We start from the raw sequence: 72,089 nt of genomic DNA on the forward strand, positions 1-72,089 counted from the left end.
CATTTGGAAGCAGATAGAAATCATGATGGCTCACATCACTGCAGCTGAGGTGGCAATGCAAATAGGTATGGATATTGTAACAGATACGCTAGAGAAGTGAAGTTTCACTGATACACTGATATTTTTCTTTGTAAATATTCATCATATTAAACTATACTCTAAATTTGTATCTTTGACCCATAGCAAATGGGCCTCATCAGAGATGGTTCATTGTGGAGTAGACAGCAGTTAATGCAGAAACTTAAAATCAATCAAAGTACAATAAGGTATCACTGGAGTGCTTAATCACAAATGGGACATCTATATTATACTCCCTCTCCAAGGATTAGGGACCATTGTGGAAGACAGGGCAAAGAGTTTTAAGATCCAGAAATCAGGAAGGACCAGAGTCAGCAAAACAATGTGTTCTAGGCATGGCAGGACTGCTGCACACATGACATCGTAACAGCTATACAAGACCTGAATAAAATATAGCAATCAAAACTTAGCAGCCTTGTGTTAAGGCGCTAGTGGAGGTGCTCATGAGCCTCTACCCCTTGATAAGGAGCTATTGATAAGGATCAGAAAGTCAGTTTTTAAGGGTATGGCTACCGATATGTTGACCAATGCTTTGGCGGATATCCCAACAACTTTGCGTATACAGGTAGCAAAAGCTAAACAAAATGGATTTAAAAAAATAGGAGGGTGAGGTCCAAGATGTTGGAAAGGAGTGGGGATATTCCAAGAATCAGGGAAGAGTCAAATTGAGGAGTCTCAATTATCATATTCAATTGAACGATGAATATGATAAAAATACAATGTGTATGTGAAATTCTTAAAGAATTAAGAAAGATATTGTATTCAGATAAAAGTATAACATTAAAACCTTCTCAAGAACATGTGCCTGAAAAAGATAGAAGAAATACAACAAAATGCATGACTACATACAACATTGCTGTTTGGTTTGTACCAGAAAACATTCTTTTTATGCAGTAAATGTATCAAGAATAAATATTATATGTATAGCACTGTGCCAGGTATCAAGGTCCCAAAGTGCAAATACAGAGTACCCACCCTCAAAGGAGTCTCAATCCAATGAGGTCTAAGATACTCAAACAAGCCATGATTAAAAATAGAAATGAAAGTCATGCCTTTGATGGTAGGTAATAGGATAATGTTACGCAGGACACCGAGGAAGTGACAAGCATCATGACATGAAAATAGGTGTCCCCAGGAAAGTAGTGAGTAAGGCACGTTAGGAAGATGCAGAATGGAATGTACAAACATGGAGACAATTGCAAAAGGGCAAGTCACTGGCCTTGGTGGGAGCTAATGATATGGATGAACTGTAAGAAAATGAACTTGACCAGTCAGGCAGGGATGGTAATCGGTAGTGTGGTCTGAGAAAAGCACCCTATTCTCACTAAGGGATGACAAAATATAGTCAAGGCATAGCACAGGCCCATCAAGTTGGGAAATTAGTGATCTTAGTGTATGTTCTCATCCATCACTTAGTCAAGAAACTATCAACTCTGATGATAGTTTCTCTAGGACTCATCCGTTGAAATCTAATCTCTAATAGATGAATGTCAGGACATAAACTATTTGCCTGGCAATTAAGGTCATTCTGGGAGAGGACTGACCTGCCTATGTCCTTATATAATAAATGGACATAGATGGTGACATCTATAGGGAATAGTCCCTCGCAAGACAATGGTCCTATAGGCTCTTCGATCTGAAACGTTTCAGGCTCAGAACTGTGAGCAATAAATTCCTGTTGCTTGTGTACTATATAATCTAAAGTATTCTGTTACAGAAACTCAGATGGAGAGAGATAGCAGTATGAACTGGCAGGAGATGAAATCGCTAAACTAGAGGTCTCTCACTTCCTAAATATATAATAAACGATGACCGCTACCATGTATGTGCCAGGACTTTGCTGCTCCAAAAGACACAATTTTAAACTCCAGTATAGAGCTGATGAGTAATAAATGTTATTCCAAGTGTCTTGAATATGTTTGTGCTAGATACTTATGAGTGCATACATAAAATACCTATTGTTTCTTTGTTGTTGATTTTTTCCTTTTGTTTCTTTCAATTATGATGTTTTAGGTCCAAACTTGGTTAAGATTATGGAAATTTAGACACTTAGAAGTTCACTGTTGTTTTGAACACTTATTTACCCATAGGAATTTGAGACCATACTAGCCACAGGCTAATCCCACAGAAAAATGGTAATTTTAGAAATATGCATATGGGAAAGACACTAGATACAGATCAGAACAGCCCAAGATATCTATATGCTTTATATTCATCTGAAACAAGAAATAGGACCGTAAAAATTACCTCCTTTATCCTTTAAAAAATATATTTACGCAAGGAAAGAAAAAAATCAATAGACTACTCTCAATTAGAGTCAGTAAAAATAAAGTTCTGGGTTAACACAGCGAGTTAAAAAAATAATAGATGCTGCTTGCTGAGGCGTCGTGACCCCATCTTATTGTTGAGCTCATTCTAAATCCCTATTTTCTGTTTATAACTTTCTCCAAAATGTTCCTTTTGACCTTCGAGTCTGATAGTTCTCTTGCCTGGTCTCAATCCAAAGGCGAATTTATTCGCAATTTGAACTAAATCTCTTCAGTCATTTCAGTTACTTGAGTTTGAAGAAAATACCTGCTTTGTGCTTGCAGAGATTGTTCAGATTTTTTTCCATGTTCAAATAGCTTAAAAATGACTTTGTTTTGAAGTGGTAGGATTGGCATGGTTATACTGCAGATTCAATTCGAAGAGAATTGGTTAAGAAATTTGGATTGAAGACCAGAAGTGATGAGTCTCCATCACATATAGGTACATACAAGCAAATTCTCATGACTTCTCTCTGCTCTCTTGCATGTGTTTGTAACAGTGGTCCCAAGGGAACTGGCAATAACTCAAAGGTCAAATTTTACCTCTAGCCCAACAGTCATATTTAGCTTTTAAATATATGAAAAATAATCCAACCATGCCAATTTCCAAACACACAAAAGATATTTATTAATATATGTTTACCATACATGATGATTGTTGAAGAAAACATAAAATGTTCACAATAACACACTGAGTATCCATATAAATTCTGCTACAGTTGTTTTGTGTTGTAGTGGTCTCCATCTGTAGCCAAGAGAAGTTTTCTTGATGAGGCATCAAAACTACACTTATCTATAGGTTCAAGGATAAATGTCTTAATATTGTTGTCCATAATCTCCCCGTAGGTTCATAGATTTGAATGTTTTGTCATTAGAGAGAGCACTGTTCAGAGTGTGGCCATGTTGGAGTGAGTGTGGCCTTGTGGGGTAAGTATGCCACTTAAGATTTAGAGTTTCAAATGCTCAGGCCAAGACCCCCCTCTGTCTCTCTGTCTCTGTTTCTCTCTGTCTCTCTGTCTCTCTCTCACTCCTCCCCCCAGTCCCTCTAGCTGCCTGCTGATCTGGATATAGAACACTCAACTATTTCTCCAGCAGCATGTCTGCCTAAAGCAGCCATGTTTCCCACCATGACAATGGACCTGTAAGCAAGCCTCAGTTAAATGCTTTTCTTTATAAAGGTTGCAGGGGTCACAGTGTTAGAGATTGTGATGACTTAGTAAATGAGTGGATATAAATTCTCCAACAACTATATTTTCACTAACAATGAATAGTTGGCTAGGTGTCCAGTACCAAGTATTGCATCCTTCTTGTTGAGTGGGCCTTAAATCCAACTAGAAAGCTGTTGGTCACTGCCAAGGTATGGATGCCACTACTCTCCATTAGGGTTATCATGACATGCTGGACATTAATGTAATTCAAAGGCTTCACAGCTGGATAGAGCTATTGTTTTCTTCTCTCTTTTGGAAGCTTGAATGGCACCCTCAGGGAGGGCGTGTTCATGTCAGTTGCAGCATAGGGATCTCTAGATTATGTTTCTGAACTACATAGTGTCTTCAGCAATAGGGATTTAGCATCCACATCTGGACACTGGAGGGAGAGGGTGGTAACTAAAGGCAATAGCAGTGGGCTACGTGTTTCAGGAGTCTCTTATATAGCCCAGACCAACAACTCAAAAGAGGGCTTCTCATATCTTGTGTTAAGGGTTCTTTAAAAGGCGGTCTTTGACCCTTGGAGGTAGCACCATTATCAAAGATGAGAAAACATTAAAAATGTACATGTATATTTTCTCAGAGTTACATGCATTTTGAGCTTAAAGGCCTTTGAGTTTTGGTTTGGGGTTTCTTAGTAAATAGTAGTATGATTACTTGTGGCTTTTTCAAACATTTTTAACGTTATTATATTGCCCACCTACTTCCTTCTGCCTTCCCTAGAGACGCACACATACACACACACACACACACACACACACACACACACACACTCACACACACCACTTACTTTTCTGAGGCTATGAATTCTCTATTGCTGGGGTCCTGAATACTAGTGCACCAAATTATAAATAGCTTTTGACAATACTTAAAAGTAATAGGAAAGCCATCACCTATATTCCCAAAATACGATAGAAATAGGAAACTTACACAAAATTTGGTTGCCTGCTATACTTGAAGCAGTAACTTTCCCTATAATAGATCTTTTCATATAACTGGCAGAGTAGTTCATGTGTAACCCACCAAGATCAACTAAAAATTTATTTTATTAAAAGTTAGCCAGACACTCTGAAGCTAACAGAAAAGAAACTGGGGAAGACCCTTGAGGACAACGGTATAGGGAGAAAGTTTCTGAACAGAACACCAATAGCATATGCTCTAAGATAAAGAATTGACAAATGGTATAGCAGGATCTTCTGGAAGTGAGGTGCCCAGTTTTCGGAGGAACCGCCAGACTGATTTCCAGAGTGGTTGTACCAATTTGCAACCCCACCAGCAGTGGAGGAGTGTTCCTCTTTCTCCACACCCTCTCCAACACCTCCTATCACCTGAATTTTTAATCTTAGCCATTCTGACTGGTGTAAGGTGAAATCTCAGGGTTGTTTTGATTTGCATTTCCCTAATGACTAATGAAGTTGAGCATTTTTTTAAGATGCTTCTCTGCCATCCGAAGTTCTTCAGGTGAGAATTCTTTGTTTAACTCTGTACCCCATTTTTAATAGGGTTGTTTGGTTTTCTGGAGTCTAACTTCTTGAGTTCTTTATATATATTGGATATTAGCCCTCTATCTGATGTAGGATTGGTGGAGATCTTTTCCCAATTTGTTGGTTGCCGATCTGTCCTCTTGATGGTGTCCTTTGCCTTACAGAAACTTTGTAATTTTAAGAGGTCCCATTTGTCAATTCTTGCTCTTAGAGCATACGCTATTGGTGTTCTGTTCAGAAACTTTCTCCCTGTACCGATGTCCTCAAGGGTCTTCCCCAGTTTCTTTTCTATTAGCTTCAGAGTGTCTGGCTTTATGTGGAGGTCCTTGATCCATTTGGATTTGAGCTTAGTACAAGGAGACAAGGATGGATCAATTTGCATTCTTCTGCATGCTGACCTCCAGTTGAACCAGCACCATTTGTTGAAAAGGCTATCTTTTTTCCACTGGATGTTTTCAGCCTCTTTGTCGAGGATCAAGTGGATTCCCCACCATGTAATAAGGAAACATGCTTTACTATGTTCATAGAAGCCCTATTTATAATTGCCAGATGCTGGAAAGAACCCAGGTATCCCTCAACAGAAGAGTGGATGCAAAAAATGTGGTATATCTACACAATGGAGTACTATTCAGCCATTAGAAACAATGAATTCATGAAATTCTTAGGCAAATGGATGGAGCTAGAGAACATCATACTAAGTGAGGTAACCCAGACTCAAAAGGTGAATCATGGTAAGCACTCACTAATAAGTGGATATTAACCTAGAAACCTGGAATACCCAAAACATAATCCACACATCAAATGAGGTACAAGAAGAAAGGAGGAGTGGCCCCTTGTTCTAGAAAGACTCAGTGAAGCAGTATTCGGCAAAACCAGAACAGGGAAGTGGGAAGGGGTGGGTGGGAAGACAGGGGAAGAGAAAGGGGCTTATGGGACTTTCGGGGAGTGGGGGGCTAGAAAAGGGGAAATCATTTGAAATGTAAATTAAAAATTATATCGAATAAAAAAAAAGAATTGACAAATGGGACCTCATAAAATTACAAAGTTTCTGTACGGCAAAGGACACCATCTAAAGGACAAATCGGCAACCAACAAATTGGGAAAAGATCGTCACCAATCCTACATCAGATAGAGGGTTAATATCCAATATATATAAAGAACTCAAGAAGTTAGACTCCAGAAAACCAAACAACCCTATTGAAAAATGGGGTACAGAGTTAAACAAAGAATTCTCACCTGAAGAACTTCGGATGGCAGAGAAACACCTTAAAAAATGCTCAACTTCATTAGTCATTAGGGAAATGCAAATCAAAACAACCCTGAGATTTCACCTTACACCAGTCAGAATGACTAAGATTAAAAATTCAGGAGACAGCAGGTGTTGGTGAGGATGTGGAGAAAGAGGAACACTCCTCCACTGCTGGTGGGGTTGCAAATTGGTACAACCACTCTGGAAATCAGTCTGGCGTTTCCTCCGAACACTGGGCACCTCACTTCCAGAAGATCCTGCTATACCACTCCTGGGCATATACCCAAAAGATTCCCCATCATGTAATAATGATACATGTTCCACTATGTTCATAGCAGCCCTATTTATAATTGCCAGAAGTTGGAAAGAACCCAGATATCCCTCAACAGAAGAGTGGATGCAAAAAATGTGGTATATCTACACAATGGAGTACTATTCAGCCATTAGAAACAACGAATTCATGAAATTCTTAGGCAAATGGATGGAGCTGGAGAATATCATACTAAGTGAGGCAACCCAGACTCAAAAGATGAATCATGGTATGCACTCACTAATAAGTGGATATTAGCCTAGAAAACTGGAATACCCAAAACATAATCCACACACCAAATGAGGTACAAGAAGAACGGAGGAGTGGCCCCTTGCTCTGAAAAGACTCAGTGAAGCAGTATAGAGCAAAATCAGAACAGGGAAGTGGGAAGAGCTGGGTGGGAAAACAGGGGGAGGGAAGGGGACTGATGGGACTTTCGGGGAGTGGGGGTCCAGAAAAGGGGAAATCATTTGAAATGTAAATAAATATATCAATAAATTTAAAAAAAAGTTGGAAGGCAAGAAAGATAGGAATGGAGGGAGATAGAGACTTGTAATTAAAGAAATTAATTCACAGAATGATATCTGTTGCAAATTGTAAATGAAACTACCAGATCTCTGACTTATAGGTGGCCTGCTATGTGTAAGCCAATTCTATCACCTTGGCGTTCATAACAGTTTCTAGGACACGGGCCTACCAGCACAGGTGGCTATGGGGTTTCAAATGAGCCAAGAATGAAAATAGGCAGCCAGAAAGTTACAATAGGTTTCTCTCTCTGCAGAGAGTGCATGTGTGTGTTTTCAAAAAGAGATGATTCTTAGTTAGCGATTAACACCCCCTTGCAAGAGACATCTACATTCTTCCATGGCTCATGGAAGGCTCATGATCTCATTGGGTCATACTTAACTTCTTTATACCATTCTTGGAATATGGTGTCCTGCCATAGTAAAATATTGTTTGCTGAAGACATATTAATAAATGACGTCTTAAACAACCCCTGAATCTCCTGAAGCCTGTGTTCCATTGTTCAAGGTTGATGCTACAATCATTGCTGTTACTTCTTTTCTTTCTATTGTGCGGCATGCTGGGATCAGGCTCCCAGGCACGCCTTATTCATTAATATACACTCTGGACCTTTTAATAGAAGAGTCAAGGACTTACATATAGAAAGCTGGTACAAATCTTCCTATCAAATATCTGTTTGACCTGTGAGAAGTATGCCTGTATTTCCTCTTATGTAAAGTGGGTATAGCAATAATATCTCCTCACCTTCTTGTATCCTTATTCATTTTTACTTTTCTTCTGTGGATTCCATCTTCATGACACTAAAAATATCCTTGCCTAAAAATTAATGAAGCAAGAATTTTGTCACAGATCTCTCGCTATCATGTTGAACACTGCTTTAGTTGACGCTCTTGCAGCTCCTACTAAATGTAAACAAGTCATGCTACATTCAATCAAGGGAGCTGTTCAGTATTGTCACTTCAGATTTCATTGATTTCAAATTATAACAAACATCTAATGGAGCATGTATAGTATTTTAACCAGTGTGGAGCGACAATGTAGGAGAATAATCAATATTCAGATGCTACACATTGTGGGAAGAATAGTACCAGAAATTAGGTATTATTGAGAAGTCCTGAAAACCCAAGAGGAAGAAATATTCAAAGTAGAGCAGCAGAGTGGAGCAAAAGAGAGGCCTTTTCATTAATTAAATTCATTCTTTATAATATCATTCATGCATACAATGCATTCTGGTTACTCTAATCCTGTACCAGTTTTTATCTCCCTCCCACCATTTTCATCCCCACCTCATCACTACAAATCCATTTCTCACATTCATAGCTTCTTATTGTCTTGTTTTTTTTTTTTTTGCTTCTTAAATTAAGTTTTACTTGTGTAAATAACTGCAAAAGTAGAGAATTTAGCAGCATGCTAAAAGAAACACTTTTAAACAATTGCAAAACATGAGCTATATATTGCCTAACAGTATACAAAATAAAATTTGATTTTTCAACATTTTAAAAACAGTGGCTACAGCACATAATTCAATTATTGGTAAAGCAGGGGTACACTCAAGAGAATGAACATGTGATCCAATCACATATGTTTCTCTCCTATAGATGAGCTGTTTATAAATACAGTAAGTTCATTCTTTATTGGATGCATGCTTAAATTTATAAGAACTTCTAAAACATGCATAGAGGTAAATTTCAACAACGTGTCTTTTGGACAATGATTATCAATTTTGCCTAAAGCATTTGACATGCAATAGGTCAAATGTCAGTATCCTGCAATAACCAATTTAATTGTTGTTTGAAATAAGGAATAAATGTTTCATAAGGTTCTTAAGAGATTCTTTTGAATTTAACCAGGTGGCCATGGTTTTGAACTTTCTATTTGAGCCTGCTGGGCTCAGTAGTGAATACACAACAGATTCATTGACTCCTCCAGTATCTATCAGTAGCCAATGGTTCACCATGGAGGGGTACGACCCCATAAGCTCCTCACCCATTTATGATTGATCATTAACAGGATCAATCTTTTGTTGGCCCAATAGAGATAACCATAGCTACCACGAGTCCATTGTTGCAATGGCTGTACCATACCCAGAAGACTGTATTCTCCTTATATCCTGAACTGTAAATCCTTTCTGCCCTCTCTTCCATGACATCCCCACAACCTTAGAAAAGGTGGATACATATCTTGTTTAAGACTCAGCATTCAGAGGCAGTCTGGGAGCTCACAGCACAGCTTGTTCCTGTGGTGCGGAGCTTGGGCTTCAGTCCTGAGGCCTCTGGCTGTGGCCCTCAGGCCTCTCTGCTTCCGGATCCAGATCAGCCTGACCAGCAGCACCACATCTCCAGGTCTTGGGGGAGGCAAGTGGGGCTTCCGGGCAGCCAGCTGGAGAAGTCGGTGTGCTCCCGCGAATCCAGCAGGCCCCAGCGGGAGCCTTCAGGTGCCTGCTTTGGGATAAGAACAGCCTAGGACACAGAGTTCTGTCTCCAGGAACTGCAGGAGACCTGGTGTGCACCCAGAGGCAGCCTGGGAGCTCACAGCACAGCTCCTTCCTGTGTCAGAGAGCTTAGGCTTCAGTCCTGAGGCCTCTGGCGGTAGCCCTCAGACCTCTCCACTTCTGGATCCAGATCAGCCTGAGCTGCAACACCACATCTCCAGGTCTTGAAAGAGGCAAGTGGGGCTTCCGGGCGGCCAGCGGGGAGAGGTCAGTGTGCTCCAGTGAATCCAGCAGGCCCCAGCAGGAGCCCTCAGGTGTCTGCTTCAGGGTCTGAACAGCCTGGACAACAACACCCTGTCTCCAGGCAGTGCAGGAGGTAAGCTGTGCACCAGAGGCCACCTGGGAAGGGGCAGCTTGCACTGGTGAGTCCAGCATTGACAACACCAACTAACACCAGTGAGAACTAGATGGCAAAAGGCAGACGCAGGAACCTCACTAACAGAAATCAAGGCAACATGGCAACATCTGAACCCAATTCTCCTTTACCAGCATGTCCTGGATACCCCATCACACCAGTAAAACAAGATTTGGATCTAAAATCACTGGTCATGATGCTGAAACAGGAACACATGAAGGACATACTTAAAGAAATTCAGGAGAAAATGGATCAAAAGATAGAAGCCCTTGCAAGGGAAACACAAAAATCATTGAAAGAAATCCAGGAGAATACAAAAGCCAATAATGAGGAAACACAAAAAACACTTAAAGAAATACAGGAGAACTTTGGTCAACAGGCTGAGGTCATGAAAGAGGAAACACAAAAATCTCTTAAAGAATTACAGGAAAGCACAAACGAGCAAGTGAAGGAGCTAAGCAAAACCATCCAGGATCTAAAATCAGAAGTAGAAACAACTAAGAAAACTCAAAGGGAGACAACTTTGGAGATAGAAAGCCTTGGGAAGAAATCAGTGGACATAGATGCAAATATCAACAACAGAACACAAAAGATAGAAGAAAGAATCTCAGACGCTGAAGATACCATAGAAACCATGGACTCAACAGTTAAAGAAAATGCAAAACGCAAAAAGCTTGTAACCCAAAATATCCAGGAAATCCAGGACACAATGAGAAGAACAAACCTAAGGATTATAGACATAGATGAGAGTGAAGATTTACAACTTAAAGGGCCAGCAAATATCTTCAATAAAATTATGGAAGAAAACTTCCCTAACCTAAAGAGAGAGATGCCCATGAATATACAAGAAGCCTACAGAACTCCAAACAGACTGGACCAGAACAGAAATACTTCCCGTCACATAATAATCAAAACACCAAATGTACTAAACAAAGAAAGAATATTAAAGGCAGTAAGAGAAAAAGGCCAAGTAACATATAAAGGAAGACCTATCAGAATCACAGCAGACTTTTCACCCGAGACTATGAAGGTTAGAAGATTCTGGGCTGATCTCATGCAGACTCTAAGAGAACACAAATGCCAGCCAAAACTACTATATCCAGCAAAGCTCTCAATCACCATAGATGGAGAAACTAAGATATTCCATGACAAAACCAAGTTTACCCAATATCTATCCACAAACCCAGCCCTACAAAGGATAATAGGAGGAAAACACCAATACAAGAAGGGAAACTTCACCCTGGAAAAAACAAGAGAGTAACCTTTCATCAAACCAAAAGAAGTTAACCAATCAAATTTAAAAAATAACATCAAAAATGACAGGAAGTAACAATCACTATTCCTTAATATCTCTTAACATCAATGGACTCAATGCCCCAATAAAAAGACATAGACTAACTCACTGGATATGTAAACAGGACCCTACATTTTGCTGCTCACAGGAAACGCACCTAAGGGTCAAAGACAAACACTACCTTAGAGTAAAAGGCTGGAAGGCAATTTTACAAGCAAATGGTCTCAGGAAACAAGCTGGGGTAGCCATTTTAATATCAGATAAAATTGACTTTCAACCCAAAGTCATCAAAAGAGACTCTGAGGGACACTTCTTGCTGGTCAAAGGAAAAATACAACAAGAAGAACTCTCAATCCTGAACATCTATGCTCCAAATGCAAGGGCACCCTCTTTCATAAAAAAAACTTTATTAAAGCTCAAAGCACACATTGCACCTAACACAATAATTGTGGGTGACTTCAACACTGCACTTTCCTCAATGGACCGATCAGGAAAACAGAAACTAAACAGGGACATAATGAAACTAATTGAAGCTTTGGACCAATTAGATTTAACAGATATATATAGAACATTCTATCCTAAAGCAAAAGAATATACCTTTTTCTCAGCACCTCATGGTACCTTCTCCAAAATCGACCATATAATTGGTCACAAGACAGACCTCAACAAATATAAGAAGATCAAACTAATCCCATGCCTCCTATCAGATCACTATGGAGTAAAAGTGGTCTTCAATAGCAACAAAAACAACAGAAAACCCACATACACATGGAAATTGAACAATATTCTACTCAATGATACCTTGGTCAAGGAAGAAATAAAGAAAGAAATTAAAGACTTTTTAGAACACAATGAAAATGAAGACACAACATACCCAAATCTATGGGACACAATGAAAGCAGTGCTAAGAGGAAAATTCATAGCCCTGAGTGCCTCTAAAAAGAAAATGGAGAGAGCATACATTACCAGCTTAATGACACACCTGAAAGCCCTGGAACAAAAAGAAGCTATTTCACCCAGGAGGAGTAGAAGGCAGGAAATCATCAAACTCAGGGCTGAAATCAATCAAGTAGAAACAAAGAGAACCATACAAAGAATCAACAAAACCAGGAGCTGGTTCTTTGAGAAAATCAACAAGAGAGATAAACCCTTAACCAGACTGACCAAAGGGCACAGAGAAAGTATCCAAATTAACAAACTTAGAACTGAAAAGGGAGATGTAACAACAGAAACTGAGGAAATCCAAAAAATCATCAGATCCTACTACAAGAGCCTGTACTCAACACAACTGGAGAATCTGGAGGAAATGGACAATTTCCTTGACAGATACCAAATACCAAAATTAAATCAGGACCAAATAGATCATATAAACAGTCCCATAATGCCTAAAGAAATTGAAGGAGTCATAGAAAGTCTTCCAACCAAAAAAAGCACAGGACCAGATGGTTTCAGTGCAGAATTCTATCAGACCTTCAAAGAAGAGTTAACACCAATACTCTTCAAATTATTCGACAAAATAGAAACAGAAGGAACACTAACCAATTCCTTCTATGAAGCCACAATTACGCTGATACCAAAACCACACAAAGATCCAACAAAGAAAGAGAACTTCAGACCAATTTCCCTTATGAACATCGATGCAAAAATACTCAATAAAATTCTTGCCAACTGAATCCAAGAACACATCAAAATGATCATCCACCATGATCAAGTAGGCTTTATCCCGGGAATGCAGGGTTGGTTCAATATACGGAAATCCATCAATGCAATCCACTACATAAACAAACTCAAAGAAAAAAACCACATGGTCATTTCATTGGATGCTGAAAAAGCATTTGACAAAATTCAGCATCCTTTCATGCTTAAAGTCATGGAAAGAACAGGAATTCAAGGCCCATACCTAAACATAGTAAAAGCAATATACAGCAAACCGGTAGCCAGCATCAAACTAAATGGAGAGAAACTTGAAGCAATCCCACTGAAATCAGGGACTATCCAGGGCTGCTCCCTTTTTCCTTATCTTTTCAATATTGTACTTGAGGTACTAGCTCGGGCAATTGACAACATAAGGAGGTCAAAGGGATACAAATTGGAAAGCAAGAAGTCAAACTATCATTATTTGCAGATGACATGATAGTCTACCTAAGTGACCCAAAAAACTCCACTAGAGAACTCCTACAGCTGATAAACAACTTCAGCAAAGTGGCAGGTTATAAAATCAACTCAAGCAAATCAGTGGCCTTCCTATACTCAAAGGATAAGCAGGCTGAGAAAGAAATTAGGGAAATGACCCCCTTCACAATAGCCACAAACAGTATAAAGTATCTTGGGGTGACTCTTACCAAACATGTGAAAGATCTGTATGACAAGAACTTCAAGACTCTGAAGAAGGAAATGGAAGAAGACCTCAAAAAATGGGAAAACCTCCCATGCTCATGGATCGGTAGAATCAATATAGTTAAAATGGTCATTTTGCCAAAAGTAATCTACAGATTCAATGCAATACCCATCAAAATCCCAACTCAGTTCTTCACAGAGTTAGAAAGAGCAATTATCAAATTCATCTGGAATAACAAAAAACCCAGGATAGCTAAAACTATTCTCAGCAACGAAAGAAACTCTGGGGGAATCAGTATCCCTGACCTCAAGCAATACTACAGAGCAATAGTGTTAAAAACTGCATGGTATTGGTACAGTGACAGGCAGGAGGATCAATGGAACAGGATTGAAGATCCAGAAATGAACCCACACACCTATGGCCACTTGATCCTTGACAAAGAGGCTGAAAACATCCAATGGAAAAAAGATAGCCTTTTCAACAAATGGTGCTGGTTCAACTGGAGGTCAGCATGCAGAGGAATGCTAATTGATCCATCCTTGTCTCCTTGTACTAAACTCAAATCCAAATGGATCAAGGACCTCCACATAAAGCCAGACACTCTGAAGCTAATAGAAAAGAAACTGGGGAAGACCCTTGAGGACATTGGTATAGGGAGAAAGTTTCTGAACAGAACACCAATAGCGTATGCTCTAAGAGCAAGAATTGACAAATGGGACCTCATAAAATTGCAAAGTTTCTGTAAGGCAAAGGACACCATCAAGAGGACAAATCGGCAACCAACAAATTGGGAAAAGATCTTCACCAATCCTACATCAGATAGAGGGCTAAAATCCAATATATATAAAGAACTCAAGAAGTTAGACTCCAGAAAACCAAACAACCCTATTAAAAAATGGGGGTACAGAGTTAAACAAAGAATTCTCACCTGAAGAACATCGGATGGCAGAGAAGCATCTTAAAAAATGCTCAACTTCATTAGTCATTAGGGAAATGCAAATCAAAACAACCCTGAGATTTCACCTTACACCAGTCAGAATGGCTAAGATTAAAAATTCAGGAGATAGCACGTGTTGGAGAGGGTGTGGAGAAAGAGGAACACTCCTCCACTGCTGGTGGGGTTGCAAATTGGTACAACCACTCTGGAAATCAGTCTGGCGGTTCCTCTGAAAACTGGGCACCTCACTTCCAGAAGATCCTGCTATACCACTCCTATGCATATACCCAAAAGATTCCCTACCATGTAATAAGGATACATGCTCTACTATGTTCATAGCAGCCCTATTTATAATTGCCAGATGCTGGAAAGAACCCAGGTATCCCTCAACAGAAGAGTGAATGCAAAAAATGTGGTACATCTACACAATGGAGTACTATTCAGCCATTAGAAACAATGAATTCATGAAATTCTTAGGCAAATGGATGGAGCTAGAGAACATCATACTAAGTGAGGCAACCCAGACTCAAAAGGTGAATCATGGTATGCACTCACTAATAAGTGGATATTAACCTAGAAACCTGGAATACCCAAAACATAATCTACAGATCAAATGAGGTACAAGAAGAACGGAAGAATGGCCCCTTGTTCTGGAAAGACTCAGTGAAGCAGTATTCAGCAAAACCAGAACGGGGAAGTGGGAAGGGGTGGGTGGGAGGACAGGGGGAGAGAAGGGGGCTTACGGGACTTTCTGGGAGTGGGGGGGCTAGGAAAAGGGAAATCATTTGAAATGTAAATAAAAAATATATCGAATAAAAAAAAGACTCAGCATTCAATCATCACTTGAAAATCCATGTGTCTCTGCAGTCACCGATATTCACTTCAAAATGATGTTTAATGACTAATTCTGAGAGTAGAATTTGTCTATGTAAACACAGGTAATTAGAAGGCCATTTTATACCATCGCAATTGAACAACAGTAGTAAGTTCCCCTCTAGGACCATGACGTCCCCAGTCATGTGTTTGTTACTGGATTTATAGTGACAGGAATAGATTTTCTCCTGTGGAGCAGGTCTCAAATAGAAGCAGAAAGCACCCTATCTCCTCTCCCTACTGACTTGTTTAGCTAATACTAGTTAACAGCAACAGCAATAACAATGACAGAAATACCTAACATTTATCAAGCACATGGAAATGATTTGTATCACTTCACTTAAGTATCACCATGAGTCAGGGATATCAGGCAATGTTATTTTACAAATGAAGATTTTGAAAGTGAAGAGCATACATGACTTGTTCATGTCACTCTAGTAATAAGTCATGGCAGGCAGAGCTTGGGAACCTAATGCTAGCTTGAATTTTAAAGATTATGTAAACATGTAATCACACTTGGCCACCATGTGTCCCAACTGAAACTCTACCAGCATGGTCATTGTAAATTCAGGTAAGTCTCAGGGAATGAGCTTCCAGTGCGCTCCATAAACAGATCTCAGTAGCAGGTCCTAACATGACATCAACACACAGGAACACACAGGGACCTAGCCAACCTGAAAGCAAAGACCAGCCTCTGTACCATTTTCCTAAAGTGTTCCCACAAAGCCTCCATTGCAAACAAAGAAAGGATCTGTATAAAATAATCATAAATTTTCAAATTTATGGAAAAAGTAAGAAAGTCGAGGTTTGAATGAGGGAGCATAAATCTACAGTTAAGAAAAAACCTGGGTATTCATCCTATAAACAGTCACGAACCCCCGACACTACTATGGATGACAAGAAGTGCAAACCGAAAGGAGCCTGTTATGCTTGTCTCCCGAGGGGCCCTGCCAGAGCTTTTCAGATACAGAGGCAGGTGCTAGCAGCCAACCGTTGGACTAAATGCAGGGTCCCCAGTGGAGGAGTTGGAGGGAGGACTGGAGGAGCTGGGGGTGGGGGGTGCAACCCCATAGGAAGAACAATGATGTCGGCCAACCAGAGCCTCAGGGCTCCCAGGGACTAAGCCGTCAACCAAGGAGGTACACACGGTTCCAGACAACAGAGTGATTGCTACCTTGTCGGGCATCGGTGGGAGGAGAGGGTCCTGTGAAGGCTCAATAGATGCTCCAGCGTGGGGAAATTGAGGGGTAGGGTAGGTGGGAGTGGGCTGGGTGGAGGGGCATAGGCAAGGGATGGGAGGATGGGCTGGGGGTTTGGGAGGAGGGGGGATAACGGGAAATGGTATAGCATTTGAAATGTAAATGGAGAATACATTCAATAAAAAAAAAGAAAAAAAGCCCGGGGTGGGGGCAGTTTGCACACAGGTGCACACATAGCAGCAAACCTGGCTGAGCATACCAACCTGGGCCAGGGGCCTGTCTGCAAGTGAGGTGGTCAGTTGGGCCTGAGATAGCTGAGCCTCTGGCCGAGTAAACATCTCCATCTAGATGCAACCTGTCCTGGATCTCCAAGAAAAGCTGTGGCTGAGGGATGCTAGCCCCATGGTCCAGAAGAGACTGACAGTGTCATCTAATTTCAGAGTCCAGTCCAACAGGAGACCCGCCACCTAGATAACGCTTTCATCATCTACCTCTAGGCTAGCAGACAGCACAACCCTCTGACATTATAATATTGGTTCCACAGAAGCGTGACACAGAGACTGATTTGTCATAGTTGAGGGATGTGGCAGGTGAGGAAATAGGAGGGCTGCCTAAACAGAAATCCTTATGAAATAAATGCATGGCTATCTGTTCTCTCACTCCGGAGAGGTTTTAGTTAGTCAGGGTTTTTTGTTTTTTGTTTTTTTTTTTTTTTACATTTTTTTTCTTTTTTTTTATATTCGATATATTTTTTATTTACATTTCAAATGATTTCCCCTTTTCTAGCCCCCCACTCCCCGAAAGTCCCATAAGCCCCCTTCTCTCCCCCTGTCCTCCCACCCACCCCTTCCCACTTCCCCGTTCTGGTTTTGCCGAATATTGCCTCACTGAGTCTTTCCAGAACAAGGAGCCACTCCTCCTTTCTTCTTGTACCTCATTTGATGTGTGGATTATGTTTTGGGTATTCCAGTTTTCTAGGTTAATATCCACTTATTAGTGAGTGCATACCATGATTCACCTTTTGAGTCTGGGTTACCTCACTTAGTATGATGTTCTCTAGCTCCATCCATTTGCCTAAGAATTTCATGTCATTGTTTCTAATGGCTGAATAGTACTCCATTGTGTAGATATACCACATTTTTTTGCATCCACTCTTCTGTTGAGGGATACCTGGGTTCTTTCCAGCATCTGGCAATTATAAATAGGGCTGCTATGAACATAGTAGAGCATGTAAACCTCCCATGCTCATGGATCGGTAGAATCAATATAGTTAAAATAGCCATTTTGCCAAAAGCAATATACAGATTCAATGCAATACCCATCATAGTCAGGGTTAACACTGCAAATTCTCATAAGCTGTGTTACTTAAAACAACTGACGTTTCTTTATCTTTCAATTTTGGGGTAAGAACTCCGGGGTGATGGTGTCAGGGGGCAAAGCCTTGATAAAGCCTCGGGAGAAGAATCCTTCATTGTCTCCTCCAAGCTTCTGGAGGTCTCCAGCAGTCCTTGATCTCCTGTGACTTGCAGTTCCATCACCCTGGTTTCAATATCCTTCATCAGCACACCCTCTGCCCTATCTCTACATCTCACCATGAGTTGTCTTCTTTTTTAAAAAATAAGAATTCAGTGCTTGAATGTAGAGCCCACTATAATGCAATCTAACTTCTTTGTAACTCTGCAGGCAAGGAAGCTGTTTCTAAAGTCTAATCCTGAGGTCCTAGGGGGCATAGATTTGGAGAGACACTTTTGTGGCCATTCCACAGGGTATGTCTATCTGTCTGTCTGTCTGTAACTAATCAGCCCTTTTAATAGCACATTTGCATATCTTTTCGAAGTGACCATTACTGCAATGTCTGCACACCCCACAAATTAAAGTGCCATTAGAATTTTCTTTGTACCACCACAAAATAGCAAAATCTTTAATATTGTGTTTGCTGAGGGAAGAAAATGATTAGCAATTAAATTCTTCATATAGTATTGTAAAAAAATTAAGTTTTTACCTTTAAACAATATAAACAGTTTATTGATGATAATTATCAAAGAATCTTAAGAGATTATAATCTTAAATCTTGATTAGAAAAGATACATAGCAATTTGATTTTTCAAATCTGACAAAATAATTTAAAAAATTTTATATTTCTAAAATTATAAAATAAAATTAATATAAAATTAATAGAGAATTTCATGTTTCAGAAACTAATTATTTCTATTCTGCTTTACTTCTAATTAATTTAATGATAATAAAAGCTTACAACATTACATATACACAATTCTAAATATCTCTCCAATTTTTCCAACATGTTATAGAGTGGATATCATTTTGGTCTTCATATAGAAGCCTGAAAAGTTATAAAGTACTGTTACAATCAATAAAGAAGTTGAGGGAGTCATCCAAAGGAAAATCAGAGCAAAAAATTTGCTAGGAGAATGTTTATGAATATCTAAGAAAGGTAACAATCGTCATACAAGATTTTTCAGAGAATAATAATGAGGAAATGTCTCACTCAGATTTTGATATTAATATAGTCCTGTTACTGAGCAATGACAGCTCCTAGAAAATATTAGCCAGTCTCATTGATTGGCAAAGGTGTGAAAATTTTTCAATAAAATATTTGTGAACTACGGACAACAATGTAATTTAAAGGACAGTGTGAAATGGGACTGGAAAAGCAGCTCATCAGTCAGAAACACTGATACTCATGCGTTTGGGAACGTCCTGGCTTCAGTTTCTATCATCCCCATGGTGGCTTCAATAACTCCATTTCCAGGGGATCTAATATCCTCTTCCACACACAAGCAGCAGGCAGCAGGCATGCACACGTTACACAAACGTACATGCAAGCAAAAGACTCCACACACAAAATTTAAAAAAATGTTGCAAAATAATTAAAGATGGTCTAAAACAAACAATTTGGGTATACTCCAGGAATGAAATTTTGTTTGACATGATCAAATATGGTGATATAGTTTATCACCACCATAGTGAATTGAGAGAAAAACAGTACTTTAATAATTGCAAAATAACAACTCTTTTTGTTTTTCTCTTTTTTCTTTTTCTTTTGTCTTTTTTCTTTTGTTTTTTTTTTCTTTAAATAGAGTTTGTTTGTGGAACAACCTTGGATGTCATGAAACACAAGACCAGGCTGGTCTGGAACTCATAGAGATCTACATGCGTCTGTCTCCCAAGTCCTGGGATTAAAAAAACGTGTACCACCACTACTCAGCTGAAAAAGTCTTAATAAACAAAGCAGAGGCAAACAGATCTCTGTCAGCTTGAGGGAAGCCTAATCTATAGAGTGTGTTCCAAGACAGCCAGGGCTTCATAATGAGACCCTGCCTTAAAAAAAAACAAAACAACAACAAACACAAAAACAAAACAAAATACCTTATGTATTTAATATACAAGTTAACATTTTCTCATGTGTATGAATCTATGGGGGATAAAATCAAACTTCAATAATACATATACACTGAACAGCAGCACATTAAACAAATTTAAATGGATTACTTTCATTTCATTTTCAAATGCTAGGATGACTAAATACTAGATGCCCCTGACTTGTGTAGTCACCTTTGACATAGCCACCTGCTATACTGCTTTATTCTAACACACTGCATTTTTCACAAATGTAGTCAATGAATAACATTATACTCTAAATGAACTCAATGACATATTTTTAGAAAAGGATATTAAGTTGGGAGGAGGACATTGGGGAGCATATTGGAGAGATGGGAGGAAAGAGAAAATATGATCAAAATGCATGGTAAACATGTATGAAATTCTCAAAGAATAAAGTTTGAAGATATAGAAGATAGAATGAAATGAACCATCCCATAAAACAATGAGCAAAACATGAGATTAAGATTCTCTAAACAATATATATGTTTTATTAATATAAATATTAATTCATGTTTAAGAGATTTATAAAAATTATATAACATATTGGTAGATAATATAATATTGCACAAGCAGTTGGGAATATAGAGCATTTTACAAAGTATCTGACATTACATAAACTTATGTGGTACATCCTTTGTAATATGGTGTTTCTATTCTTACCAGTATATATTTGCAAGATTCTTATGTGTGTGCTCCAGAAATTAAAAAAAAAAAAACATGCATGTTTAGAGAATCATTGTTTACATTATTGAAACAATTGGAGCCAGTGCAGGTATCTGTCAACAGAATAATAATTAAGATCAAACAATAGAATATTATGTGACATTTAAGAATAAGAACATCTTAGATACACACAGCAGCACAGACTGATTACAGGAGAATTATGTTTAAAAAAACACAAAATTACAAAAATGTAAATCATAGAAGCACATACATAGATATAATTATGCTTACATGAAAATCATAGACTTATGAAATGAATTAAATTTGTACATGCATATTATACAATCATAAAAGAAAGCAAAGAAATTTATAGCATACGATTCAGGGTTTTGGTTACCTCTGATAGGCAAGAGCTGATGGAACTGGGAAGGATACACACACACACACACACACACACACACACACACACTCAAGATTCTGAGACAACAGTGTTCTATTGCTTAAGCAGGAAGGTGGGTTTATGACTCCTCATTTTATATTGCTCCTGTACGGTGTTATGCACACTTTCCTATATGTTTCAAGAAATCACCTTATATGTTGGAGAGGGTGTGGAGAAAGAGGAACACTCCTCCACTGCTGGTGGGGTTGCAAATTGGTACAACCACTCTGGAAATCAGTCTGGCGGTTCCTCCGAAAACTGGGCACCTCACATCCAGAAGATCCTGCTATACCACTCCTGGGCATATACCCAGAGGATTCCCCACCTTGTAATAAGGATACATGCTCTACTATGTTCATAGCAGCCCTATTTATAATAGCCAGATGCTGGAAAGAACCCAGGTATCCCTCAACAGAAGAGTGGATGCAAAAAATGTGGTATATCTACACAATGGAGTACTATTCAGCCATTAGAAACAATGAATTCATGAACTTCTTAGGCAAATGGATGGAGCTAGAGAACATCATACTAAGTGAGATAACCCAGACTCAAAAGGTGAACCATGGTATGCACTCACTAATAAGTGGATATTAACCTAGAAAACTGGAATACCCAAAACATAATCCACACATCAAATGAGTTGCAAGAAGAACGGAGGAGTGGCCCCTTGTTCTGGAAAGACTCAGTGAAGCAGTATTCGGCAAAACCAGAACAGGGAAGTGGGAAGGGGTGGGTGGGAGAACAGGGGGAGAGAAGGGGGCTTACGGGACTTTCGGGGAGTGGGGGGCTAGAAAAGGGGAAATCATTTGAAATGTAAATAAAAAATATATCAAATAAAAAAAGGAAAGAAATCACATTATAGAAAATACTTGTATGTCAGCAGGAGCATTATGCTTGTTTGGAATTTTTGTCTTTCATGGTTGACCCAACATAGAAATTGTCTCAGTGTTATTTATTGGTTTCATCTGTGTGTGCAAGGAATAAATATAAGTAAAAATAAAGTCACTTTAACTATATTTAGCTACAGCAGGTTACTGAGATCTAAAGTCTCATGTACTCCAATTGCCATCTCTTGCAGAAGCAAGAAGAAATGGGGCAAGGGAATGAATGGATGGGAGAAGGAGGGTGAGCCTTAAGAGGGATTAGACAAAGGTGTCTTGCACCATATCCTGTTTTTCACTCTCCAACTCCAGAAATTCTTGAGCTTCACCAAATCAATTGCCCAAGTAGCCCATTGTTGGAAGAGGTGGGTCAACAGAGCCGAAGTCAGAGAAACATCAGCTTCTAGACAACTGATCTACCAGCACCTTCAAAAACAACTTCTAGATTCTTTATGAATCTTTCTCTCTGTACTAGGTCCTGGAGAAGGTTTCCATCCATTGCCCTTTCTCTTGGTCTTATATTCCCTGAAGTTAGGGGTGAGGCAAATTCAGGATAACTAAAAAAAAAGAAACGAAAGAAAGAAAAGTAAAAAGGAAAGACATTATATTCCAAACTCATACAATGAAATTGAATACACACCTCTGCCAACCATGCTACTTACTAATATACCTGCCCTTCCGCTTATGAACCAATGTTTATGAACCTATTATGTGCATTATTAATGTCATGCAGCTGGTAGAAACACCCAATAACAACATGAAAAAATAATAGGTACCAGAGTGAAATGTACGCTTTCACACTTCATTTAAATTCCAACTCTCCCATAGTTTGGTTGCTTTTCAGCTCAATATAATTTCTTTCAGGACCTGGGCCAGCAATCACACTAATTTGCATGAATACCACTGTTTAAACAGCTCCTTAGCTCTCCATGAATGACCTTCCGTAGTCTATTACATTTGTTATGCATAAATCAATGTCTCTATTCTAGTAGAACTGGAGCATAGGCAGAGAGGTTGACAGTAGCTCCCAAGCTGCCAGAAAATCGATGGTAAAGAAAGAGATGGAAAGCAGCTTTCCATGGCGAAGAGGAGAAAGGGCAATGTGAGGAACAGTTGTTCCAACTCCCAACAGGGGCATTAGTAGGCTCACTCTTGTGTTTGAGCTGTTATGGTCCGTTTTCATTTGACCTCCAATGTTTTTGTCTGAAATTGGACCAATATCACTTCTAGGGTGATATTACTACCCTAATGCTTAGTGAACACATAGGTACCAACAGGGAGGGAGATTTCAAAGATGTCTGTGTCCCCAAAAAATCTTACAAACTAACAGCTAAGACATAGACAACAACCCAAAGTCAGAGCAAAACATTCCTAGCCAGTCACAACCTTGATGAATGAATATAATATGTGTTGTAAAGTCATTATCATCTGTGCCTATCCACAACTCAAGAAATGTAAAACATTGTTTATTGAGCATGGTTAAGGCTCATAGGGAGGAAACTCAAATGCATATACTTGCTCAAGTCTGCGTCTGTTTTTATGAGTCACAATTATGACTACAGCAAAGAATCACTACCTATCCCCTTCTCTCCTATATCAATGAGTGTGGCGAAAGGCGTGCTTATTTTTCTCTTGGCCTAATTATGTTCTTCCCCTGATAGTTCAGCATGGTAGAGAATAGTCAGGCATTTCAGAAGGGTACAGCAAGTTCCCTAGTGGTAGGTCTGCCTTCACTACTTAGTTCCCCACAGCTACATAACCCCACAGCTTATCTGACCTCTAAACCTAAGCATTCTCTTTGGTAAAATGGAGACATTAATAATAAAGTTTAAACCTCTAAAAGTGCAATCATCTCTGTATTACCTATTTCATGGCAATTACATGTGGTTTGGCCTAATGCTAGTATCTACTCCATGGTGGTGTTGTAAGGATTGTGGGAGAAAATAGCATAATTTGAATTGTCATTGCAAATTTTTCTTTATTCATTCTGTGGTTGAGGTTGGGGCAGAGAAATGGAATCCTTTGGCAACCAGTAAGAAGAGGATGCCAAACAGTACGGCTCCTGGCAAATCTTGTTGGGTTTCATTTAACCATGACTAAGAAAGGTTCTGCCTGTCAAGGCTCAGGGATAGTATGGAAGTGCTGGATGAAATTCTAAGACAGAGACCTTCAGCTATCGTACTGTGAGAGCCAAGTAAATCTAGCTCCACTATAAAGCTGAATGAATTAGTGTTGTTGAACTAGAAATCGTCAGCTCATACTCGCACTTGCCAAAGTAATTTCAGGGAGTCCTCAAAAATCACACAAAGTAGTCATAGTAGAGATTTAAATTTTAAGGGTCTTTATTTTTCTCCAACTTCCATTGCATAACCTTTAAGAAGTAAGATCAGAAACAAACACACAGAAGTGAAACAAAATACCATGGCAAACTCCAACAAAAGGATTCTCCGCTTGGGAGTGTGTAATGGATTAGACTATTCATTAGAACACAGAATCCAGCCTGACCAACCAGCATGCTTACACTGTTTGATTTCCAAGGTACTTACCTTGGAAAGACAATGGAGAGTGTCCAGAGGATTAGTGCTGGCCACCTCTCAAATGCTACATGTTTTTCTGTATACTCTTAAAGGATAAGGTCACTGTCCAGTCCAAAGAACTTCTCTGAATTCAGAAAATAGATTCTGCTCTTCCCCTTAATCCTGGGCTGATCTCTAAGAAAATTGGCGCTCTCTATAAGATATTTCTATAAGTATTTTGGATTTGGCAAATGCCACCAAATTTTGCTTTCTAAATCATTTAATCTGAATTTTTATCCTGGGGACATTCAAGGAGAAATTTAATTTTCTTGTCTTTTATTAATTTGGACTTCATTAAACATGTTCTAAGGGGTATTTTATAATCTAGGAAGAAATGTAAACTGTATTTTCCTCAAAATTTAGACTCAAATTAACTAAATTGACCACTTCTAACCCTTATATAACTAATACTTGAAAAATTCTCTTCATTCATTCAAATGTTTATAAGCCACCTATAATGCATATCCTTATCTAATGTAGTAGGTAGGAATAGAAAGTTAACCTTTCTTCTCTTGCTCTCTCCTCTTGCTCCTGCTCCCTTACCCTCTTACCCTATCTCCCCATTCCCTTCCCTCCTCTCTCTCCACTTTCTCAAGACTGTCCTCTACTCCTGTACTCTCTCTCTCTCTCTCTCTCTCTCTCTCTCTCTCTCTGTGTGTGTGTGTGTGTGTGTGTGTGTCTCTTTCTCTCAATTCCCCTCTCCATGCCCTGAATAAACTCTATTCTATACCAAAAAAAAAAGAAAAGAACAAAGAAAAATAAGAAAGTGAACCTTCCAAGATTACCACCATCTAGAAAAGTTTACAGATATAAAACTAGAATAAAATAAAACAAATTTAAGGGAAACTTAGAAATTACCACATGATCACAAAGTATGAGACTATCAATTATGAGTGCCAATGAAAGTTTTATGGGGAAAAAAACAGTTTATCTGGTCCTTTAAGATATACATAGTTTTAATAATAAAACAATATTAAAGAACATTATAGATGAAAATAATTTTACATAATCAAGGGATCACAATATGTTTTCTATTATAGTAAATATAAATTAGTTGACAGGATCAGAGATAAGATGGAACTCTGTAAAGATGTGGAGCTAGTTAATTAGTCTAGATTATGAAAGGCCTTAAACATCTTGTTAAACAACTAGACCTTTATTATTTAAATAATGAAATCACCAAAGACTAAAGTTATATAACTAGGCATTTGAGGTAATGATCAGGGTACACTCTTTATGAATTAAGAGATGGAAATTATGGAATTGATAATATTAATTAGAAGTCTTTAGCATAGCCAAGGAAAGAAGACAAGATCTTGAAGCAGTAGGATAGTAACTTGGATTGGAATCAGAGATTGAAACAGCCAGGATAAATTGCCACCCTTATTCTGTATTTGAGATACATGGGGTTGGGAGCAGAGGTAATTTTTTGGGTGTCTACACAGCCATTATGTAGCACAAATACAACAGGTTACTAACAGAATTTAAAAAGAAGTTGCATCTGATTTTGGAGCATTAGAGCCCCAGCTTCTAAATGAATATCAACAAAATAAGCAAAATTCATTTGACAGTTAGAAAAGCAATCCTCAGAAACAAGCAAACAAGACAAAAGTTAGCCTGTACCATTGAAAATGCCAGATTAAGGTGCCTGGTGTGAAACCTGGGCTAAAAATTAATTCACCCTTATATTAATTATTTTTCTAGGTATGATTAAATAAATGATAAGAAAAAAATAAGGAGGAGTTGTCTTGGCTAAAATTTTCAGGATTAAATCCATCCTGGGAGGCCACAGTGGAGTCTCAGAGTGGGTTCCATTGTATCTGAGGTGAAGAATCAGGGAGAAATTAATATTGGAATTCTGCTCCATTTCTCCTTTTCTCTTTTTTACTCAATACGGAACTACAGCCCATGGAGTGATCCACTCATAGTCAAGGTGAGTAAGCCCTCTCCCTCCCCCAAGCTTCCCTAGAAACACATTCACAGACATGCTGAAGGTGTGTCCTTGGGATGCTTCCAAATCCTGTCAAGATGACAGTGAAGATTTGCCATGACACTGTTTTAAGCCAATCTTAATATTCTGTAGTTACAAGGTGCTGAACCCAGGTCCTTGTATATGCTAGGTAAGTACTCTCCCACTGAACTATAACCCAGTCCAGGATTCTTTTCATGTCTAGTTGTGTTAACTTCATAAGCCCAGCATCAGCCAGCAAGTGTGTGGATTGGGAGGCTGAAATAACAACTGTTCTCCCAGTTCTCAAAACTTTTAAGCATAATTCCCCAAATCAAAGTACTGGTTTGCTCAGTCTTCTCTCCTTTGCTCATGGGTTGCTGTTCTTACCTTGAGTCTTCACAGAGTCTTTCCTCTGTATATTCTATGTTCAATTTTTCCATTCATAATTATATTGGCTTAGGGCCTACCCTGGTGAGATAATTTTCAACTTTTTACCTCTTTAAAGGCTCTTTCTCCAGGTATAATCACATGATGAGGCAGGAGGGGGTAGGATATCAAGACATGAATTGGGAGGTGGTGTAATTCAATCAACAACACAGGCCAATATTTGTTGAAATGAGTCATGGAGAACGTGTGCGGAAAACGTAGAGAAAGAAAATTACAGGTAACAAAGGAGTTCAGTCTGTCTTTAGATATTTGTTTACCTTGTTAAGTAACACAGAACCCATGAAGAAATGCAAACCAACCCTTCTTAGTGGCAGTTTAAAATAATCTGTTAGTAATTGAGTGTGCTCAGTTGTATGATAAACTTAGTAAATAGAATGAATATGTATGGACTACATAAAGTATGCAAATCACCTACCAAAGCTTAAAACATATGATATAACATAGTAACAGAATAAAATGTAGAAGCTAAAAACAGATAGTGTTCTATACTGTGTGTGTGTGTGTGTGTGTGTATGTGTGTAGTATGCTTGCATTTGCTATATGACAAATTAGTCAGAAAGCAATACATTTTCATCGAAGTTGGTAGAGAGCTGACTTGTTCTATGGAAATAATTCTGTATGCTTTTCCAAGGGGAATCCCACATGGCTTATAAAACATATCTGTGAAAGGTAACGCTACATGGTTAAAAAACATGTTATAGGTTATTTCTCAACTACATGAATTGAATAGGAATTTCTTGAGATAACTGCTTAAATCATCTTTAGAACTGTGAGTATGCCCCAATATCTAATTGATTGTGACCAAGATGATAATCTACACCAGGTAGGAGGTATGAATATCAGAAATGGGATTTTGGTATTATAATACTCTGTTTGAAGAAAACAACAACAAAAACCCAATCCAGTAGGACAGTGAGCACTGATGGCTTTGGCCAAGCCATGCTTTGATAACCATTCATACTGTCACTTGCAGTAGCACTGAGTGAAGGAGATTTCAAGACCCTGGTGGATAAATGCCTATGTTTCTTAATTGCTGTGGTAACTAAGATGTAAAGAAGAAATGTTGTAGTCAAATACTCTAGAAAGTAGCCATAACAAAAAAAGATAAGCACAAAGTCTTGATTTTACCAACTGGCAAAACTGGTAGGTAACTCAGAATTCTCTGAGGTGTTCTCAAGATGTCCTTACCACACATAGCTGCAGTACAGATGTAGCTGAGATTCAGGCTCAGATTCTAGTATAACCATGGGAGTTATTTCATTTAAGAACACCACATTACTAGGATATTACCACGATTAGAGAGCAGTTGGAAAATGAGTCTAACTCTGATCATTAAGGGAGAATACCTGAACGAAAGAGAGCCAGGCTGACAGCTATGCAGCTCAAGTTATCTCTGGTTGATTTCAGCAGGGACCATCACTGAAGTCCATTACCTGATGACAGTGAAACAGATGTATCTTTTTGTCTTAGTTAGGGTTTCTGTTGCTGTGAAAAGACACCATGACCATGGCAACTCTTAGAAAGAAAAACATTTAATTGACTTTGGCTTAAAGTTCAGAGTTTTAGTCCATTATTGTGATGGCCAGAAGCATGGTGTCATGAAGACAAGACAGACATGGTGCTGAAGAGGCAGCTGAGAGTTCTACATCTGTATCTGCAGGAAGCAGGAAGAGAATGAGATATACTAGGGTTGGCTTGAGCTTCTGAGACCTCAAAGCTTGCTCCCAGTGACATGCTTCCTCCAACAATGCCACATCTATTTCAACAAGGCCACACGTCCCAAAAGTGCCCCTATGGGGTCATTTTCATTCAAACTACCACACTTCTGAAAGGAGGGAAGCAAGTACTTCAAATGCATTGGCAATACACACATAAAAGAGAAAAATCCATGAATGTATCCAGGAGCCTGGTCTACTGGAAATGTGTAAGCCCAGTTGTCTGGAATATCCTTGTACTAAAGAAACCTTACTACACCTTAGGCCTTGTGGCATGAAGAAAGAGGTACAGCACTAGCTGGGTTTCTTGGACATTGAAGTTAACAAATGGTTAAGTGTGCTGTTCTGACATTTCTGTATTATGCAAGGACATCCTTAAACTACTCAAGGACATACTTAAGAGAAAAGAGAAGTGCAGAAGCTCCTAAGAAAGGGTGATGTAGGTATGAAAGGGGTTGGGTTTGTGGCCTGTCATGAGACTGATGACCAGAAACAATGTTCCGATGGTCGATGAGTAGTTAGTCATTTGTGGATAGCCAGGAGGATAGGTTTAAATTAAGTACGAGAGAGAGAGAGAGAGAGAGAGAGAGAGAGAGAGAGAGAGAGAGAGAGAGAGAGAGAGAGAGAGAGGAGTGTGTATTATGTGTGTGTGTGAGAGAGAGAGAGAGAGACAGACAGACAGACAGACAGAGGACAGCCATGATACACACACACACACACACACACACACACACATACACACACACAGTAATATATTTTAAGATATTTAAATGCTGACCATAAGGAAATTAATGGCTTTGAGTTGTGCCTTCTTGCCATGCATAAAGTTTTAATAATTCAGAGCAAGACACAGTGGTGCACACTCATTCCCTAGCACTTGAGAAATGAATGCAGAAGGACTGGTGTAAGGTCATCTTCAGCCACAGAGTGAGTTTGAGGCTAGCTTCCACTACATGACATCACCTTTAACAAACAAACCTCCATATCTGTCAGTGGTCTTGTACCAGAGGAATCACAGTCCTTTGAGGGCTTTAAATAGTGACTCGAAGACTAACACAGATCTGCTGAATCAGCATTTCCATAAAATCTCTAGGTAACTTTTTTTTTTTTTTTTTTGTGCAGTCACCACATGTAAAATGTGTCTGGGGCTGGGAAGTCCAGGTATACAACCTTAATAGGCTACAAGAATGCTGGTTTAATCTAAGAAACCCCATCCTGTCACTCTTGGGGCTTCCCCATTCTCCCTTCCAGGAAATTTTGGAAGAAAGAGAGGACAGTTGACTGAGAACACCCTCCCACAAATTATTCATAGTCAACCACCTCTACAGTCTATCATGAAGATTCTAGTCCTAAACTCTGTATCATTCCTTGTATGTTCCATATACATACAGGCTCTACACATAGTCCCTTCACTCCACTTCTTCACACCCAGGGCTGTTTCTGTCTGAGGTGGTAGCCTTTTGGCAGTTATGCCCCCCCAGCGCCTCAGATGACCCCTACAGGAGCTTCTGAGCCTTATCTTAGTATCCTAAAGAGTTATCCCATTTAGAGACCTCTTTGGGAACCCTGAGATCTGGCTGTAATTCTGCTCTTCCAGAACCAAATACACCAGTATTAAATTGCCTGCAAGTACTGTGACTATGGGCTGCAAGTGATCTCTTGTGACCACAGCATATAGACACAACCCCAGGTGCCTGTGTTATCCGTGAGTGAGTGAATGACTATTTATCCCAAAGCAGTGGGGCCACATCCCCGTCGTGACTCCACCTCCTTCTGCTTTGGGCTCTCTACTGTCCTGTGCTGATTCCAGCTCTCTTGTGAAAAATTCCAACTCAAAAAAGTATAAAGTAGACATCTTAACATTTACCTGCCAGGTATACTCTGCAGAAAATAGGGCTTTTAAACTGCATTTTATGTGTAAGATCACATTTGCGTGTCTTACAATTTAGCATCAGTGTGCAGAAAATTCTAGAACTTTCCAGTGGAAAGTAGGGAGCAGACATCAGGATGTAAATATATTCTTAAAGCACAGAAATCTCAAATAAACATAGCAAGCAGTTTTGCAATGCCTGATTTCAATTATATTACAGACACATAGCCACAAAAACAGCACGGTAGTGGCATAAACACACAGACGCATATGCCAATAGAATAAAACAGAGGACTCAGATAAACCCACAGAACAACAGTCAACTAGTTTTATTTTATTTTCCCAAAAGATGTAAAATATATATATTGGAAAGAAAGCCTACATAATAAATGGTGCTAGAGAAGTGGGTACGCATGAGTCTACAAATGAAGCTGATTTCATCTCTTACACTATACAAAAATCAACTGTAATGGATCAAAAATTTTAATGTAAGGCCTAAAACTCTTAAGCTGGTTGAGTAAAATACTTCAAGATAGAGCCATAAAAAAAAAAAAAGATAGAGCCATAGATGAGACTTTCTGAAAGGGACTCCAATCGTTTGGTAGTCAATAACTGCAAGAATTGACAGACGGGGTTGCAAAAATTAAAGTTTCTGCACATCAAAAGAAACAATAAAAGGAATTTAGAGACAGTCTATAGCATGGGAGAAAAATCTGTGTTAGTTGTTCATGCAATTGGGAAGTAATGGCTAGAATATAGAGAGAACACAAAAACAAGCAAACAAATAATACATACATAAGTGGCCTACCCCAACAAATAACCCAGGCAATCAATTGGCAAGTGAAGTCAGCAGACATCTCTCGAAAGGCAAGTGACAGATGGCAAGGCATACATGATGAAATACTCAACGTCCTTAGCTACCAGGGGAGGGCGACGCCAGACAATCCAGAGTTCTCCTGTCCCCTGTTGGACTTGTTGTTATTTAAGAAAAAAATAATAACCAGTTCTGATGAACATGAAGAGAGAGAAGCCCCATCTCTGCTTTGTGAATGTAGCTGGCATGACCACTACTGAACTCAATCTGTGGTTTCCTCAAAAACAAACAAACAAACAAACAAACATATGACCCACTACACCACTCCTGAGAGCAAACATGCCCTCCATGTTTACTGAGACGCCATTGCACTTTATGAATTCCAGCAAGGAGTCCTTCAGCAGAGGAGCGAATAAAGCAAAAATGTTAGACTACACAGTAAGCTTAGCCCTGCCAAGAGGAAGAGTGGAATTACGTTATTTCCAGGAAAAGAGGTTAGAATCAGAGCTCATCAGAGCAAGCAAAGGAAGCCAGACACAGAAGACAAAAAGGGCAAGCCTTCGCTCCTGTTGGGAACTGCACGTGCACGCATGTAAATGATATACAAATAAACAGGGCATCTGTGAAAGAAAGGAGGGGCAGAGAGAGATGGCAGGAGAGAGGAGTGAGGGTGATTATGGACAAAGAACATGACGCTTTCTCAGAAACATCAGTTTCAAACCCTGTAACTGTGTTCAATGAAGATTATCAACATAAAAGGAAGACTGAATAAAAATAAATGAAATGTTAAGATGCCCTTATAAGAAAAAAGGTCATGAAGAAATAGTATGCAGATATAATCAATATTTTCAAATAAACTTCAAGTATATATCCCATTCTTTCTTTGTTATAAAAAAAAGAAAGAAAAAAGAAAGAAAGAATTTACTCTACTTTCTTTAGTCACATAACAAATTCTGAAGTTTGCTTTCAGAACTGAGTCCCTGAATAGGAGAGTTAACAACATTGGTACTGGTAAACATGTCTTCCATTTTATGCTTAAACTTGTTAACTGTGGTGGCCTGGAGGCAGGAAACATAATAATTATCTCTGTCTTACTCCCGACACACCTTCCTTTTATTTATCTTTCTTTTTTAAAGTCTGGATGAAACTCTAGCCAGGGCAGCTCTCCGTCTGATTACCAGGCTTTCCAGTAATCACATCAGAAGGTTTTTTTTCTTCTTCTTTTTTTCAACATGTGGGCAATTTTCATTATTTCAGTGCAGCAGTGACCTTTGGAATTCCAGGATCATTTTCTCTCCCCTTCCTGGTGCCCCCATAAGAGACCCAGAAGCACAAACATCTGAGACGCTTCTCTGCATCTTCACATCTGCTGGCACAGAAGACGAAGGCCACTGTGGTGGATTTACAACAGCAGGTGTTGAGCTGAGGGCCGATGAGTCCCGCTGGCTTTAAGAGATGGACAGAAGCAAGACTTAATTCTCAGCTTCCGGGCTGTTTGGAGCACTTGGAAAACAATGTGCATCTGTGAACACAGAGCTCACAATGAGAAGCTGTAGTGAGCCGTTACCACGTAAAGCCAGACAGGACTTTGGTTCCAGAGTACTGCATTTTATATCAAATTTTCCTCTGCAATGGCTCATTCTTTCCATCTAGAGTTACATCTCCCCAATGCGCCGAGAATCCACAAAATGTTATTTATTTCAAGGGTAGCTTGCTCTTTCCTCTATCTAGTTTCCAACTCATGACACAGTTCTGATACCTATAGATAGAGTGGGGCTTCTTTCCAAGGCTGATTAACTCAGTGGAAGTCATTGGCCAGGAACAATGTGAAAATGTGAAACGCCATCTGTATTATCTGCCATACAAAAGTCTCTGAAATCATTGCTTTTCCTTGGCTCGCCGGTAGTAACAGCTCTAAATTACAGAAACAATGGAAGCACTGTGTTTAACCCAAAATATCACTGAGATCCATTTTAGGAAAATCTGTTTCTTTCAAATTCTCTCGGAGAAGTACAGCATGTTGCAGGGTGCGCTGTTATCTGCCGGTGTAAATGGTATAAATGGATAATTGCTTAAATACAGCTTCTTTTAGAAGGAGTTAGAGGACTTTACAAAAGCATCCCACTGTGCTTGCCTTACAGGTGAGCCTTTTCCAAGCAAATAATTTGACTTAAGGGATTGTTAGAAACTTTTCTTATCTCTTTATCTGGGCAATAATTGCTAGATTTCTAATCTGCTTTTTAAAAAACCAGTTGGGGTTTGATTTCTTCACAGAATCTTCAAGGTCAGGAGATCTTTAATGGGAATGGGAAGGCTAGTGAGAGTGTTAATGATAAATGGTCCTCTTTATCTGAGTACCAAGAGCTATTTACCTTTATCCTCTCTGACACAGAGTGGTCCATAGTCATGACTCCCCCCCCCATACACACTCCAAAGCTTTACAATAAACAATGTGCAAATGTTTCATAGATTCTTCTGCAACCACAATCTTGAGTCTGTCAGCCTTGTTAATTTTGATGAAGTGATTTGCAACTTAACTGCCCTGCAGTGCCAGGTGATGGGGAGCCCACCCTTTCTCCAGACAGCGGGGGAACTCATCTGTGGAGGACCAACTTCCCTGCTTCCCCTGAAAGCCATTGTTCTCTTGCTACACCATGGATGCTTGCTTACCCATCACATTCATGCTTAAACTTTCAAGCGTGGCCTGCCTATTTACTGCAGAGTTCTGAGAATTTGCCTCAGATTCCAGAAGGATTTTGCCTAGAAGCTATGAAGCCCTCTGTATTCAAAGGTGTTTTTCACACTTGTAAAAACATTTTTAATAGACCAAATGATCACTAAAGGTATTGTATTTTATCTCTCCTTCTGGAGGCCTAGCTGACCTTGCTAATGAGTATATTCCACCACTGGCAAAGAAAACCAGTAGGAATGCAGGGGTATCAGTAGGAACACCATGTCCTCCAACCCCATGTCTCCACTAGAGAGAAAGCACATTTAAAGAGAATGTCTGATGAATGCTTATGCTTTCTCCTTCCAAGAACAAAAGCTGCTGAGGAAGGGCACATGGACAAGCCAATTCATGCACCATAATTACACCTGCCAGTTGGCAGCCACGTGGAAACATGTTTTGTTTGTTGTTTGTTGTTGGTTGGTTGGTTTGGTTGGTTGGTTGGTTGATTGTTGGTTTGGTTTTTCAAGCCAGGGTCTCACTGCACAGCCTTGGCTGTCCTGGAACTCACTCAGTTGACCAGGCTGGTTCTAAACTCAGAGATCTATCTATCTTCCTCTGCCTCCTGAGTGCTGGGATTAAAGGTGTGCACCACCACCACCACCACCACCCCAGTAGAAATACGTATTTTTAAAACAATTTCCCAAATATTTGTCTTAGCTACACTTCACTATTGTTCTGGAGTGAGACCAAGGATAGGGGATGAGAGGCGACAGAGTCACATGACAAACTCTGGGAAATCTCAGGAGACCAGACTCCAGAGACTAGCACCAGGTTGCTGATCTGAGTTTATTGCCCAGCCCATAAGCTTATATACAGTCTATCCCAAGCTCCTAAATCTTAGGCCAATTGTATCTCACCACATTGTCAATGTGCTCCAATGAAAATCCTTCTTAATGATAGAATTCAGGAGGAGTAGGGGGAGGGTATCTTCACCTGTGAGGGCTTCGGTGAAGACAGGCCACCACCCTGGCTGTGGTGCCCTTTTGCTGTCACACCCATGTCCCAGGAGCCATCTTGGATCTAATAGCCTGTACTGCAGATCGAGACTCTCTATGAGGAGCCTCCTGAGCCTGTGGCACCTCGCTCTCCATCCCCATTTTTTCCTTCACAAGGTCGACTTCCACATCCCCTACACTGTAGAACCAGGAGAAGCGTTCCTCTTTGTTTCACTGGGCATCTCCTTCTGCCTACAACTTCCCGGTTGACACAAGTTCTTTTGTCTTTCCTGGCTCTTTTGGATGAATGTTTCTATTTTCATCCCTTTGAACTTTCACAGTAATAATGAATCCATTTCAACCATGAGTATAGTATGTAGACCTAGCAGGCCTAAAACTGAAGAAAACACAAGCATTTTGTGTTTGATGGTATGGGAAGTTATTGGACTTTTCATGGTAAAAGATATTACTAATAAATAAGAGATCTTGCTACAAGCAGTCAAGACGTTACTAGATTTCTTGTATTATTTCATTTCTTTTACCATAATAATTCATCTCTGTCGTATACTAACAAGAGACATTGTTTTGTACATAAAATATCCTATCACCAACTTGACAAAGTAAACTATTTTACAGCACAAGGCTTTGACAATTATTTTTAAAGGTGCTCATCCACTGATCCTGTACAGTTTTCTAAACCATAGCACCTATATATAAAATGGGCATAGAGAGTGGAATCTTGGTAGTTAAGGGCACTTGATGCTCGTATAGAGGACACTGCTACAATTCCCAGGACCAGTATGGTGGTTCACAATCGTCTGTAATGTCCGTTCCAGAGGATCCAATGTCTTCTGCCTTCTGAAAGCCATGCAGGCAAACATTCATACACATAAAATAAATTTACGGACTGGTGGAGAGAAGGAGGGAAAAGAGGCAAAAGGGGGAAAGAAAGTGAGAGGAAGGGAAGAAAGGAGGAAGGGAAAGAGGCTGATTAGTTTCCAGGTGTCCCAGACCACTGTTAGAGCACCAGTTGCAATTTATCAACAGCCACATAAGAGACACAAAGACAGACCTTGTAGTTGAGCCTATCCCTAAATCACGACCTCCAAAGATTGTGGGGATATTTGTTTTAAGCTACAAACTTTTGAGTTAATTCACTACTTTACAATATCCAGAACAGATATCCTTCCTATATTATAGAAGAAACAGCCCATACTATTGTTTCTGTAAAACTTTTGAAAAGGTTAAAAATGAATGTATCTATTTTTTTATATTGAGAGAGAGTGTGTGGGTGTGAGTCTATCATGTTGCACATATGGAGGCCAGAGGGTTTGCAGGAATCGGTTCTCTCCTTCAAACATGAGGGGACTTGGGGATGGAATGTAAGTTGGCAGGCTTGTTAATAAGTGCCACTGAGCCACTTTATAGGCCCAGTTCCTCTGCAAACTTCTATGATCTGAGTCAATAAGAATTGAAGGAATGAGTCAGGCATGGTGGCGCATGCCACTTGGGAGGCAGAGGCAGGTGGATTTCTGAGTTCGAGGTCAGCCTGGGGTCTACAGAGTGAATTCCAGAACAGCCAGGGCTATACAGAGAAACCCTGTCTCGAAAAAAAAGAAAAAAAAAGTTAAAGAATTGAAGGAATGATAAACTAATCACCATGACATAGCTTTCTGTTTCTCCTTTTAGTTGAATTCATGTCATAGAAAGAACCGGGAAAGTAACCTACATGACTTCATGCAGTGTCAGCTCCGGCTGGTTTATACCAGCATCATGATCATAGCATGAATTTTTTTTCCAAGTTTGGTTCAGTTGTCTAAATGACTCTTTCATGCACTCTCTCAAGCTGTAGATACATTGTCACCTTCTGGAAGTAGGAACAAAACAGCTTTGTGTCATCTTTCACTAACAAGTAATAATCTTTGCAAAATATGTTTTTCTTGTTTCTGTTGTCTTATTTATGTTGAATATACTTATCTTTGGTAAAGATGGATATATTGTGCCTTTCTGTTTAAAGCTGTACCCATGTCTAACATGACAACAATATGTACTCGATATACACAACTATCGTGTTCTCCTATTGTAAGATGGGTGATTTTTATATTTAAAGGATTCTGCCTTCCTCCTCCTCTTCCTCTTCCTCTTCCTTTTGCATCTAGCACTTTTGCATTTAGCACTTTTGCAAAGGTTACTTTTGCAGAGTAAAAGAAGAAGCAATACAAAGATAATTATTTGGTTTTGTTTGAAGGTAAGGTCTTGTTATATACATCTGGCTGTCCTAGAACATATTATATAGAACAGATCAGCCTCAAACTCACAAGGTTCTACTTGCCTCTGCCTCCCAGTTGCTGGAATTCAAGTCGTGCACCACCACAGCCAGCATTAAGTTCATTTCTTTTTCCATCAGTAAAGATTTCTACAATGAGTATGCTGTCAGAAAGTCTGCTGTGGTGGAGTAATAGCACTTATTAGTTGTTCTATGTGGTTTACAACTTCTAAACTGGTAACAGCTAAAATCAGGCAGTGACGTTCAGTTTTGTAGTCTTCAATCTGATTCTGGAAAATGGCTAGACCAGTGACGTTCAAAAGTTTAACATTTTGAGTTCCAAGTCAACAGGTCTACCTGAAAAGTTCAGGAAGTGGGAACAACAAGCTTCACTGTACAGATTAGGACTCTGAACACTTTTCCCTTCCCTTGGACACTGGTGGTTATAGGCCTTCCCTGGCTGTCTACTGATTATTATTCATAGTTCTCAGATCTGTCTCCATGGTTGCAGGCTTTCCCTACCTTCACTGAGTGTATGTGATTTCAGAGGCAGTTCAGGAACTTCCTGTTACTCAATATTGTTTTGTTTTTTTTTTAGGTAACCAATGCATATCTTCTCTATCACATAAGGCCTGAATCACTTCCTCTATTGAACATACTATCGAGACAAGTTACCCACATTCAACCTGCCCACAGTTTTGGCAGAGCTTAAAAACATTATGATTCCAAGATACACCATCAGCTTAATATCTGATCTCATTAAGCTAGGCTGCTTTCTAAGCATAATGTAAACAAGGCAGAATTATTAACCACTTCCCTGAGTCATACGGTGTAATTTATTTTTTACAGCAGCTAGTTGTTAAATGGAGATGTCTGTCTACACTGTGCTTAGATTTCATTGTATCCTGAGCCATCACCGATTGTAAAAAGGATTCTTCTTCCTTCATAGCTGTGAGAGGAATTACAAAGGGAAAACTTTATTTTTCACTCTCGCGTATTTATGCTCAGGTCTTCAGAGGTGTGAAAAGGAAATTCTTAAATGAACAGACTGGAAAAAAAAACATAGGACTGTTTTTCAAAAGGTGGTATTCATTAATTTTGTGTTTTCCTCAGCATTAAACAGAAATAGTTCATATTAAATTTCAGCTATATGATATAGAAGTAAACATACTTGTTACAAATATTTACTTAGCTAATTAACATTTTTATGTTGTCTGTATTAACAACAATTGAGCTTAAGGTTGATTTTTTTCTCTTGTTCTAACAAAGAAAAATTGAAAGCAGGATTTTTTTTCTGGGTGTGCCTACACTGGACTTGGATTTTCCACAGTAAACTACAATTTGCCTTTATAAATTCTTCTACCTTGAACAGACTCTAAACCTGGGTCAGGTCTGTGATATGAACAAGGGGAGAAGCTGCAAGTGCACCCTGACCTACTTAGGCTTCTGTTGCTTTGATTTGGAAAAAGACTATAGTGAACCAGCCTTTTTTTGAAGCGACATGAAAGTCTCTGTTTGACACCATGCTTTGTACCTATCTTAATAAGACCTTTAAAAGCAAACCACAACTAGGTGTGTATTATATACACGTACCCTTTTTTCCTCTAGGCTCAGCCTTCAGGTTCTACATGGGCTTCCAGAAATTCATAAACTTGGCTTCTTTGGAAAGACTACAGACAGGAAAGCCTGACTTGACAATGGGCAACAAAATGCTCTGAGTTAAGGCTGTCAAAGGGTCAGTGGCTCATTTTTTCATCATGTGATAAAATAGAAATTTGGTATTCAAGAAACAGGACATTGCTAGAAAGGGCTAAAATCCTCTCGTCCATTTTACGACATATAAATATATTCCTGTAGTCAGTCCCTTTCATGATATCTGTCTTTGTCCCTGTAGTATATTCCCTTAGAAAAGACCAAAACAGCCATTCTCCAGATACAACTAAGTGCATTTCTTATAACAGTGCAGTTGCTAGTACCATAGTCATACAACACACAGGAAGTGATTGTCCTTGACCATCAGAATTTCCTATACTGTTGTACAACTGACTTACCTCTCTCTGGTATAGAACAATGGAACGATGTGTCTTTTTTAAGGGGTGAGCGTCTTTAGTCTCCTCATGTTTCAGGAACACATAACTGATGTTTCTTTTTTCTTTCTTTTTTTATTTTTTTAGGAGGGAACAGTTTATACTGAAATTTTATGCAAATTCCTTCAGAAATTGTTTTCCCTCCCTAAGAGTTTCCTGAGTTACTGCCTTCTGCCCATTTTAAATGCTGAGTTTGGCACAGAAAACATTTAAGAAAATGACAGAAAAATGAGCGTCATAAGCAACTTCAAAGTGAGGCCATACAATTCAGAATTTGTTACCAAAGTCTTCCAGGACTGAACCACACATGGAGGTATTTTTCCCCTCATTTCTCAAAGCAGAAAAGAGCTGTGTTGAAGAACACTCCAGCTTATTAATTTTTGCAATTGATTATCCTGATTGCATGAAGATTTCAATTGCAAAAACAGGTTTTTAAGGACTAAAAATACAACAATTATGCAGGTTACTTATTTAAGGGAAGAAGCAACCACAGGTTTTTAAAGCAGCAGACACTTGAAAACGTGGGAATCATTTGCCCCTTCCTTCACCTGCCTGAAATTTCGTCTCATGTTTTTAAAATAAAAGAGGCCAGTGCATGTGGAATGGCAGCAATAACACAGTAGTTCAAAAATCTGAAATGATTGATTTGTGGGAGCATTATAGATAATTAATCTATGACATTGTCTTGATAAAATATATGAATGCAATTAAACGGAGCCTGGTCTTCAGAAGGGGAATCAAGAAATCCTCTCTGGAGGCTTAACAGCCCTCCAGTGCTGAGGCTGCAGCTCTATCTGAACATCCTCCTGCCTGCTCCAATATGTGAGTAATACACAGGTAGCTGACATCTCCTGAAGGATGTTGATCTCTCTGAAGTTCCAAGTGGAAAGTAGGGAGAGAAGAGAAGACCGGCATTGTTATTTTCTCAATGAGATTTAGGGAATGCTCATGTCACTAAATGCCAGAAATCAAAATTGAGGAAAGAATAAAATGTTGTGCTCTGTACTCAAAACCTTCTGGCTTCTCCTCAAGTAAGAACATCCTAAAACTGCTTGCAGGTGTGCACATGCCTCTGACTTCAGCAAAAGGATGGATGAGAGGACTATTGACTTGGATTTTAACTTAAGAAACAGAACCATCATCATGGTAAGGTGAAGGACTTCTCCAACTGACCTGATGCCTGCTGATAGATATTCCTGTCTGCCTTGTTTGCTAATAGTACCTCAGCATTTAGATCTGTTGCTGATGTGCATCTCATGCTTACAAAACATATTCAGAAGGAAGTCTGAGCCAAAGGGAACCAATGAGACACATAAAACTGCATATCATCAGACTTAGACCAAGACCTGGTGTTGGTGAGAAAGATTCCAGAGGGATGCAAGAACCAACTAATCCATATTTTTAAGAAGGATTTCAGATGAGTCCTTCAGGAGTCTCATAAGGAGATGAGAATGTCTGGATGGCAAAGATATGGGGAAGTTTACTTGGTAACTAATCTTTCATGAAGGCCAGTCATCCTGAAAACCAAGACTTGAGTCCTAGATACAAGTCCCAGGGCAATTTAAGTTTTCAAAGCTTCCATTGTCCACTATAGAGCTCCTGTGACCATGTTGTGAGGAGTGGTTGGTGTCCTAGGGCAGAATGACAACAACCATTAGTTCCTGGTGGGGAAAAAAGGGCAGAAGGAATTGAGTTGAAAGTTCACGTTCTAGGAGCTACATACTGAGAGCCCCTACTCAACACCAAACAACCTTCAGAAGGATGGTCTTTACCGAAGTGCCAGTAGAGTTTCTACAGACAGCCAGTATTCAGAAAACTCTACTAAGTGACAATGGTTAACATGCCAAGCATATGGCTCTCCTGCACTCCTCCTCTGCTAAGGGGATTAAAATGCTGATTCTGCAGACCACATGGTCTTTCTTTCTGTGTCATGTAAGCTTGGATGAAGGGAGACATGTTACCCTAATTCTCCTGAAAGCTAGGACAGCCATAGCAAGGTAAGGAGAAGAAAATTGTACTCACATATGGGGTTCCCTTTGTACGTTTTTTTTTAACTCCACCTTTAAGGGTAGGTTTAGGTGTGTATGTGTGTGTGTGTGTGTGTGTGTGTGTGTGTGTGTGTGTGTGTGTATCTGTGTGTGTGTTTGTGTGTGTGTGTGTGTGTGTGTCTGTGTGTGTGTGTGTGTCTGTGTCTGCTGTTTAACAGTCAAGCTGAGTGACATCTTACTTCACATCTTTTTCACATATGCTGGAAAAACAATGGATTCTGCACTACTGTGTACCTTTCTGTATAATTTTTGAGTCATTTAGGGTTTCTGCTAGACTCACCTGTCACTATTTTCTACCCAAATGACTATCCACACACTCAGGAAGGATGAAGACATACCTTATAATTTCTCTGCCCTCTCTTACCCTACTACCCAATTCCATGCTGCGCAGCCTTCTTTCTATATCTGAAACGCTTGTACATTTCACCAGAGGAATTGGTACTGAACAGGCATCTATAAATTGGTTCTTAGGTTTGGTTTCTTAAGGGAGGAAATGGAAAAGGTTAGCCCTGAAGACCTCGGGTAACTGAGATTTCAGAAGACCAAAGACAAATTCAATTATACTCTCCCGTCCCCACCGTTTTCTATGTAGTACCAGCTATTTCCAGTGGCTTTGACTACACTGTGATGCTCTGCTAATGCCAGTGTCCACAGAGGTGAGCAATGGGGTTTCCCAGAAATTATCTCTATCCTCCCATGTACTTAGAAAGGAAGCTAGTGTACACATCTACAATAAACACAAAAAGATGGGACATTACAGCATGCACTCCTTGTCTTGCTATTCACCTGTCTGTGGTTCAAATCAGAGGTATCCCCACTACCCACATCCACACTAAAATAGATTCTGAATATTCATGATGAATGTGTAAAATTCAGCTCCGATGGCATGGCAATCCCTGCGGAGGAAGTAATATGAACTAGTAGAAACCAGGGATGCTAAAGGTTCAACATAATACAAATTATCATCTATTTATTGCCACTGCTTACTGCCATTTTTTACTCTAAACTGATTGAGTTCCAACAAAGGTGTGAGACCTGAGGAACCACTGTCACTAGTGTTAGCTTTTACTTGAATGTTATATACTGTCTCCAGACTGTCAGCCACAGGGAGGAAGACTCTGTGATCACCTGGTCTCAGCTCTGCTTGAGTTCCTATCGGAACAGGAGAGCAGACTGGGAGTTTCTGGACTGATAGGGTTAACAATGTCCGAACAGATGGCTCAGCAACATCCTAATGATACCGCTCTCTCTGTGGGACGATATAAGCTCTATCTATTTTATGAAAATGTCTATTGTATTCACCTTGCAGCATGATAAATTATGCTAAATTGATTGCATAGACAGCCAGCTCTGTCTTTGTTTATTCCTGGCCCAGTACTAAAGCCAAAATGTTGTTATTTTGATTTTAAAATTAATAAATGTTATCACACACACACAGACACACACACAGACACACACACACACACAGACACTGCCAAACAGTGACTATATCATGTAAGAACTATGAACAACTAAAGTCTGTTTGAATTGCAGTTATCCTTCCCATACTTTCCTTATATTCCTTGAATATAAAACATTAGCAACATTAAGGAAATATTGATTTAGATTTTTCACTTTCTGAGACATGAAAATTACCCTAACCATACTTAGAGAATAGTCTTAGATTTTCTCAACTACATGTGATTTTGCTGACTCTGGTCTACTTCTTGTCTGCTCTGTTATATAAGAAAAAGAAGAAGAAGAAAAAATCATAAACTAAAATCACATTCGTCTATATATATTCATAGAAGTATATGTCCAAAAATGACACTAACAATATTACAACTTCCACTCAAGTTACATAAATCTGGATAGGAAGATAAAAACCACAGCAAAGCTCATCACTTAAGCCTTGCCACACAGGTAATTAACCTGAAGTAGTACAAGAATTTTCATGTTTCTTTCCTTGAGTTTGCCTCAGGTATTAACCATCCAAAAAGTAACAAGCAGCATTTAAACATTTCTGGCAAAGAGCTGGGCAGAGGTTCACACACAATATCTAACAAGAACACAACAGAGATGACTTCACAAAAATGAAAAACCGGTTTAGATTGCTGTTGTAGTTGAGCGCCTGGAACCATTGGGAGTGGAAAGAATTCTTCAGCTAATTAGAAATACCCAGGATTAGGAAGTGGAGTCTGGCATTGTTTCCCTTAGCTTGAGAATCTGAAGCTATTCGTAAAGAATGGCTGTGTGTCATTTTATAAAAGACTTGTCTCCCTGTTGAGTCTGACAGCCTCAGGTTCAACAGATTCTAGTCATCACTGAAATTAGACACAAATAAACCAAAAAAGATGTACCCTGCTCCTCTTTAAATCATGTGCATATGCAAATCTTAGTCCTGAATATGCAAGCTTGTTTTAATTAATGCAGAAGACTATAGAAGTATTAATTAATAACTGATTGGCACTTCTTAATGGTCCCAGAATAAGAATATTATGATAAAAGCTTTTTTCCTACTATCTCCATGCAATGACTACTCCATGGAAAGATAACAAACTTACCTGATCTCCTCCCTGAATTTGAAATAATACACACAGGGAGATGCTATGATAAATGTCCCATAAACATTTTGGCGTCAATCTTAAATCCCTGTTGTATCAGGATTAAGAAGTAGGGCACTTGGGGACTAAATCAGGAGAACTCTAGACTGATCAGTAGATGTGAGGTTATAATGTGGCTGCAATGAACTACATTAGAGTTATTTACATTCTTTGCTCTGCCAAGTGATAATATGACATTCATCTCTCACAAGATTCTATACCAAGCTGCTTTTGTAGAAGTAGAGTCAAGACTACCACCAGACATCAAACCAGGTCCTTCCTAGATGCTGCCATTCTATGGGCGTTTTGTTCTTCATAAGTAAGATCAGAAGGAGCCCACTGACCTGCTGCTCACTAGTCCTGGCCAGCAGAATAGGAGACTCTCAGAAATCATTAGTTTTTAAGAATAAATATGTTCAGAACCTAATGTGTTTCTCTTTCTTCTTGATCTCTCTTTCACTGTAGTTTAATACCTTGGATCTCCGCACAATAGAAACTCAAGGTGTGTTGTGTGAAAAACCTCCTGAAAGTCGCTGGAGCTTGGAACATACCTCCCAGAGACCTGTAGATGTATGGTATTATAGAAACATCCACCCAAAAGCAAGGTGTAGGTTACTGAATATGTGGAAATCATTATATTTCAAATACTGTGTATGTGACTCTGTAAGTGTATGTGTGTATATACAAACAATGCATATATATTTTATACTTTCTCCTTAGGTATACATGTGTATATCTCATATAGATCAGCTTTTCATAAAACACCCCAGTTTATAGTCCAGCTTCCTACTCAGGAGGACAGTGCTGCAACTGTATGATACAGGGGATCTTTCTGCTTCTTTATCAATGTGACAAGAAGCGATTTTGCTTGTATTGGTATCTTTACTTTGAAGTGAAGTGAAACCCCACCGCTTTTATTTTGTTGGTAAAAATCCTTAAGAACCCTCCTATCTTTGACCCCATATGGAGTCCTATAATCTAGTCTCACTTGGGGCACCAGAACCTTTTAGGCCATCACTGCTGAAATTGGTACTGGAAAGGAAAATAATATCTCTCAGGAAAGTCAGAGAGACTAACAGGAAATTGTGTGAGGAGAATATTAGAAGGAGAGAGCTGAGAGGAATTTCTGTATCTTGTTTTTACTCTCACTTTGAATGTTAACTCTTTGGGGTTTACAATATTCTAGCTTTCTTTTTTTTGACTCACAGAAATATTTTACATATACATATATATATATATGCATGTATTTATATACATATTTATAATTTAAGCGAATTTACATCACTTGGGATGATAATTCCCTGCCCCCAAGAGCCATGGACTATTTAGCAAAATCCCCAGTTCCAGACATGGGAAACCTCCCTTGGAGTTGTCGCTCATGGGAATCCAAGAGACTCCCAAAACAGTATAAGCTATTTCTGTTGTTCTTGGATGCCCCTCAACAACTCAAAGGTATCACTCTACTGCTGAAGATACCACACACTTCAGACACAGGACTTGAAGGAATCTAGCTTGAACTCTCCCGGAAGCCTCCTCCCTGAGGACTGGGATTCATAGTACAGGAAAGTGCTATGCAAGCTGCCAAGGGAGAAAAACAATCAGCAGTCTTGCCTCTTTGTAAAGCCTCAGAGCCACAGCAGCTGACCAGGGAATATATATCCAAGATGTGCAATAGTGAAGCTTAAATCTTAGCAGTAGTCAACAGGGACTTAAGGCCCACTCTGTAAGAGAAAATCCCTGCTTGGCACTGTAAACCCAGCCAACTGCCTGGGGCTGTCATGGTCATGGACCTTAAGAGGAGAGCCTACTACTGCCATTTGCCTAGGCCTGTATTATTTCTAACTACATTCTAAACACTTAATTTTTATACCCAGATGTAAGTGTAGCTCCCAGTCATCATTGAAATCACTTCTTTTTTAAGCAAATAGAGATTACATAAATAGACAATGCAAAGAAAAACAGACTCCTGCTTGTAAACAAAATGAGTTACATTTATATCTAACCCACTGAAATACTTTCAGGGGTTTCTTTCCTTCTTTTTAAGATTTATTTATTTATTATGAGTGTTCTGTCTTCATGCACACCAGAAGAGGGAATCAGATCCCATTACAGATGGTTGTGAGCCATGATGTGGTTGTTGAGAATTGAACTCAGGAGCTCTGGAAGACCAGCCAGTGCTCTTAGCCGCTGAACCATCGATTCAGCCCCACATTCATGGAGTTCTATGTATAGAGTCAAAAGCCCTTTGGGGCTGGGAAGGCAGTTCAGTGGGTAAAATGCTTATTAAGCAAACATCAGGACCTGGGTTTGTATCCCATCATGCATGCAAAGGGTCACTGTGGATAAGCAAAAAGGTAAATCCAGAGCTCTGGGAGTAGAGACAGGGAGATATTGAGGCTCTCTCATCAGATAATCTAGCCCAAATTGTGAGTTCTAGGTTCAGCAAGAGACACTGTCTCAAAAATAAAAGATTGAGCCTGGAAAGTGGTGAAACACATCTATAATTCCAGCACTCAGGAGACAGAGGCAAAGGGGTCTCTTTGAGTTCAAAGGCAGCCTGGTTTATAGAGTGAGTTTCAGGACAGCAAGGACTACACAGTGAAATTCTTTCTGTCTTGAAAATCAAAAACCAAAAACAAGGAAAAGAAAAAAGAATATATTGAGAGTGATAAAGGAAGACTCCCAGTGGTGATGTCTGGTTTATACATATACATGCAACAACAACACACACACACACACACACACACACACAAACAAACACACACACTAGCAAGAACCTTTATCTCTGAATCTGATACAGGGAACAAAACTCATTCCTGGTATTTCTGGTAGAAAGGGATCTAATACAAGAATAGATACATTACCACTGGAAGAAATGAAAAAAAACTTAGAGATAAACCCTTTTCAAAATGTTGATGCCTTCATCTTTCTGTAATTTACCAAAAAAAAAGCAATCATTAAATAATTATTAAACCACTAATGACATAACAATTTAATTTTTAGTGCAAGTCAATAATTTGTATATTCTAGGTTGATTAGTTTAAGTTTGAGCAAATTTTGAAAAAAATTCAAAACCTAAAGATAATAGTTTTCATTAACTAACCAATTTAATAATTTAAATCTCTTGTCATGGAAAATTAGTCAACCAATTGTCCAGGCCCAAATATATGGACATCTACTTGAAATTTTTATTTCACAAAAATTCAAAGGCTATGATTGCCCAGCCTACAGGAAGCATATGACATTTTTCTCCTTATACAAGATGTTCCTTGTAAGTGCCTCTTTAAAAACCAAAGAAGGGGGCTAGAGTGGTTAAGAGCACTTGTTGTTCTTACAGAGGACCTGTGTTTGATTCCTGGAACCCACACAGTGACGTGCAACCTTCTCTAACTCCAGTTTCTGAGGGATCCAATGCCCTCTTCTGGCTTCCATAGACACCAGACATGTCAGTGATGCGTAAGCAAAACATTTATGCACATAAAATAAAATAAATAATTTTTTTTATTTTAAAGAAATAAAAACCAAAGAAGCAGGTCTTTCAACTTATTCCCAAGGATGATTAGCTATGACAGAATACTGAAGCATAATTTCTGTTCCTCAAGAATCTGCCTTTTGAGGTCAGCCGTGTCCTTCCATTGCTAAGGTAAATTTACTTACACAGGCAATGGGCCACTATTTAAATGAAGCATTTACCAGGTAACTAAACAATTATGCAGTAATTCTTTTTGAGTAACATTTAGCAAATTTCTAATTTTTAAAATTATTTACTGTAGATACTATGCCTTCCAGAAGTATCCAGATTTATTCATCTTTTATAATTAAAACTTGATATTTATTGACATGTAACCTCTTGTTCCTTGCTCCTTGACTAGAAACTGCATTCTGTCTGTCTTTGTGAGGTTCACAATTGTAGAGTTCCCATAGATAGCTTCAAAATAAAGGATTAAAATTTTACATGATCATCTCATCTCGATCAATTCAGAACAAGTTCGGATCAAGTATTAGACAGGATTCAACTCCCTTTCACAATAAAATCACACAAAAAAAAACCCACATTGGGCACTGAAAAAATCTTCTCTGCACACAATAGTTGTCAAATAGGTTACCAAACACAAACTAAACAGAATGCAGACTCACAATTAGATTCAGTGCTGAAGAGTTGAAAGATTTCCTCTTTAAATCTGAAACAAGACAGCAATGCTTTGTATCTCTTCTCAGAGTAGCACTTGGAATACTTGCAATTAAGAAAAGATGTAGTAATAGGAGACTTCCAAATCAGAGGAGGGGGAGCAAAGGTTCCTCTGTTCTCAGGCGACATAATCTTATATGTATAAAACCTAGCAACTTCCCAACAGAACTGTTAGAACCGATAAATTAATTCAGTAAAGGTACAGGACACAAAATCAACAGACAAAAAATTAGGTGTGCATCTATTGACTAAAACAGAAATGCCTTTTTAGTGTAAATTTCCAGAAAGAAAATCAAGAAAACAATCTCATTTGCAGCAGCATCAGAATGTTTACAATACTTGGAACTAAATGTGATTAAGGAAATAACCTTTTTTTTAAAAAAAAAAAGTTTTTTATTGATTCTTTGTGAATTTCACATCATGCACCCCAATCCCACTCATTTCCCCATCCTTCCATATCCACCCTCCACTCTTTAACTTTTCCCTCAAAGAAAACAAGAAAGAGAAAGGGGGGGAGGGAGAAGGAGGGAGGGAAGGAGTGAGAGAGATAGAGAGAGAGAGAGAGACAGAGAGAGAGAAGGAAGGAAAGAAAGAGAGAGAGAGAGAGAGAGAAAGAAAGAAAGAAAGAAAGAAAGAAAGAAAGAAAGAAAGAAAGAAAGAAAGAAAGAAAGAAAGAAAGAAACAAAGAAAGAAAGAAACAAAAAAACAAAGAAACAAAGAAAGAAACAAAGAAAGAAAGAAAGGAAAAAAACAACAAAATCTCACCATAGAAGCTTCAGTGTATCCAGATATCTCGTGCAGTATACCCTTTTGCCCAAATTGACTTGCAAATGTTCATTGCAATGAGCCTTGTTTGAGGCCTCTGGCTTCTGCTACACTATCAACTCTGGATCCTCAATCCTGACCTTGACTGTGGCACTGAATACTATAAACTGTGGGTGAAATAACTTCATCTTCTCATAAGCAAATGAGAGCCCTTAATTTAAAGTCGCATGAATTAAAGTCTTATCGTTAGGACACTAACTCATGCTTGTAAAGCTCTAGTCAGTGAGGCAGAAGGGTTCCTGAACTCCCAGGTGGCCCTGTTATGTCACACTGCCCTAGTTTGCAAGGAATGTCTCTATTGAACCCTCAATACTAGGGCTTAGGGGATGCCTACATGTAGGGATGTCTCGCTAGCATTTCTTAGGAATTAAGCTGTGTTTCTAAATCTTAAGAAAAATCTGTCAAGAAATCAGCAAAAGTGAGGAGAGAGGCTTCTAATTTGTATGAAAGAATATTCAGACATAGACTTCAATATAGGTCTGAGAATGAAATCAAAGGTGGAAAGTGTAAGTATAGAGAACCAAGGTCAGGCTCGGCCAACAGCTCTGAGAAGCAACAACACACACACACACACACACACACACACACACACACACACACAGAGAGAGAGAGAGAGAGAGAGAGAGAGAGAGAGAGAGAGAGAGACAAAAGAAAAGTAGTCACCATTTAAAGCCACTAAATTTGGCTTCTCTCTGTTGCTAGGTTACAGTTAGGTCTCCATAGCTCTGGTAAGGGCTAACAGTGAGTCATGCATATAAGGAAATGTATCATAGAATATTTATAAATATAGAATACTGAAACCAGTCTTGTTCCAAGAAATAAGTCAGGGAGCAATGCAAATATCCTATCTTGCTTCTCTGTTACAATAATACAACACTGACCAGAACCAACCAGAGGAGCAAAGGATTTACTCACCTTATAATTTATAACTCATCCTAGAGTGAAACCATGGCAGGATCTCTAAACAGGAATGGTAAGAAGAGACTGGAGGAATTCTTATTACTGGCTTGCTACATATGCTCAAATTGTGTTATTATACAATCCAGGACCAACTGGCTAGGGGTGGCACCACCCACAGGACCCTCCCTTGTCAATCGTTAGTCAAGAAGATGTCCCATAGATTCGCGTGTACGTTGGCCTGATAGAGGTGTTTTCTCAATTGAGCTCCTCCCAGATCCTAGCTTGTAGCCAGATGACTAACCAATAAATATTGATTCTTGGTGATGGTAAGAGATATTGTTTGAATCCTGAACAATAACGTTTCTTGGCATCATACTATCACTTCAATATTGGCTATAGGTAGAAAAGTTATTTATAAATACTATTAAAAATAATAGTTACTTGTCAAACAAGAATTTTAGGTGCCCATAAAAATATACAAAGAATATAAACAGCATTAGAAGTAGTTCAGAGACAAAAGCAATGTATGCTTCCAATAATTTTCAGAATTTATGAGGCCTTTGAGCTTTTCCTTCCCATTTACAAAAGATTATGACCATGTGGGAATTTACAGATTCTGCATTTAGGTCATGGATTAACATTGTAATTTCTAGAGTTTTAGGAAGGAAAGAAAAAGAGTACATTTCCTTACACTGTTTTATGATCCTACTTGTTTGAAGTTTTACAAAAATAATATAATTTAATGAAAATATCATTTTTATAATAATGGATTTCATGGCATTTTTATATAGATACCATTGTGCCTTACTTTGTTTAGACTCTGGTCTCAACCATCTTTCCCTGCAGTGCATATGGTTAAATTTAAATTCTACACATGGGGGAAGCCATGACCCTATGTCCTTTCTTACCCCAGTGTCTTCCCTTGCTCCCACCCTTTCCTCTAGTGTTCTTGCACCCCTCACTTCTCCCCTTTTATTTCCTTCACCCACAAACATTTTAAAATATTTAAACCCAGATTCTGCACGTGTTAGAAAACATTTTTACCTCTCTAAGTCTTTCTTACTTTGCTGAACATGATGATCTCTATTTCTATCCATTCCCTGTAAGTTACATAATGCCATTTTTATGTCTAAGTAAAACTCCATTGTGTATATACCTCCTTTTCTTTGCCTACTTGTCTATTGGTGGGTGTCTCATCTGCATTCAAGGAGAGTTTCCTTCTTATGTTTTTGCTACCACATAGGAATTGTACACAATAATGACTTTCATACATGTACATATTTTGATCATGTTCAGCTTCTTCAGTCTTTGTCCTCCTTCCATTCTCACTGCTCCCCGTCCTCTTGCCACCTGGCTCTCCTCTTTTCCCAGCACAATAAGTTCCATTAGATTTGCTTACAAAACATGAGTGACACATTATTTACAAGATCAGAGGCTTTTTACCAGTGGCTATAGTACCCCAAACAAACAAACAGACAAACAAACAAAACCCAAGTTTCTTCCTCCCTAACCAACCATTAGCTGCCTAGGTAAATCCTTGGGAGGCCTTTGAGTCCCCCACCCTAAGACAGGATGATGGCAAGTCCAAGCATCTGAACTAACAGCTGCTGTGAAGGATTCAAGAACATCACTTTCATATCATGCCCAGAAGACAGCATTCCACAACACTCTACCCTTCCCCCTGCTCTTACGTTTTGTCCACTTCCCAATTCTGCCATGCTCTCTGGGCTTTAGATAGGCTGTCATAAATATCCCATCTGTACACATCTCTGGAAGAGAATAGCTAATAATTTTAGCTATTCTATAGGTCATCAATAGCTAATAATTTTAAGAAATTATCTTTAGATGCAAAGACTAAGAATAGTTAGATGAATTCAAAGTCTTCATTTTGGTTTTGTTTCTTTTTAATTGTTCCTATGAGAAATACAGAAAAGTAAGTATACCCGGAGACTTGAGAAAGTATTCACTAAATGGATGAAAGAGCTCATCAGGATAAAATATCTGACTCTGAAACTATAGTCAATCAACATTTCAGGTTCTGAACATATGCCGGTTGTGTAGACAAAACCTGACTGAAGATAACTTTGTTCCAGAAACTTAATTTTGAGAGCATCATGCCATACTAAAGACAGCAGTTTGTTCTTTTTATCCTTTCTGCCTTTTTTAATCTACCATGATTTTCTCAATAACTTCTGGTCAGATGATTTCACTAAGCTACATAGAAAAATGCCCAAAATCATGTATATTCTACATAAAAGGATGTTGACTTTTGCCATGGTTTTGAAAGCAATATATAAATACCTTTCACTTGTTCTTAAACTGTGTCCAAACAGGAAAGACTCACTCCATGAAGCTAAACTTCCAGAACATGGGCCACTAGCATGCATCTATTAATGGGCAGAACTGTGTGATATGTAAAGGATTCACAAGAAATTGTCCTCAAGTTCAAGAAAGTCAGAGTCCAATGAAATATGAGAGTTGCTAGACTTTTAAAACAGAATGGCTTCTGAGACACCAGCTCTTCAGAGGAACAGGGGAGAAGTAGGGGGCATTTGGGATGGAATGTTGGAAATGAACACTGATGTGGGAAGTGGCTAGGGGATGAGAAGACTAGAGGGGGCGTTCCTGGTAGAGAGAGCAGCAAGACCAAAGATAAAGAGGCAGAAATGTGTTTTCAAATAGCACATGTTAGAACTTTCTAGTTCCTGAGAAGGATCTAGAAATGAAAGAAGAAAGTACACTTGGCTGAATGATAATTAACAGTTACCCAGATAGTTCGGTTTATACTTGACTGATTTTCACAGGCTCAACAATCCCTCCATTTATGAGATCCGTTGGTATCTCAAACTAACTCTTTGTTCAACTCCCATGTTAATTATCTTCATTCTAAAATGGAATTTTCTTTTTTTCTTGCCAAGAATGGAATGATTTCATTCTTGCCTCTCTTCCCTTTTGATTCCTTCCATTTGTGTTTTTGTAGATACATAGACACACCCTTTAAGCCAAAGTTTCAATGAAAAAAACTAACCCATCCAGTTATAACATTGTCCATGGCGACGCTAATATGGAGACAGTGCCTTGTTATTGCTCAACAGGGTGAGACTTTGAAAAAGGCTTGGGCATGTGCATGGAGCCAATGTGTCTGGCTTCAGCCACCTCCTTCTCTCCCATTGCCAAAGAAGCAGAAGGAAAGGAACCATCTCCTTATTGTTCTCTTGCATAAGCAGGCCTGCAGCCCAGGTGGAATCTAAGCATTTTATATGAACTGCTAGGAAAGGGTGGGGTTCTTGTCTCAAAATCCCTGCTCTTAAAAACTGGGAAAATAGGGCCCTCCCTGCCAACTAACTAATATAAAGGAGAAATACTAGCCTGCAAGCCTGTTGCCTGCTGCTAGTGGAAAAGGATTCTAGAACACTTTAATGCTTGTGTGGACAGTTGGAAGAAACACAATCCACCCATGACTACTTGAAGATGGGCAAATCCACGCCTTACTATCAAGCCTCAAGAAGCTACCTCATTCCTCGGTTGACCAGATACACACAATTGGGTCCTTTTGAATCTAGCATCACAGTCATTGAGACATATTTTTGTAGTATAGTTTATGATGACATTTATGAGCTATGTGTGCCTCATAGAAGTCTTTCAAGGCGAGTGAAGATAATCCAACAGATGGGCAAACTAAAATGTGGACTACCTCAGAGCAGGCCCCAGCAAGCTAACGCCCCAGCAGTGGAGAAAATGACCAAGAAAAATTATTCAACAAATACGACTCCTAAGTGAAGGATGTGTATTTTTTTTTTTGTTTTTTTGTTTTTTTTTTTTTGTTTTTGAATAGGAGTGAAAAGTTATAGTTAGGATCATAAGTATGGGGAAGCAATAAAAATAAGAGAGAATCAAAATAGAAAACACCTTTAGCATGCAGCCAATTCAAAGCATGCATCTGTGATTCTAGGAGTATCACAAATCCTCCCTAGCCCATTTCATGTGTAAGTGAGCTGCTTATAAAAAATTGAAAGCCAAGCGTAATTCCAAAGATATTAAACATACAGACAGTATTCAGCTTCAGTCAAAGAACTGTCACAGGTTAAAGGTCAGACCAGTCACACCTGAAAGAGCCCAAGGTATCTCTTGTGTCTCCAGCATCGCTGGACACGTTTGGACAATGGCATTTACATCAGTGACTGAGCACTAGAAGGCCTTTTGTTTGTTTGTCTGTTTTTTCATGAATTCTTGAAAATGAAAACTCAGATATACAATATATTATGAGATTCTGGGTAAAATTTCATTTTCCACTAAAACTTTTAGGCTGTTGTTAATATTCCTGAGAAAGACAATTGTTTTAAACAAATGTACTTCTGAAGACAGAATAAACACCATCTCTGAGACAAGGCCAGGGATGCTTTACATCATGTTCTTTTAAATCACAGATGTTTTTTTTTTCCCTTTGCAAACCTTGCTTCAACCCTGTTTACCACCGTTGCGATAGAGAAAGGCTGTAACCACACATACGAAAACAAACACCCAAAAACCAGTGGTAACCTGGTCAAATGCTTTCACCATGATGACTGAAGTCAAGACAAAACTTTGAGTGCCAGGTTCTGCTTTGGAAATCTTATCTCTCGATTGTTCCTAGGATGTATGAGCATCCTGTTTGAAGCATACTCTTCCTTCATAGTCTTTCATTTTTTACTCATTTCCCTAGGAATTGCCTGGAAGCATAGACTCAGTGATGTCTTGGATCTCACTTGAATCCCAACTTTCAAGGCAGAGAGCTTGGACTTTCTTCCTTTTCTTCAAACTCTTGGAGATTTCTTATCTAATCTGTTTTAAACGATGAAGGTTATCCCAAGGGCAGAAACACCTTATTACAACATGTTGTGGTTAAAGGCCAAACAAGGAGGCTCCAGGTTAAATCTCCAGTACCTACTTCAAATACATGTTTTAAATATAGAAACATATAAATACAAAACATATTCATATACACATACATATGAATAATAAGTGGTGAATAGCTCTATGATTCATCCAACCACCAAAACAACTCAGTCATCATCCTTGACTTTCTCTTGCTCTTCATTCCCAAGTAACCAAGAGCAGGTCCAGTCAATCCTTTCTTCTGTCTAAAAACTATTGCTTCATCTCAGGCTACAGCTCCTAACCCTTGTCTTGGGCTATCCTAATATATTTCCATACTACCCAAAAATTTTGATAAACATAATTTCCATCCCACAATTTCCTGTCCTCATGTCTCTAGGAATCTGGGGGATGTCAAGGCATGTTGTTACCTGACCTAGCACACTTAACCTATGCTGTCTTATCCCTGGCTCTGTCTTCCCTGCCTTGAGCCCTTTCTGTGTCTATCTTGATGTTATTTTAAATTCTCCCTTAATCTATCTATTGTACCCACATTAACATTTGCATTTACAAATAGGACAGTGGTTATTATTTGTGATTTAGTGTCAGTTCTTCTTGAACACTGTCCTAGAATCTATCCCTCAGCCCATTTAGTCTGTATTGAGAATCCTTTTAAATGTCTAACAAAGCATCCTCCATCTAGCACAATTTTGTGGATAGTGATGATCTATCAGCCCCCTCAGCCTAAGGATAGACATTTGATCTTTATAACCCTAATAAAATAAATAGCATTCAGTAAAGTACTTCATACTATGATGGCAAAGGTATGATATGAATGAACTAATACACCAAACATAGTGTCAACTGTATGAATAAATAGACTCTCATGCCTAGCATAAAGGTCACATGTACAGTCAGATCAGTGAGCATTAATTTGGATTCTATTCCTTTATATCAATTCCAGAATGGAGGGATTTCTAAAATGAAAATTTTCTGCAAGAAATACTTAAGCCTGTGGCCATACCACCTTGAACATGCATAATCTTGTTTGATCTGAGAAACCAAGTGGAGCCAGGCCTGGTAAGTATTTCTATGGGAGAAGTGTTGTAAAATTTTATGTCCCTTGTCTACATCTAGTAACTGTCTGTTTCCTATTACTCTCACTTCCAGGTCTACATATACATCCCGCATCCCACACGGATCTCCAGTGTCTCAGTGAGGTTTCTTGAGCCCACCTGCCCTTCCGTGGAGCCTCTAGACATTTGGATTTATCCAGAGGTACTTGGAGAGTCTATTAAAATACAAAAGTCTATATCCCACACTCTCAGAAAGACCATGGTGACAGTCATTTTCAAAAACAGCCCCCAAAGCAATCCAGCAGACCTGCAAGCCTTGCAAACCATGACTCACACGTCAAAGCTGGGAAGAACAAAAGGAAATAACTGCTAGCCCAGGCCTCCTTCCCAGGCCCACTCAGCAGTAAGCTAGCAACTGTTGCTGCCAAGGAGGAAACAAAGGGGATACCTGTTTTACATACATGCTTATTCATACCTGGTGTTATTCCAAAAGAACGTTTAGAGTGCCAGCGAACAACACCATTCAGCTAACAACTGGGAAGAGATGGAGCCTCGCCAAGTTCCACTTTCACCAGATGGCCAGCTGTCTTAGCATCGCTTCCTTTGTTGACAGGAAATACCATGATACAAAGCTACTCACTGGAAAGTTTACTGTAGCTCACAGTTCCAGATTATAGCCCATCAGAACACATATATCAGAGTGGCAGAAGCTTAAGGGAGCTGGTCACATCCAGAGTGGAGGGCACTGAGAGAACAACAGCATGCAGGCTACCCAGATTACTTCCTCCAGTCTTATACAGTACAGGACCTAACCCCATAGAAGGAGCCCACCCACACTGAGCTGGACCTTCCTATATCTTACCTTAATCGAGACAATACTATTCTGACAGGACAACCTGCTCTAGATGACCCTTCTTTGAGACTCTCTTCTCAGGTGATTCTAGATTGTGTCTAGTTGACAATTAAAACTTGTGTCAAACTGACGATTAAAACCAACCATCCCCACAGCCCTTTCTGATTATCAAATAAGAATCTGCAGTTTTTGAAGGTACTTTGGAATCACCTTGTCCTGATATTCTTCAAGGAGCAGCATAAACTTGGGGTTGAAGACACTCCCCTGGAAAACTTGCCGGTTCGTGTGTTGTACTGTATGTATGAGACACAACTTACACTCACACGATGCTAGTTAGACAAGAGCAATGAAAGGCACTGGAACCAGTGAGCACTAGCAGAGAGAGAGAGAGAGAGAGAGAGAGAGAGAGAGAATGTGTGTTGTGCATATGTGGGTGAGTATGTATATGTGCATGTGAAGGCCAGATATCAATGCCCAAGTACCTTCTACTATCACTCTCCACCTTATATTTTTGAAGCTCAACAATTCATCAAGACTAGCTGACAGTAAACTCCAAGAAATCTCCTGTCTCTCCATCACCAATCCTGAAGCTACAAGGCCCCATTGCTATAACCAGCTTTTATGTGGGTGCTGGGGACTTGTACTCAGGACCTCATGCTAGCCATCTCCCTATGTTTGGTCCATAGTTTCCTTTTTATTTTTATTGGTGTTTTGAGAGTTTCATATTTAATCATATTCACCCTTCTTCTCCAATTCTTCCATGATCCTCTCCCTTTCCTACCCATCTGATTTTTGTGTTCTTTTATTTTTAACCCTTTAAGACTAGTTTGTGCTGCCCAGATATTCTTGGATGTGTGTCTTCCACTACAATGTGCTGGGTAGGGACTATACTTTTAAAGCAAACTACCTCTTTCCTCCCAGCAGCTAACAATTATCAATAGTTCCATAGCTGGCATGGGATGATATGCCCAGCATTCTTGTTTTTAATTGATATAGCACAAAATTAACTGGCATTTCATTTTTTAAAAAAGTGATCAAACCTGTGCTTCAACTACCTGTGGTCTGGGAATCAACTCTAATTTGCTACGTAAATGAGAAAGGAAGTTGAAATTCCAACATGTTTCAACTTCTCAATCCATTTCCCTTTCAGAAACCTCCCTCGGGGTATGAAAGAAAAGCATGATCATCTTCGGGGTGGATCTGGTGATCCTACTGCCGAGCTGCTTCTTTCGTCTACCTTCTCCTAAGGAAACACATGGAGTAGAGCTCAAGAAAGATGGCTGTGTGCCCTCTGTGTTAGTTTCAGGAAACCTGGAAAGGAGAACAGAAAGCCCACGGCAACATGTCTTCTTGGTTCTTCTCTCTTCCTTTGGCTCTGTGATCTTCATTTGCTCGTGTGACTTCCACAGTTCAGTAGGAAGGACTCTCTCACAGTACCTAGAATCCTGAGCAGATGAAATCTGATAGGCCTAGCGTCACTGTGGGTTCCACTCAATTCCTTTCTCTGAATTCCCAAGGCAGGGCAGAATTTGGATTATTCTTCTTGCCTAGTGACCAGGAATCCTAGTCAGCCCCTCGGGGGGACACTCATTTCCTCTACAGTAAAGTATTAATGGAGAAGCAGGGACTGTGGGGCATTGTGCTCAGTAAGGCATCCCCTGTGTAGGAAAGCCTTCCTGGTACATGGGACATGAATTTACTTTCTTCCCATGAGAATCAGCAATAAGTGAGCTCTAACAGGAACTTCCTCAGAACACTAGTAACATTACAGAAGTGAATACAATTGTTCCAGTTCCTTCCAAATCCTTGCATGCTTATCAATGGGTTTTTGCTACCAAAGTGACACCAGAGAGGAATCCAGTGGGACTGCATCACCTCCAGTCCTCCTTAAGATGCAGCGACCAGAAAATATTCTTGGAACAACTGCTTGACTATTTTCCTATGAGGCCATTTTTCCTTGACATACCACTAATTCCCAACTGCTGTGGGAGGGTAGGGAAATATCCTCCCCAACAGCATCACACCCTGCTATTAGGCCACAAGGCAGCGTTGCCTTGTGACTTAGCTTTTTATTAGTCCCACTATTTTTCCAGCCCCATCTCCTAGGACTCTGGCTCTGCTCCAAAAGGGGAGGGTCCAGAGGCAATGGAGGTGTCAGCTTCCTTTGATGCACTTGTTTTAGAAGCTTCTTCTCTGTGGGAATTATTTCCTCATTTAGAAAGCTCTCCCAGAGCTCAGGGGGTTGTGGGGAGGTTAGCTGTAGCTTCCATCTGCTTAAGGTCATGAGGCTCAAAACATTGGACTTGGGCACTTTGTCTTTCCCACAAGGCTTTAATCAACCTATAGGAGCACTGACTCATAGAAATATAATATATGTTATACATATATGTCTGAATCTGTAGTGGATATACAGCTCTGGTCCTTATCTTGAGGCTCCTTTCATTCCATCACCGTCAAATCATCACGTTATAGCAAAAATGACGTTCATCCAGTCATTCAACAAATACCTATTGGATGTCAAGTATTACAAGGCATTGTCCTGTGTGGCTGGGCTATGTCACCAAATAAATGAAAAACCTTTGCTCTGGTGGAGCTAACTCCTGTTGAGACAATGATCAAACGCAACACCCAGTTAAACTGTAGAGTCATTTGTGATGTGTGCCGTAGACAGTGCCCAACTGATTAAGGCGACCAGGAGCAAGATGGAGCTGAGAGGTTGGAACCAAAGTTGAATTGAAGGATCAAGATAGGACTCTGGGTAGAATTTAAACAGGTTTTAGACAAGTTAAGTGAGTCAGCCTTTTGGCACACCAGAGATGTGGTAAAATGTTTAATTTGCTGCCAAACACTTAAGTGAGCCCATCCTAGACATAGCAGTGAGATTGATACAGATGAAGCAGAGTCAGGAGGCAGACTGTGTGTTGTCTTGCAGGCCATGCTCAGAGGCAGACTGCAAGACAGCTTACAGGCCTTGCGCAGGAGCAGAGGTGTCTGTAGCTTGCAAAGCACATTCTCATCACTTAAATGTTTCAAATGTAGAGTTCTGTTATACAAACACTAAATTTAAATACACTTCAAAGCTCTCTTGAACAAGTCTCAATACGAAATGGAAGTACTATCTAATAGTTAGTGCAAATAAGAGTTTTAGAAGGTGATTGAGCTTCGCCACTTTTCCCCCCACCCTCTCTTCTCATGGTCCTGTATAATGCACTAGTAGAGCCCCCCATCTCTAATGGAATGTCCACCCCACACCATAGTTTTTCACCACAATTCTAGAGATGGAGCTGCAATTTTGGGAACACGATGGGATAACACGATGGGAAATATTGATCATTTTTTAATTAAGTATTACATCTGTTACATGCTACATGGATATCAAAAAAAAGCAAAAACAAAAACAAAAACCATAAACAAACAAAAAACCAAGTGTCCCCCAGATCTAGACAGTGACATACGCCCTTAATCCCAGCGCTTGGGAGACAGAAACAGGTGGAACTCTATGAGTTGGAGGCCAGTCTGCTCTACATAGGGAGTGCTAGGCCAGCAAGAGCCAAATAGTGAGACCCTGTCTCAATAAAACAAGCAAAAAGTGTCTCCAGGGAAACAGGAGGTTCAAGATAGTAGAAGCCTTTAGCAGCCATTGATAACTTAGAAAAGCTGAAGACATCTAAATCCTGATTCTGTAACTAATCCACAAATGAGACCTGTTAACGTTTTTCGATAGACACATCTCCTTACTGTCACCTTGCTCCACCCCAAAGTACCATTCATATCTTTAATTCTCTGTCTACTTCAAAATTCTCCAACCAGTACCTTACCATAGCTATTCCCCTGCCTCCTGAACTGACCAGCCTACCTAAGCATGGTTGTTGCAAAAATTGGCCCAACGACCCTGGGTGTCCCTCCAAAAGCATATGACAATTCTAGATGTTCTCCTAAGTGAAATAGGAAGCTATTATAGAGTTGTGGTCTGAGAAAAAAACATGCTCTAATTTATTGTTTACAAAGTCCCCTGGTTGCTGCTTGAGTGCTGACTGTAATAAGAACCCAGGGAGAGCTTGTTACAGAACCAGAAGGGAACAACAACAAAAGAACTTTGGACTATCTTGATTTTCTTGAAAACACAAAGATCCTTTCCACCTCAAAACATTGATTGTACCTGTAGCCTTGACCTTGAATCCTCTGTTCCTAGATCATCAATTGTCTCATTAGATCATCAAAACTCACTTCTTTTTCTAACCACACAGCCAGAACAAACTCCCCTTTCTGTCTGGAGGTCTTCCTCCTCTTGGTTTTACCCCTCAAATCATTTATTATTGCCCAATACTTCACCTTTTACCTATCTTAATTTATTGTGACCTCTTCCATGTGACTACAGACAATGTAAGCAAGGGTATTCTCTGAATTTGTTGATACAATAGACAGAACAGCTGAATCTGCTTCTGGCACAAAATAAGTGAAATGGGTATCCATTGGACATTTATTGCCTTGATGGATGGATAAATATACTTATTTATCTAGTTATAAAATGATCTGAAACAACTTACATAGGACCATGTTCAACTTCTAAACAAAAGAGGAGCAAAGGAATGAAAAGCATCAAATAGTTATGGTTAATAATAATCACCTACATTTATTGGGAGCTCACTGGACTCTGGGTAGTATTGAGAGCTTTATTAGTTTATCTGAGCACACATAAGAAGGGATTATTACCTATGATATGGTTTTCAGACAAGAGGACTGAAACTTGGCTATCTACTCATGGCGGGGACTTAGGAACTGGCAATTTCATTGTCTTCCAGCTCCTAGAAGCCCTTGAAAAGATCACTTTAGCCTTGAAAGAGAAAAAGTTACTGATAGACTTGTTTAAAAGCCTACAAGTTGTTATAGTTTTAAAGCCTAAATTGGACCTGATGTCAGCAGATCTGATGACCTTCCTTTTTTTTATTTTTTTTTTAATCCCAGGTAATCCCATAATCTGCCAGCGATGAACAACTTTTAAAGTGTATGAAATCCTGGGTGTGTGAATGTGCCCAGAAGAAAGCACAGTGGACGATTCATAGCTGAAGGGGCAGTAAGGTCACAGCTCTCGTCACCTGCCTGTTCACCTCTACTCATGGAGTTGCTGCACAGACTTGGCTGTTCACCTCCTCCTTGACCAATGCTTGGTACCCCATAGAGCTGGACATTTCAAATTTGGTCCAATTGTCTTCCTAACCTGGGTGATTGCTGCCGTGAGTCATATACGCTTCATTGAAGAGTCAGAGTCCCAGGCTGTGTTAACAACCCCAAATACGTGAGTCTCCTCAAAGGAAGGACATATAAACAGGAGATGAAAGGGATGTGATTTTTCCAACATGAAAATTTAAAAGACGGTGGGAGATGTAAATATTTGCAGAAGTATAATCATAGTCTGATAAATTTAATGTTCACCATAAAGTACTTTATGTGGCTGAGCACGGTGACAAGAAAGATCACCTTCTTGGAAATACTGGATGTACATAATTTAGTTATATTTTCAGGCAGCTCACAGCCAGAATTTGGTGTTTATATTTATCCTCTTGAATATTAATTAGAATGTTTATGCTTATGTTTATAGCTAGTATCTTGATAACATTAGCATCTCTCCTCTGTATGAATTAAGGTGATCAGACAGTTTGTTTCTTCTCCTTTTTATGACTTATTTTCAAAAGATATTATTAGAAAAGAATTGCTTCTTATAACTGCCATTTCATTTAGTCATCCATTTAGCCATTTTTCTTTCATTAGAAAAAGAGTCAAACAAAATGAGGTCCTTTCCCGAGACACACAATGACTTATGAACAAGCAGTCCAAAATCAACTAGTCCAAGAGCAGTAATTGTGGTCTGTTCCTGAAAACATAGCAAGATCTTTCCCAAGAGGCCTTGAAGTGTATGTGGGCCTGAACCCCCAGTCTAATGGGTACAAGGCTTTCTTTTACTTCAGAGCCTAAGGCTGTTTACAAATAAACACAGACTAAAGTGACATTCTGCCCAAGATAGCACTGTAAGGGGAATTTCAGTCTTTTGGTTAATGACCTATCTGAAATAATACACCACTCTCCATTTAGGGACAGAGTTTCCACTGATGCAGAGCCTTTTTGGGTGGGCCAGCTCTGAGAGCAATGATGAAAGCCCTTCGCAATGGCTTCTTAAGAATGGGCGCCAGATACCCTCAGACAAAGTTGAACTTTCACAGAGCAGCAAAAGAGAGAAAGGGCTCCCAGTCGTATAGCCAATAGAAAAGTTGGCCCTGACTCCATAGCCTCAAGCACAGACCTGGGAACAGTTAGAACAGGGGCTCTGGCACATCTCAACTGACACATGAGTGAATGGCAGGAGGCAAGGGAAGGAAGCTGGGGCCTAAGTCAGATTTCAGAGATCCAAGGCTGCTACTTATTCAAGCATGCATGTTTATGCAACACACACACACACACACACACACACACACACACACACACACACACACGGAGACAGAGAAACAGAAACAGAGATGTTAACAGTCATAAGAAAGATTCATTTCACATATTAATGATAAATAAACACTATAAATTACTTCCTCTTGCTCTAGAGACGAGAAGAAGAAGCAAACTCTGAAGGTGTGCCTGTGTATAACCAGTGACAGCCCAAATCAATTCCTGTTTCCCCTTATACATCAGTAAGTTGTGAGCATGTTGCTTACCCTATATCTGCCAGGAAGATTCATACCAGGACCTTCAAGTCATTCCTCTCAGGCCTGGCATGACACAAGGCTTATGCCTCCGGAGGCAGAGGCAGCAGGATCTCTGTGAGTTGTAGACTAGCCCAGGCTGGACTTCATATGCTCCGGGGCAGCTAGAGCAACACAATAAGACCCTATCTCAAAATAAAATCAAACCATCCATCTCCATTCCACCTCCTAAGCATAGCCATCCCCACAGCACCAATAATTACGAAGCATCTTTTAGAACCCTAGGTCAGAATCAATTACATAAGGCTTCAGTACTCTTACCCTTCATATGCAGATCTCTAAATAGCAAGATGTTTCTTCCAAATGTCCTTATAGATGGATCTTTCCTGTCATCCAAAAAAATAAAATATTACCACCTAATGGAGACTTTTTCTGTCGACATTGTCTCAAGCATTGCCTACCTCCCTTCTTTATTTCATAAATGTTTAATTTCTCTCATTGCCCTTTTTCTAATCTATTTTATGTTTCTGGTTCTTCAAAGACCCCTCCCGATGTTAACATAAGCTCTTTTAAACTCTCTTCTCCATTACCAGCCTCATCTAGATCATTAGCACTAGTGCTAAATCTAGCACGTTTGATGTGTGGCATAAATGGTTTTAATGAATGGAAAGGCTTAGTTGAAGTTCCCTCCTCTCCCATGCAGCCCACTATTAGTAGAGCAAGCTCCACGGTCCTTTTGTGCTTCTTTGTATGACTTTGATGTTCAGTGAGGTCAACTTTTCTTATCTCACTATTAGATCAGGTTCCTTACTTATCCATTGTCCCAAATTCATTAAATCGATCTGGATCCATGCATGTTAAAGCTAATACAGTAGAAATGCTAGTTATGCAGAAAGCAGTCCTTTTCCTGTAGATTATCCTTTCCCCATAAACCCTCCATAGAACCAAATACCTACTGCTCAGACACTGAGCCTCTAACACGATGTGGAACATCAGGCTTGTGTTTCAGAATGCCAGGAGCAAGCTGTCACACTCAGGAGGGCAGAGTGGCTTGTGGAAGTCTTGAATTTTGTATAAACATTACTCATTTCAGGCATACTGTGAAAAATCTAAACAGCTCCAAATTAAGAGCTGATTGTAAGTTATTGCAGATTTCCTCCTGTCGCTTCCAGATTATTTGTCTAAACAGGTCTGGTAAATACCAGACCTTTATTATAATGACTAATGTCCTGCCAAAAGAAGAGGTGGGGGAAAGCGTTCCAAATTATTCTTCAGGGAGATGCAGGTGGCTCTGCCCCACAGTACAGATGCTGTCCCACCCCAAACACCCCCAAACTCTCAGGCAGCCTATTATTTCTAAGCTTTGGGGGAAAAAAATCTCTTCTAAGATTGGGACCTTTTTTTCCCAAACTATTTCTTCTGAGAAGGAAAATCCTGCCTCCTCCCTTAAGAGTTGTTCTGTGTCCTCCTTAGATTTTGGTGGTCAGCAAAATGACCCCCAAGTGTCAGAACCAAATGAACATGTAGGAATTAAACTTTAGAATAGATGCTTAATTCCCCAAGACAGGGACTCCCACCACCTGTCAGATGCTTGGAACCCAAAGAGGCAGAAAGTAGATGACAGTGTACAAAATGGGAGAGGAAACAAAGTTGCATTCAGCTGAGCATTGACTTCAGATTTCCAATTCAGCCTTAATGGGCACTCGCAGTCCTGGATACGTTTTAATTAGAGGGAAAATGATGGCGAACAGAAAAGAAAGGAATGTTAGCTTTTCACAAAAGCCTTAATCATGCAAGATGGCTCAAAATATCCAGCCCACTAAGCCAATATTTTCAAGATTTAAACCACTTCAACTTCTAGTACTGTCTGAAAGAAACACCCTCCTCCCATCCAAATATGCACCATCACTGTGCCATGGGGGATGAAGTCAGTGTCTCTCTAACAGTAGCCTTGCCTAAGACCCTAAAGCTTCTTTTGTTTGGGACATTACCTCAAAAAATTTTAGTTGGGCTTGGCTTTGAAATTTTTTATCATGCATCAAATCCATGCAAAATAAAGCTGTGTTCTGGATGAGTGCATGTGTAATAAAACCATGATGATGAAAATAGCGCATTATCTCTAAGAAAGTTATGAAATTAGTTATAACTCCATAAAATTCATCTGTTGACACTCCAAGCTATATTTGAAGACAGGAACTATTGGAAGTAAATAAAGGTAGAGATTTAAGAAGAGACACCAAGTTTTATCTGTCTCCCTTTGTTTCTCTGTCTCTGTCTCTGTTTCTCTTTCTACACACACACAAACACACACACACACACATACACACACATGGAAAAGCAAGTACCTCCTGTTGCTTGGTCATTACTTAGTACACTGTTGTCATTTAATCTTCACAATAACCCCATGAGGTTGGCACTATTATTTTGCCCATTTATGTGAAAATGTCCAAAAACCATGCACAGTGCCACATCTCTCTGACTTCAGCTAGATTTTAGAACAGCGAAATGAGAGTAAGTTTTAAATAGGTTTAAAAAAGAAGCTTAGGTTTAAATTTTTGCTATGCTAGAATGTACCATTTACTCTTTCTTCAGAGACTCCCAGATTTCTGTCAGAAAAGAAGTGCCAATTAATCGTAACTGGAGTTAACCATCCCAATCCTAACCAACCACTGCCAGGCGATCAAAAGGTTCACACAGAATCAATGCACACCAGGGAACAGTTATATTATCACTTCTCTCATACTGCTTTGCTTTTGCAGGATGGTGTAATCTGGTTTTGCATATAAAGTTGTAGGTGGATTTCAATCTTTTTATTAAGTGGTGCTGTCAAGTGCTGTGGCTGAACCTGTAAATCTTGGCTCATCTGGTGAGAAATGTACTCAGGAGTCTAAGAAGCCTGTTCCTTCTTTAGCACATATAATTTGATGGGAGGATCATACCTTGATGTGCCTATTTTTATTTATTGTAACACTTATTTTCCAAGAGTACTAGTGGAAGATGGAGGGGTTTTGTTTTGTTTTGTTTTGTTTGCTTTTTAGTGTGTGGAGGATACATGGAAAATGGGAACTTTGAGGATGTACTCCATGGTAGGACACTTAAGTGGTAACAAACACAGACCTGGAGTCACACAAACATTGCCCATTCACAGCACTGTCATTTATTACTGGTACCCTGTAGAAATGTTCCTGAGCCCTCTCTGAGTTTCATCATGCGTTAATGGCAATAAGGTACACTGTCCTCCAGAGGTGATCTCAGGGATTAGGCTAAAGGGTGACTAGAGAAAACTCACCTCTTAGCTTTTTTATTTTTCTGTGTTGCCGAGGATTCATGTATTAGTTGGGTGGGGGAATGTCTCTGCAAAGATAGATAGATAAATAGATAGATAGATAGATAGATAGATAGATAGATAGATAGATAGATAGATGATAGATAGTTAGAGGTGGAGATAGATGATAGATAGATAGATAGATGTAGAAATACGCATCTATGTGCATATGTATATGTATATTAAGCTAATAAAATATGTATGGTGCATATATACAAGAGATAAAAAATATTTATTAATGAAAACTTAACTTGTGGGGTTATGAAGGCTCTGCTCTCTGCAGAAGCTGGACACCGAGGAAAGCAGGGGTTCATGATTAATTCAGTCAAGATCTGAAGGCTTGAAACCTAAGGTAGCAACCCAGGCACAAACTGTCCTAGCTCAGGAAAACTCCTTCTACTCCACTGTTGGTTCTGTTCAGGCCTTCAGAATGTGGGATGGTATCTGTCTATGCTGAGGTCAGTCCATCTTACTGAGACCCACATGCTAACCTCATTTAGGAAGAGCATTAGAGACATCCAACAATGATGTCTTAATATTAGTAGGTTAAGGAAAATTGATACATAAAAATAATATCACAGCTAGCAAGTACTAGATGTTAATTATATGTTAGCTGTGGTCATCTGCAGCTGAAACTAGTCCGTCTTTCCTTTATGATGCACTTACCTAACTGGCCAGCATTCTGTCAAAGCCCTCTTTTGGCTCTTGGTCATAATCAAAGCAAAATCTCTAGATACATTCAAGAGATATTTTTGCCCTTAGAAGAAAGGGATGAAACAGATCTAGGAAATAGTCATTTTGGAAAAATGAAGAATTATTTCCAAGTTCCCAAAAAAACCATTCAGCAGTAAACAATTAAAACAAACAAGCAAACAAACAAAAAACTCCTCAAAAAGGAGAGTGTTTATTGTCCTTTTTCTTACAAGGCAGTTGTTTGTTAAAGAGTTTCAATGATTCCCAATGGATCCACAGCACAATACAGACAGGAATACAAGCTCCTGAGGAGTTGACGATGAAGTATCAGTCACTAGGCTGAGCTTGAATCAGAGTTACATAGACCAGGCACCAAATTAGAGCAGGCTAAAGCTGAGAAAAACTCAGACTTAAATAGCTGAAATTGGTTCAGGAGCAAACATATGCAAACCATGACACCCAGTGTGTTGCTGCTGTTCGTCACAGCCCAGGCCACTCTGACATCAAATCATCACATTGGTGACCCCAGTAGCAGAGAACAAGACTGGCGAAAGCACGCGATAAGAAAACCACTTCCTAAGTAAATGACAGTGACCACTGGCTGTTTCCAGCAATGCATGCTTTCCTTCACGTGGTTCACTGTTGTGGCAACATGGACTGCCTGGTGGGAATATAACTTCTGAGCCCTGTTCTGTGTACTCACTCTGTCCTGCACCTCACGTCTAGTTACTTGGCTAGGACACATAAGTGGTGGGTCTCACACAAGGCCCTGCACATAGACCTTCCAAGCTTTCAAGACTATTCAATTTTCTTCTCCCGAGATAATCACAGTGACAGATGATGGTGCTGATTGTAGAGAACCTCACAGGTCTCTACAACCTGAGTGACCCGGTCCATTCACGTGTCTCCACATCCAGAGGCAAAGGTAAGTAACTTGGGATATTTTACAGGCAAGACAAACATTTCTGATGTATGCTATAACCCTTGTGTTTTACCATCCATTTGTGACAATAACCAGCATCACACTAACTAGAACACCTAGCTTTATCCTACCTAATATAAGCTATAATACTTAAGAGTATAAGAACTTTAAATATGCAAATACTCCTTTCTCTTTTCTTTTCCATCCTGATATGGACTTACTACATGTTAGAAATGGTTATAATGGATGACCGACAATGAACAATCTAGCTTCTCTTTGCTACTAATTCTTAATATCTATAATTAATATTACAATGTTGTCACTATATTAAAATATAATAAGAATTAACAAACAGCAACTTGACATGGTACTCTGAGCTTTTTGGGCTCAAAGTCATAGCAGTATGGTACGATACATGAAAAGAAGTTTTTAATATAACTGTTAAATACAAATCCAGTAGAGCTGGGGTTGTTATCTGGACTCCAAGAATCTCAAGCCACTACAGTGATGAATGCCTATAAGAGGAAATAGCCCCATTCAGTGTACTAGACATGTATAATGAGATTGAAAAACTCTTTAAGGGATACTTAATAGCTAAGTCAATAAACACTCAATATTATTCCTTTTAATGGAAGTGTAAATCTTTTAGTTGAATGCTACCTGAACATACGACCTTTTATGTCATTTATATATATTAGATATGGTGACATCTAATAGGACCTCTCTGGGTACTGGTCTGTAGTGACCACAAAAGTAAATCCTCAAAAATACCTGCAAGATTCCTCTAAAAGAAAAGCCCCTAAAGAGGTTCTTAGCTTTCTGTACCGATTTTTAAAAGCAATGTGGGTTTTGGGGGGTTTTTTTTGTTTTTTTTTTTACAAATTTTAGTCAGTTTGATTTTACATTAACATCTGTAATTATAGATCTTACATTATAGTTGGTACAGGTTCCCCAAAGGAAGAGAAACCTATGCAAGCTGTGTGTCTGGTGGCTTGAGTTAGCCAAAGTTGGAAGATTAATCCTTTTTCACCTAATGATATTGACACAGGGACTCCACAGCTCTAGAATTTTGGCTACATTTAGCATCACGTCTTTCCACATATATCCTTTATATCTACCATCGCTTCACATAATCTCTAAGCTAGAATCTAGAGTTTTCATTAGTCCTATTCCCATGATGCCTCAGCTTTATAGGAAAACAAAACAGAACCACAGAAGTGTATGACCATAACTACACAATATGTTATATCAAATGCAGTTATGTGCTACATGTAAATTCATAATAGTCCATTTACATGATAGTCATTGTGCCACAGAGACATATGCAATAATAATTCAGAAGTGTTCTGCAGTAGTACATGTAGTGGTTTGAATATGTTTGGCTCAGGGAGTGGCACTATTTGGAAGTGCAGCCTTGGAGTAAGTGTGTTACTGTGGGTGTGAGCTTTAAGACCCCCCCCCCAACCGCCTGGAAGCTAATCTTTTCCTGCTGCCTTTGGCCAAAGATGTAGAACTCTGGGCTCCTCCTGCACCATGCCTGCCTGGACACTGTCATGCTCCTGCCTTGGTGATAATGGATGAACCTCTGAACTTTTAAGCTAACCCCAAATAAATGTTTTTTTATAAGAGTTGCCTTGGTCATGGTGTCTGCTCACATCAGTAAAACCAAACTAAGACAGTATATGTGTTACAAATAGCCAAAGACCCTAAGGCTCATTAGTTCACCTCAACTCACCCATGTTCTGCTTCATACAGATCAGTCAGCGAATCACTGTCAGCCTGTTTTTGTGATTTGAGGATTTTAGGTGGCCAAATTAAGAGGATCCCAACTAGGGGATTGAAGTATCAATTTAGGAAGCCGTTAGCATAGGAAAAGTGTTAGGTATAACCCCTGTAGTCATCCTCATTGTCGTCATCATCATCATCTTCATCATCATCATCATTATTGAGACAGAGACAGAATGAGATCTTGATCAAAACATTCTTTTCACAAATGAAAGGTTTATTGCATAATTTTTATTTTTGTCTTGAGCCTGGCCATACCCACAATGTATTAAAAGCCTTATCTCCCCTTCCGGATTTCTTTTAGATATTCCTCCTCAGGCCAGAAAACATTAGTGGGTATATAAAGGCAATAAAGTAAGTCGTGGCCACTTGGAAAAACTCTGAACAGAACAACAACAGCAAAAGGTCTTCCTCTGGAAGACATGACTTTCTTTGGATGGCACCTGTGCCCTAGGGAAACTGTCACACTATTATGAGCAAGAAAAGAATGTCAATCCACCACATGGGAGTGATTGTTAGCAGGCAGCGATCATGTAATATCCAGCAATTGTGGGTTTTAAGGGCAAGATTCCAGACCATGATACAAGCACTGTTGTCTGCCCAAGGTTAATGGAAGAAGATCCCTGCTCACTCCAGCTCAAAGTTGAATTAACTCCAGAAACTCTGAGTTTAAGTTCTGTCTTTTGTCTGAAGGTATCCAGATACAATCTTCTAAAGAGGACCGGATGATTTAGTAGTTCGTGGAATATTTGTCCTTTTTTTTTACCAGACTAAAAACAGAGCCCCTTTCCTAACACACCCCTTGAGAAAAAGGCCTGAGACACAAGATTTTTGCTGGCAGCCCTTATTTATTTACTGAAACAGTGTTTGGAGACACTCATCACTGGCTCTACCATCCACTGAGGTGACATTCTCAAATATTATTACTGTAAGAAATGTGCTTCTGGGGGAAGAATTGGAAGCTCCCAAAGAAGATAGGAACCCTATAGGAACACCAACAGAGTCAAGTAACCTGGACCTTGGGGTTCTCAGAGACTGAACCACCAACCAAAGAATATACATGGGCTGGACCTAGGTCGACCACACATATGTAGCAAAGGTGCAGCTTGGTCTTCATGTGGGTCCCCCAACAACTGGTTGGGGGACTGTCCCTAAATCTGTTGCCTGACTGTGGAATCCATTCTCCTAACTAGGCTGCCTTCTCTGGCTTCAGCAGGAGAGGCTGTGCCTAGCCCTGCAGAGACTTGGCATGGCAGGGTGGGAGGATTAAGGTGTGTGTGTGTGTGTGTGTGTGTGTGTGTGTGTGTGTGTGTAGGGGGGGCTCCACTCTCTTAAAGGAGAAGGGAAGAAATTGGGAGAAGGGACTGTGTGAGGGGCAGACCGGGATGGGGAGCAGAGATTTGGATGTAAAGTGAATACATTTTAAAAAAAAAAATCACTGCTAATGCATTTGCTTCTTCCGGATTCCCCATCCCGCCCCCAACCAAAGAGCTCAGGAGCTGCTATGAAGACAGACTCATACACAAATGACTTCATCACTGTGTGTGTGTGTGTGTGTGTGTGTGTGTGTGTGATATGTGTTAATAATACCACTTGTAAACGGTTAGCTTGTTTGACTTACGTTCTCATTTTAGCTGTACATTCCCCGGTCTCTCTCCAAATAATTTAAATCTTAGGCTCACTAACTGTTCAACCTGCCCAAATTGCAGTTGGCAGTGCAACTCTATAATCTTACTCTTTAAATAATGAGTTGTAGATTTACAATCATAAATTTTGTGGCATATAAAATATTTCCTGATAAATATTAATATTAATAATACTCAATGTTGTTTGAAAGTATAAGTAAATGGCCAAAGTGATACACTGACAATTTGTGTGAATTAATTTCATGCCATATCAGAGATGAAAAATATACAATGAATGA

This window comes from Apodemus sylvaticus, chromosome 2, assembly GCF_947179515.1.
Source record: "Apodemus sylvaticus chromosome 2, mApoSyl1.1, whole genome shotgun sequence".
Lineage (NCBI taxonomy): Eukaryota > Metazoa > Chordata > Mammalia > Rodentia > Muridae > Apodemus > Apodemus sylvaticus.